This window comes from Amblyomma maculatum, chromosome 7, assembly GCF_055883805.1.
Source record: "Amblyomma maculatum isolate TAMU_Amacu chromosome 7, ASM5588380v1, whole genome shotgun sequence".
In the NCBI taxonomy this organism is placed as follows: Eukaryota; Metazoa; Arthropoda; class Arachnida; order Ixodida; family Ixodidae; genus Amblyomma; species Amblyomma maculatum.
Genome location: NC_139350.1, coordinates 80,285,341 through 80,357,429, shown reverse-complemented (window position 1 = coordinate 80,357,429; position 72,089 = coordinate 80,285,341). Strand labels below are relative to the sequence as shown.

Below are 72,089 nucleotides of genomic sequence, written 5' to 3'. Positions count from 1 at the left end.
AAATAGCGACCTGCGCGAGCAAACCCAGTATCGACTCCATGGAAAATGAAATTAGCAACGTAATAGTACGTGATATAATTGAAGTACGCGGCTAACGGAAAGGTCACTGTAATATGTCTAGAGCTGAGTGCCCGTATCTTTCTTTTCCTGACCTGTAGCGTCACCACCGAGATTGCAAGGCCTTTGCATCACCTTCTCTCCCTTCGGCGAACGTCACGACAAGCGGACGAGCGATAAGGTGTCAGCCACTGAATCTGCGCGCACAGGCTTGGGTAAAGGGGCGAGATGACATCATGCGACTAGACACAGATTCGCGCTCGCACCTTCATTTCCTGGTACTTTAGCGCCATCCGCCTGTCGTGACGTAGGCTGCTGGGGTGCGCAGGCCTTGTCAAGATCTCGGTGGTGTCGCCTGTAGGCATTCTGGCAGCATTTTCGCGGCCTAACACACGCATGACGAAATGCCTTATCAATTTAGCTTATCAGCTACACCATTCATATTAGCTCAGCCCGCAGCTATGTTTGGTTTGCTCTCATTGTTTTGCTCTGCTTTTGTGCTTGTGTTGCTTTGGTGTCTTGACGTTAGCGAAATCAATGTTTTGATTGCGTTGAAATAGCACTGTGGATAATAGTCTGACCGATAGAACTAACATGTCTGATCGAGTGAGGCGATTTATCATCGGACCCTTTCATGCGATATCGTATGTAGCACGTTCTGCAAAATACCTGGCTCCTGGTGTAGCCGTCCTGTGCGGTTGCAAAATAGTAGTGCTACGCACTAATAACCGTGATAGATAGAGAAAGCCGTGACATCAGAACCACATGACCTCACGCGGAAATTTTAAACTGCCCCCATTCGAATTAGGCGAACGAATTGCGGAAGGATCCAAATCACGCAAAACATTTCGAGGACGATCCTTTAATAGTGAAATATAAGAAATGTAATGTATGTTTTATAACATTTGCCGCATTTGTGATTCGAAACCAGGTGCTCTGCTCGCCCGCCGAGCACGCAGAACATCAGCCAGGAAAGACCGGTGATACGAAGCGTGTTGACAGGGAACCTAATGAACGCATTGTTTTCAGTGGACGCGGAATGAAAAGGGGCTGCTAAAGCCCCTGTCCGGTATATTTTCAAGGCGAATCTTATTCGTACCATTTTTTGTTGTTTACACTGCCTCGCGAGCATTTTTATCTGGAATTATGAAATGAGTGGATCGGGTTTTGTCAGTGTTTCCACTCATTTCGGAACTATTCTGCCACGGAAGATCGCAATTGGGGGCTCGCATGTGGTCCCATTCTAAGAGGGCTTGTGGTAATTGCTTTAAATGCCATACAAAGCATCCTACCTACAAAGGTGCTGCCGTGTTATACAGTGAGAAAAACATATATTATGTTGAGGCATGAAAAGGAAAGAAAAATAAAGAGCCTCTGCCCGTGCCACTTAGTATAACGGGCTTATTGAGAAGGACAGGCGTGCAAATGTGTGGCTTCGCCGAACCGTTTCTTAAGCATAGATATAGCTTCCATGCAGCACGCCCCGGTTGTCAGACGGCCCGCGAAGGCTGAAGCCGAGTCACTTCTCAAGAAGAGTCGTAGGTAGCGAAATTTTCCCGTGACAGTGAGACCATCATTGGGGTGAATAAGGTGGTCAAACTGCTCCCAAAACTCAGTCCAGCGGCTCAGGTCTCCAGAGAAAGTTATTATGGTGAGATTCGGCAGCTTGGGTCCGGGTCTTTCGGAAGAGGGAGCTATGACTCGAGCGGCAGTGTCCGAAGGCGAGGTCATTGTGGAAGTCAAACTACAGCGACGACTCAGAAGGTCGATCGTATGTGCGTGCGCTGTCTTCATACACGATGACAGTAGCAAATTCTGCTTCGAAACATGCGTCATCGGCAATGTGATCTTCGACCTCGTCGTTGATCTTCTTCAGCTCGTCATTATTAGCCTTGAGTCGCTCGTAGAGGCACGTCAGTTGGTTAAGCGTCGTAGATTGGGATGACAAAAACGCACTTGCCTTATTGATAAGTCGGGTGTTTCAGCCCGTCGAGCTGTCTACGTAGATCTCAACCCATTCATGGGGAAGCAGAACTCAAACCTTCTCGTAAGGTCCCTGGTTTGATGCCCGGGTTTCGGCACCAAAATGTTTAAAGATAGGCCACGAACACGCATCCAAAGGCTGATGTCTGGGACGGTGACTGCATTTATTCCGTTTGTTTTATCTCAAGATTGCGACCCCACCAGCTTCAGGCTCACGAGCTCACACTTTCTTTTTGTCTTCTTCCTGCCGCTGGCTCGGTAAGAAGAACGGCGCTAAAGATTTATCATGGCTAGCCATTTGCGAGAGTGTCAAAATCAAGCCATAATTGCGCTAAGAGGGTCCTCTGTTGCTTATTTTATAAAATATAAGTAATTCAGTAGAGTTGTTTTGAAGCAGAAAAAACGCAGGCTCTCTGCATACCACACGTGCAGCATACGCCACGAAGAGTTGAATGGTACTGAGAAAGTTAGATGGGCACTTATTGTGAACACGTGTTGGTGCGTATGATTGCTAATGTGTATTTAATATACTTATTGATGTCATAGTAACAATCTTAAAAATGAAATGATTAGAACCGCAAAATTAAGAGCTCACCGAACTCAAAGGTGATTTTAAATGTGTCATTGCGTCTACTCAGCCCATAGAACAACCAGGTCATCTGCAAGTGCTTCCGGCATTTTCGCCCGCACTGCATTTTTCTCGCGAGGCGAGAAAAATGCAGTGCAGCCCCCCCCCCCCCCCCCCCCCCCCCCGTCTTTCGATTAGATTTTCCAAAAGGCAGCGCAATTGACAAAAAGTGCACGTCTCATCATAGTGGCGGATTTTAATGAATATAGCTTTTTGTGGGGTCATATTAAGGCGGATATTAAAGGCAGGAAACTCGCTGCAGCCATTTCGAACCTAGCATTGACGCTTCTTACTGACCCGCAGCATCCCACGTAGATTGGCAACAGTGTCTCGAGGCCCAGCTCACGGACTGGTCGTTGTTCCGGCAGACAGAAGACTATATGCTTAACGCGCTCATTGAAAAGTACGAGGAGTGGGCAGTCATTGCTGGGAGTCAGGGACCGCTTTACACGTATGCTTCAGACCTTAGAAGAAGTTCCGGCTATTGAAAACCACCTACTAGATCTATAGGAGGCCAGAAGACGTCTCACATGACGGTGGAAAAAGCAAACACAAACCGCTTGCTGAAGATCAAAATCACGCAATTAACATTGCAAGCAGAAGAGTATGCACAGACGCTGGCCAAAAACAACCGGAGCGTTTGCTGGGCACGTCCGCAACAAGTGATGCACATCAGAAATCTCAGGTGCAGCGTCACAGTGAGGGCACGTGCCAGTCACTGGCAGATCTTTTTCACGCCCCCGATGACGTAGAGATGGGGTCAGAGCCGCCCCTGCCCTAGTCCGGCGCACGGATACGTCCGCCTGCCGAGTAAGACTACGGGATAGAGGGTGCGAACACGGAGGAATGAAAGCGCGTGTTCACTGGCGCAGAACTTGTGATTCAGAAACGTGGGACAGAAACGGATCTGAGGGAAGAGTGGAAGGTGGTAGGTCGTCTGATGGGTTAATGTTTGTCATAGCAGCAGCTTGAATGTTGCGTGGATCGCGAGCATGGCCGCGATTTTAGCGTATGCGCACAGGACATGGGTACTTTGCACAGAGCATATTAATGAACTGAGTTATCTGGAATGTGCGTTGAATGGCCTTAAGCTAAGTAAGAGCACTGAGAGAGTCGGTGTAAAGATGAGCTGCATTGAATGTAGAAACAGGCGGAAGAGAATAAATGGCATTGTAAATGGCTTGAGGTTCCAATGCTAGAGGGGTGCACGTACCGGCGGTATGTGTCATGTGAAAGTTCAGATGCCAATGCGAGGGATATACACAAAGTAACTACTCAGTCTCCAGTATGATGCATCAGTATACATAATGCACCCTACAGGCACTTGCGGATGATACCGACGAGGAAGCAGTGGGGCGATTGTCCGCGACCTGGCAGTACGACAACGGAGGTAGTGTCTTTAAACGATGAAGTTGTAAAGACTGTTCGCGAGCTCTGTTTGCCATCCGCTGATCAATGAGTTAACTGAACGCATTTAGTTGAGCGTTCTCCTGAAGCACGGCTATGGGTGTTAGACGGTGTCAGCCACGGGAGGCCTGTCCACGAGGAATGAAGAAGACCAAGAATGCGAACAGTTTGTACCTGTGGAATCGGGGAATTATTTTTCATAAAATTTATAGTGGGAGCTTTCCGTAAGCCAGATTAATTTCTGATGCGAATGAAATATAGTTACCTATGCGAGGTAGTTTGCCCCAAAGGAGGGAGGCGAAATACCAAGACATGCACGCACTCTGGAGGGCCGCCTGGTGGACTGACGTATATGGGTGACATCGCCATAAGATTATATTAACAGCGTACTCAACAACGCGGATAGAAGGGATGGTCTAGTTCTCAAACAAGTGTAATAAAGGCCACATTAAATAATTTTGGAGCAAGAACGGAGCCTTGGGGCATTCCTCTGCTTTAGGGGAAGTGACCAAAGGGCTTTCCATGGACACGTAAACTGAACGTTCGATTTGTCAGAAACGCGTGAATAGAGAGGAGAAACCGGTGAGGGAGACAAAGCGTTTTAAGGGAGGCAAGAATGGCAGAGTGAGGGATTTTATTATATGCCTCTGTTGTGCCTTTAGAGATCGCGGTTCTCACAAGGTGACTGTTCGGATAGTGGTGAAGCACGTCAGCAGTGCAAAGTTGCAAGGTCGTCCTTCGTTCTAATTTGCTGGCGGCAGCCGATTTGGGATTCTGGATAACAACAATGGGATGCCAACTACCACGATAAGCGAGCAGCGAGAGTATTTTTTAAAGCTTGCAGGTTGTAGGCGTAAGGAAATTGAATGAAGGGCCGAGAGAGATACGGAGGATGGCCTGACTTTGGTATTGGAACCACAATTGAATACTTCCACTCGCCCGCCATGGCACCAAAATACCACACATCGTTGATTGTATCTAGCAGGGTCGGCAAAGCAGTCCCCTCCAAGTTGCGGAATAAGGATTTAGATATGCCGTCATGCCCGGGAGCAGAGTTATATTTAAGGAATTCAATGGAGGCCAGCAAATCTGCCATGGCTAGGTCAGAAATAATCTCATCGGGGGCTCGGTGACCTGTAAACAATGAGGGGAAGTCGAAGTGGAATCATTGTGTAGAAAAAACTGTCTGGCCGCCTGTTTTCCAAATGTGTCCTCATCTACATTCAACGCAAGGCGAATACTCTATGTATGATCAAAAACTTGCGAAGAGAGCTCCATGGCGTGAAACACTCGCCAAATATGTCGCTTACCCTGCTTGGAGGACAGGCGATCACGCCACGCAGCCTAACTTTGTCTACCAAGACGCTTTGCACAGCGCCGCGCACGTGCGGTTACCCGGTGAAAAGCGGGTAGAGCCAATTTATCGGGGTGGCGAGCAGCCTAATGATCCCCCTGGCGATACAGAAACCAAAGATTTGGGAGGTGGATATCCTGGTTTGGCTCGTTTTCATTTACAGTGGTGGCAGTCGTAGGGGACGCAAGAACAGTAGAGAAAGTAGACAATGCTGATGATGGGTAGAGTGCAGATAAACGAGTGTCTGCGCATAGAGTCCCTTGATGTTATACGTATGCTACGGTGCATTTTACGTATACGCAAAGGAGTGATAGAGATAAAGATAGGACTGTGATCACTACCTCAGGCATCTGGTTCAACAGCCCAACGAGGGCTACCTAGGCCGAACCAGCAAGTCAAATCAGGTGAATACGGCCCACACCGTGGATGGGTAGATGCATGCGGGCGGTTTAAAAGATGAAAGGAATGATCTGAAAAGCTGCACTGGATGTGTGCACCCCGGAGGAAATCCGATGGGTAACCCCACGAAGTGTGTGTGCCATTGAAGTCTCCAGCGACTAGAACAGGGATACCCGAGTAGGTAGAGCGCAAAAAACTAAACCGTCTAAGATTGGAAGATGTGGAGCCAGAACGGCTATAAAAAGAAACTAGAATAAGTGAAGCGTGTAGAGGCTTAACTAGAAATGCTTCAACCAATTGGCATGTATTATACCACCGTGAAAGGTCGATCGGCATGTATGGAACTCAACTGTGAATATAAATTGCAGATTAACATGGGCAGAGGGAAGAGGCGATACAACAGCGAGCAGGGATATAAGGTAAATGGTAAACGCAGAACCCAAAAGGCGATGAAGTGAATTATGCTGTTGAAGTAGGAAGGCCCACGCCTTTAGCTTTTTCCCGCCAAGACGGATGTTCACTTCAGAGGCCTTATTCGCAAAGTCTCGACAGTTCCACTGCACCACCCGAGACAGTGCACTATCCATTGCGAGGCCGAACAGCTTCTACGATGAGAGAGGTCACCTGCTTCAGAGGTGCTAATATTTTATCCACTGTCAGTGTAGTCACGGTTAACGGGTGGTCGGCTCGTGATTGGAGTCTAGTATTTATTTGAGGTGATTCTTCTGAAATTTGCACACGATGTTCTAGTCTTTCTCGAGAGGGGTAAGAGTGACGCTGTTCTAGGTGCTGGGTGTTTTCCAGACATCGGCGAGCCTCTGCAATTGCGTTGTCTTAAGCAGAGTTTTCATCTTTGGGACCCACATGTGATGGGTGGGCTGGCCGTGTGGGTCCACCATTTGATCCACGAGGAAGAGTCGCTTGTGCGTATGAACGCTGGTGAGAAGACGCATGGTGAGCAGGGGGGTCAAGTGCCACGTAAGAGCAGCGAAACGATTACTTGTATGAATATCTTTTTTTTACAGGCGGCTTGCGCAACGGTTTCGTTCGCTTCTTCTTTGGACAAGCGGGAGTGCTCATGTCATGGTCCGGCAATTTTCATAGGGCACAAATAACTGTTGGTTCATTTCTCAAACATCTCCCAGCAGCAATCGAGGTTTAACTAGCTGATAGACAATAAGCGAGGAGGTAGAATAGGCGGAACCGTACCGTTGAGAAAACAGAGTCACGCAGCGCGGATATCCGAGTTTTTCAACGTAGCAAAGATGGCGCGACGGATGGAAGAGATGTATTAAGCTCTCTACTGTAATTTTATTACAGAGTACTAATTTATTAATCGTGGATTTCAGTTTGTGAATAGCGTAAGGCTTTATTGACCTGCTTTATGTGGTGTTTTATTTTTTTTTTGAAGCACCCGGCACTTCAGTTGCTGAAGTTTCTGGAGAACGGTTATACGCGATGGAGACGGCTCGCCAAACCTTTCCTCAGTGCTCAAAGCACTCCTCTTGAACGCAGCCCCCCTTCGTTACTTTCTTTGCAGAAACGACCCGTTCCCTGCTAAGAGACGACAAACTTCCCAGTATTGCAATACACTGTAGTGCAAGATTCTTTATGAGTTCGGAAAATTGGATTTGGCCGCCTGAAAGCTGGGGCTTCCTGGAACCACTCGTGGTAGAAAGTGCCAAATTTTTGGCATTCGCCTCATCCTTTGCGTTTCTTGAAAAGAAAAAAAAGTGAGATATGTATTAGAACACATTTTTCCTACCTGCCGCAGTGGCGCAGTGGTATGGCGCTGAACAGCTGTACCCAAGGATCGAATGCCGACTATGGTGGTCGCTTTCCGTTGGAGGTAAAAAGCAAATCGCCCTTGTGTTGAGCAATGTCAACGCACATTTAAGAGCCCCAGGAGATCGAAATTTATGGAGCCCTCCACTGCGGCCCCTCTCACCTACACGACGCGGCCTTGAGCATACGACAAGATGTTTGGCTTCTCAGTTCTCGTTAAATGCAGTCTGAAATACCCAAACAGAAGACCACAAGTGGTACTGACGTGTGCCTTGTCCGCCGCAGTCGAGACCCGCTCACGCTGTGGGGCTGAGGACGTCAAGATGCTCGCGCTGAACTTGAATGATTTGAGCCGCGAGAGAACAATGTTTCCTTTTAGGTTTTTTGGTGCATCTACAAGTTAGGCCATCATGTGCCAAGAATAATTCTCCGGCATAGCACAGAGCTGCGGATGGCAAATTAAAGTACAGGTTGCGAGGTTGAGGTTTTGCAGCATCAAACACAATGTGGACCGGAAGCACACGTATAAATGCTGGAGTAGAAGAGAACCTTGCGTGCGGTTAGCAAGTTTCGCAATGGCCTGCAGCTGTCAGGGTGAATCTCGCTTGATTGTTTTGACATTTTGCTTTAAACTACTTCGTGGTGTATATACGAATAATTTCTGGCTTTTCAAAGGTCAAACGTGGCAGGGTAAGTTTTAGTCTACGGTCCAAACTTACTCGAAAAGGTTAGTCGAAAAGTAGTCATATTTCAGTGACTACGCCCTTCGATGCTGTCGATGGAGCAACAAGCAGTCAAGGCTATTTCAATGAAAGTGCCAGCGTCGCAGTTGGCTTAAGTTCACCATTCTTCTTTCAGCTCCGAAAAGCAAAAGAAATATCTGTAAGCGTCCTGTACTAGCTTTCAATTTGAAACTTTCACTGACGCATTCGAATGCAAGGTGTTCTGAAATCGGCATTGAAGACGAAAAAGCTATTCTTGGCGATAGCAACAAAAACATTTTCTAACAGAATGCGTCGTGTATTCGATTATTGTGTCTGCACTGAGCGCTGGCAGCCACTTACTTTGTGCATGTACCATGTGTACTGTGGCGAGAAGATGAAGTAGAAGAAGTAGAAGAGCATCCATTGTTCTCGCAGGAGCTAGCTGACGTGGGCATATTCATTGGTGATGGCTTCTCCCCTTGACAACCGTCCCGGCTTGGCTTCCAAGGTCATGGAGCTGGGGAAAACTACGTCTGAGGAGGAAGACGCCATACCGCGGGAGGGGGTGAAACCATTGGCTCCGGCACTCCGACCAGTGCTACATACACGTTTAGTAGATGCTTCGCCAGAGCACCCGACAAAGCAGCAAGACCATCCGGAACCTGGCCAAAGTTCCCCTCTAGGGGAGGACATCAAAGGGACGTTACCTGTCGGAGCAATATATGGCGATTCCGAATTGAGCCAATGCTTTGAGTTCGACCGGTTTTGCACCATCCGACGGTGAGGTACTATGTCCTAGAAATGTGTTGCCGTGTTTCGCAAGTCCATAGTACGAAGGCCCAATTCTGCCAGAAAGTCCGGTGCTTCAAGAGGGATGTTCTAAAAACTTTGATGCAATAAAATCACCTCACATGAGTATTTTAGATTTCGCGACTTTTGCCCCAAAAGGCGGATTTTGTCTCGAAACAAAATTTATCTTCCGGGGGAAGCCATCAATGCGGCAAAACCTCGCAGCACCAAAGAGAAATTGCCTGCTCACCGCCAACGCACTGCAATTTTTCGACAATGACTTCGAATTGCACCACACTGTGCCTGTAACTGACTCCAAGTAATTGCATCCAACGACCCGTGACACCATCGCACCCTAAGTGCGAGCATTCCGATCCCAGTACCCTTCACGAGCAGCGAGAAGTTAGCCGAGAGGAATACGCCGACGAGCCAGTGCGCGGCGGCTGCCGTGAGGCACAGGAGATCGTCTCTTCTCTGATGTGAAACCTATGGAATGCCGTGCAGGCATAACTACGATTTTATAAAATGAAATTGATGCTTTCAAGGCGCAAATATATCAATTTTAGTTATTTTACAAACAAGTCGTATCCCGCTGGGATTCCAGAGGAAGAAAAATGTAGGAGGAAGGAAGAAAAAACAACAAAGAAAATACGTTCCTCGCTCGCGGACCCCTATTCTAGAAGGCGGAGCCTTCAAGCTATAAGTGACGGTTCTCAAATTTAGTTTAGACACGCCAGCCAGCCGCTTACTCGTGCCTGTGGATCTTGATCTCGTCGAACATCCGCCAATTTAGATTTTCACTTGAAAAAATTCCAGTATTTTGGCGTGCAGCTCAGTGCATGTGCATACTCTCACAATTCAGGGTTCAATCGGGGACAATGCCCGAACGTGTTGCGCCATAGGGCTTGTTGCTGACAGCATTTAGGGCGTGGGACGTCCCTCTACACGTCCACACTTTGGAGAATATAAGGTTTAGTCCTTTTTCTTGGCGCCGGTTTCATTGATAAACAGACTGCCTAATGCCTCATTGTTACAATGTGAAGTTGTGTTAAAGTATTTCATGATTGTTCTAACCCTTAACGGTTGGAGGGGTCAAATTATATCCTTGATATGAGTGACACTTCAGCGCTTCAGATAAGAGCGGATGCATTTCTGCCCAATTCATACAGTCCTGACAACTAATAGTTAAAAAAATACCTTGTGACTTGAAGTTCGCATCTTACACCCGTTTTCACACAATATCCAGTAGTTTGCCCAATTACTCAACGTGCCGCCAGGTTCAAGCGTCGTCTACTATAGAGCATTTTAAATCTTGTAACAACAGCTCTAGGTTTCTAGGGATAGTGAAGCTTTCTTACGATCGTTTGTACGCGAGTCTTTTAACACTTATAACTTGTTGTTAACGTGGGTTCCGGTGCTGAACAAACCAACATGCGAGAAATGCGTTAATATATTCTATCTGCCTTTGTAACAAAGTATTTGAGTACATTAAAAAAAGTATAATCATCAAGAGGACAGTCAGTATTCTGGCGTATCAAAAAGTGTTCATTTTTGCTGTTCAGATACTGATGGGATTTGTGTGGTTTAGATGTACGTGAAGATGCAGTCCCTACCAGGATTTGCAAATCTGCTTTCTCTGCCCTTTAACTTCCGTAGACAGCAGTGGTGCAGTGCCGGTACACGTAGTTCAACGCTGAATTCACTTCTTGCTCTGTTGGGTATCACGGATCAAGGAATGAATGGAGTCAGGCTGCGTCTCTTGCGTACCCTTAGCTGTAGCGAGTCGGGATGCGCCGTTCAAGGTGACAGCTTGGTTTGCACGATCTCTACGAAAAAAAGAGGCCCTTGCTAATTTTAAATTTTGTTGAAACGGGAACAACGCAAGCAGCGGCTCTTTTACACTGACACCAAATTTAAGTAAAAATGGAATTTCAAAGTTCTACAATGTTTAAAATTTTAAAAACCGTTTTCCGCGAAGAATGTTGATCATACCAAATGTTAGTTGTCCCAATCCAGTAGACACCCGCGTGGCCACTCGTAAGCAAGACTAGGTATCTGGAGCGCACCAAGGCTATCTATAGAGAACTCCGGGCTGTACGCTGAGCCTTCATCTCTGCCGCACCGCTGGACGTGGTACTTCTGCCTATTGCAGCGCCACCTCCCAGACGCAATAAATGTAGACACGTTGGCTTACAATAAGACTTGGATTCATAATGCTATACATTTCAATATTTCGACACCTTTTATTTCCGAAGAGATATTGTTTGTACGAAATTACAAGTTCATCTTCATAGGCCTTAGTTCACGGCACGAGAAAGGGATTTACTTCTGAGGCTGCATCCATGAGCTGCGGCCAATCGATGATATGATGGCCTGGCGACACCGCGGTTGCAGCTTCCAGTCGCCATATTGGCTCGGTCAAGCGTTCACGCGCGTCATCGACATGTCGTCAACTGTGCGTGCTTTCTTGATACCGGGGAAACTGTCATGAATATCTCGATAAAAATTTTAAGATCCACGTTTAGGCCACAGCGATGTTTTTACTGATCATCCTTCGCCCATTGTAGGCTCTTTCTAATCCTTTAATGAGTTCCAGAATGCTTTCTACAGCGTCTTCTTCGCCTGAAGTTCCTCGTTCACGTTGGCAGGAATCAAAACAGTGTGTGCGTAAAAAAGGTATCTGCCCGTTGTCGTTTTAATGAGCGCATTTAGATATTGCTTCAATCATCGCGAATTATTGTCAATCTCTATTCTGAAGTGGAACAATATTGTGGTAAGGTTCAGTTCAGTTCAGTCGTTCAGTCGTGTCCGACTCTTCGTGACCCTATGGACCATGTCACGCCACGCTTTCCGGTCTCTCACTATCTTCCAAACATCACATAACTTCATCTGCAGTGCCTCGAGAATGCCATCTAACCATCGCGTTCGCTGCCTACCCCTTCTCCGGCGACCCTCAACCTTTCCCAACATCAAATCTTTCTCCAGCGACTCCTCTCTTCTCATCAGAAGTCAGTGGTTAATTTACGCTGCGTGCACAAATATTCTGGCCGAAGCAACGCTTGTGGCATTGCTTACTTTCGTGGGCGGCAGCCTTGTAGTAGTCGCGTGCACTACAGCACCTACAGCACCAGCGCGTGCACTACAGCGAGGTTCGGTCAGGTGTGTAGTGCAATATCTCTTTACGTACAACGTGCGATGCACGTCAGCGTTTCAGCGTCACAGTCAACTGAGGCCAGAAGATTTTGTTGTCTTCTTTTGTGTTGCTTTTAGAGCCAAGTGGTCATTATTTACAATATTGCAAGCAACGTCGCAGTTGTTTAATTTCATTCCTTGTTGTGATATCGTAGTGGCCTTCCCTACCACCATGAAAAGCACGCTTGACAAATACGGCATTCGCTTTTTGGCTTAAACCGTACGTCTGCAGGTGTGAAGTCCGCATGATTTTGTGGTTTGTCCGCATGAAGTCCGCATGATTTTCGCAGCGGTGGCGTAGCGGTAGAACATCCGCCTCGCATGCAAGAGGACCGGGGTTCAAATCCCGGTGCCGCGCAATTCTCCACCGGATGGAAAAAAAAAAGTCCGCGTGTCGATGGAATTGCATATACAGGTTTGGGGTGCGACCTGATGCCGGTGAACACCTCCGGCAACGCACTCCCTGACCAGAACAGGAGTTGGCCACCCTGGTGCAGTAATTCGCCACAACCTCCTATGATAAGCTCCATAAAACCCCGGCCCTCAGTCACCAGCGGCTGCGGAACAACTGACCACGGCGGCGGTCAGACCTGTGACGCAGCAGGGGGTGCTAAGAAAGCCTGGCTCCGCTGGACAGGCCGCCATTGGAAACTGACCCTGGCAACGTTTAATGCTAGAACCCTAGCTAGTGAAGCTAGTTTAGCAGTGCTGTTAGAGGAACTAGAGGGCATGAAATGGGATGTCACAGGGCTTAGTGAGGTTAGGAGGCCGAATGAGGCATATACTGTACTGAAGGATGGGCATGTACTGTGTTATCGAGGTTTACCAGAGAGGCGACAACTAGGTGTAGGTTTCCTTGTCAATAAGTATATAGCGGGTAATATAGATGAATTCTATAGTATTAATGAGAGGGTTGCAGGCATCGCAATTAGGCTTAATAAGCGGTATAAACTGAAGGTTGTACAGGCCTATGCACCTACATGTAGTTATGATGACCAGGCAGTTGAAATCTTCTATGAAGATGTAGAATCGGCAATGCGAAAAGTAAAGACGCAGTATACTGTACTAATGGGCGACTTCAATGCCAAGGTAGGGAAAAAACAGGCAGGGGACAAGGCAGTAGGTGACTATGGCATTGGTTCTAGGAATAGCAGGGGGGAGTTACTAGTTGAGTTTGCAGAGCGCAATAACTTACGAATCATGAATACCTTCTTCAGCAAACGGAAGAACCGGAAATGGACATGGAAAAGTCCTAACGGAGAGACTAAAAATGAAATCGACTTCATAATGTGTTCAACCCCCGCCATTGTGCAGGATGTAGAGGTAATCGGGAAAGTGCGATGTAGTGACCACAGGATGGTGAGGTCCCGAATTAGCCTAAATCTGAAGATGAAACGCAACAGATTAGTAAGAAAGAAACCCATCAACGAATTAGCGGTGAGGGGGAGGGCAGAAGAGTTCAGGATCTCGCTACAGAATAGGTATTCAGCTCTAACTGAGGATGGCGACATTACCCTAGAGGCAAGGAACAATAATTTCAGAGATATCATTACTGAGTGCGCGGTAGAAGTAGGCGGTAGGATAGTTAGAGAGGATACCGGTAAGCTGTCTAAGGAGACGAAAGATTTGATTAAGAAACGCCAGAGTATGAAAGCTTGCAATCCAACAGACCAGATCGAATTGGCCGAGATATCAAAGCTAATCAATAAGCGCAAGGTGGCCGTTATTAGGAAGTATAACATGGAGAAAATTGAGCATGCTGTAAAGAACGGGGGAAGCCTTAAAGCGGTAAAGAAGAAATTGGGCATAGGCAAAAACCAGATGTATGCGATAAGGGACAAGGCGGGCAACATCATCACTAATATGGACAAGATAGTCAAAGTAGCCGAGGAGTTCTATACAGATCTCTACAGCAGCCAAAGTAGTCAGGACCGTAATGAGATTGGCGGTAGGGAAAAACAGTCAGACGTTCCACCAGTGACGAAGGACGAGGTCAAGAAAAATCAGCTGGAGAGGATCAGATAACTACAGACTTGCTGAAGACGGGGGAGATATCGTGCTAGAAAAACTGGCCACACTGTATACGCAGTGCCTGGTGTCATCGACGGTACCGCTACCATGGAAGAATGCAAACATTATCCTCATTCACAAGAAAGGGGACTCTAAGGACCTTAAAAATTACAGACCAATCAGCTTACTGTCTGTTACGTATAAGGTATTTACTAAGGTAATCGCTAATAGAATCAGGACAACCTTAGACTGCAATCAAGCAAAGGATCAAGCAGGGTTTCGGAAACGGTACTCTACTGTCGATCATATCCACACCATCAATCAGGTGATAGAAAAATGCTCGGAATATAACCAGCCCCTATACATAGCATTCATTGATTACGAAAAAGCATTTGACTCAGTTGAAACCTCGGCGGTGATGCAGGCATTGCGAAACCAGGGGGTAGACGAGCCGTACGTGGAAGTGCTGGAAGATATATATAGTGGCTGCACAGCAACCATAGTTCTGCATAAAGAAAGCAACAAAATTCCCATAAAGAAAGGTGTTAGGCAAGGAGACACAATCTCCCCAGTACTATTCACAGCTTGTTTAGAGGAAGTATTCAGAGACTTGGAATGGGAGCAGTTAGGGATAAGGGTAGATGGAGAATACCTCAGTAATCTGCGATTTGCTGATGACATTACCTTGCTAAGCAACTTGGGGGATGAACTGCAAATAATGATTGATGATCTAGACAGAAAAAGTAGAAAGGTAGGCTTGAAAATCAATATGCAGAAGACTAAGGTAATGTTCAACAGCCTCGGGAAGGAACAGCAGTTTACATTAGGTAGCGAATTACTGGAAGTAGTAGGCGAATATGTCTACTTAGGGCAGGTAGTAACCGCAGATCCGGACCATGAAAAGGAAATAACAAGAAGAATAAGATTGGGATGGAGCGCATTTGGCAAGCACTCGCAGATTATGACAAGCAGCTTACCGGTATCGCTCAAGAGGAAAGTATACAACAGTTGCATCTTGCCTGTACTCACCTATGGGGCTGAAACGTGGAGGCTAACCAAGAGAGTTCTAATTAAGTTGAGGACAACCCAGAGGGCTATGGAACGAAAAATGGTAGGGGTAACATTAAGAGATAGAAAGCGTGCAGAGTGGGTCAGAGAAATAACTCAAGTTACCGACATTCTAGTGGAAATTAAGAAGAAGAAATGGACATGGGCAGGACATGTAGTGCGAAGAGAGGATAACCGATGGTCGCTGAGGGTAACAAACTGTATTCCAAGGGAAGGAAAGCGTAGCAGGGGGCGGCAGAAAGTTAGGTGGGCGGATGAGATTAAGAAGTTCGCAGGGGTCAAGTGGATGCAGCTAGTACAGAACCGGGTTAAGTGGAGAAATATGGGAGAGGCCTTCGCCCTGCAGTGGGTATAATCAGGCTGATGATGATGATGACATTTAATTATTTTCCTACCAGAGTTGTACAGAGCGGGAACCGCATTGCTGTGGAGCAACCAGTCGCCGCTTTGCGCATCCATGATAAAATTGGATGGCTTGGAGCATTTTAGGCATACGGTGTATACATGCTTTCAAATGCGTTGCTCGAGTTCCGCAGGATAAAACAACCAATTACCAATTTTTTTAACAGCCTGAAACGAGAGAATAGCGATTGCAGAAACCCTGAAAAAATGAAATGCTGCACATCAGTTCCTTTACACTGAACACGCAGTGAACTAAGCATAAATTGGCATGTGGATAGGAGTTAGTAGCTCATGATACTGTCGCGTAAACAGCGACCCTTACAGTTGCGTCCGAGGTCCAAGGCGTGGCAAAGGTTCTACGAACAGCGTCAGAGTTCAGGCTCGAGGTTAGCACACTTCTTCTTCCTCTCACACTTCTGCGCTTCTTTGTCGTCAACGCATGCTACATTATCCCCCCCCCCCCCGTGCGAAAAGCATCGTCCCGATGCTAGATTGAAAGAGGGACAGAGTAAAAGGGGCTGCTATCTGGCATGAAAAGGCTTCAAGCGGACCACGCGGACCACTTCAGAACGCTTGGGACGCCGGGGCTCTGGTTCCTCGTGCGGAACGACTTCATAGTCCAGTTCACTAGCGCGTCGAAGAACGCGGTAGGGGCCGAAATAACGGCGCAAGAGTTTTTCGCTGAGTCCGCGTCGTCGAATGGGGTACCAAACCCAGACAAGGTCACCTGGCAGATAGTCTGCAGTCCACCGCCGCAGGTTGTAGCGTTGTGCATCTCGGCCTTGCTGCTGCTGTATTCGCACCCGTGCAAGTTGACGGGCCTCTTCGGCACGCTGTAGAAAAGAGGCGACATCATCATTTGGACTTTCGCCTATGTGGGGCAGCATGGCGTCGAGCGTGGTCGTCACTTGTCGGCCGTAAACTAGGCTGAATGGAGTCATGTTGGTAGTTCCCTGAACGGCGGTATTGTATGCAAATGTTCATAAGGCATTACTTCGTCCCATGTCTTGTGATGGACGTCCACATACATTGACAACATATCGGCAATGGTCTTGTTCAAACGTTCTGTCAGGCCGTTTGTTTGCGGGTGGTATGCAGTCGTGCGACGATGATTGGAGCGACTAAGAACAAGGATATGCTGGATGAGCTCTGCAGAAAATGCAGCTCCTCTGTCAGTAATGAGTACTTCTGGTGCGCCATGTCTCAGGGCAATTTGAAGAACGAAAAATTTCGCAGCTTCAAAAGCGGTAGCACAAGGAAGAGCAGCGGTTTCTGCGTAGCGGGTCAGGTAGTCAGTAGCTACTATAATACACCTGTTCCCACAGGTGGAAGTAGGGAACGGTCCGAGCAAGTCCATCCCTATTAGCTGGAATGGTCTGGACAGTGGCGTAATGGGCTTTAAAAGACCGGCTGGCCTCAGAGGCGAAACCTTTCGACGTTGGCAGCCACGGCAAGTTCGAACATAATGCGTTACATCGCTTGACAAACGAGGCCAGTAATACCGTTCTTTAATTCTGGATATCGTCCGAGTGACTCCCAGGTGGCCGGATGTGGGTTCGTCGTGGCAGGCTTGAAAAATCTCATCCCTTAAGCTTGCTGGTACAACGAGGAGGTATTGGCGACTGTTGGCTGTAAAATTCTTCTTGACGAGAACGCCATCACGGAGACACAGAGAAGACAAAGTACGACGGAAAGGGCTAGGGACCATGCTGCCGGCACCTTGAAGAAAGTCGATTACCTGGCGAAGGTCGGGATCATTCCGTTGGTCATCGGCAAAATTGTCTGAACTAATTGCACTCAGAAATGCGTCGTCGTCACCTGAGGCGTCCGAAGCTGGTTGTACAGGAGCACGAGACAGGCAGTCAGCGTCTAAATGCTTACGACCTGACTTGTAGGTTACAGTGATGTCGTATTCTTGAAGTCGTAGGCTCCACTTGGCGAGACGCGCAGAAGGGTCTTTAAGGCTTGTCAGCCAACAAAGCGCGTGATGGTCGGTCACCACTTTGAAGGGTCTGCCGTACAGGTATGGTCGAAACTTCGAAATAGACCACACGATGGCCAGGCATTCCTTTTCAGTGGCAGAGTAGTTTGTCTCAGCCCTAGACAAAGCCCGACTAGCGTAGGCGATCACACGTTGTTCACTGTTCCGTATCTGTACTAGGACAGCGCCCAAACCGACATTGCTTGCATCCGTGTGGAGTTCGGTGTCTGCGGTTTCATTGAAATGTGCTAGAACTGGAGGTGACTGCAGGCGACGTTGAAGCTCCTGAAATGCGTCCATTTGCTGGTCGCCCCATGTGAACGGCATATCAGCCTTAGTAAGAAGTGTAAGGGGGGCAGCTATTTTAGAAAAGTTTTTCACGAAACGTCGATAATATGCACATAGCCCAAGAAAGCGTCGCAATTCTTTCTGGTCCCGCGGCGTCGGAAAATTGGCGATGGCAACTGGTTTTTCAGGATCCGGCAGAACTCCCGCCTGGTTCACGACATGGCCCAAAAACTTCAGCTCTTCATAAGCAAAATGGCATTTTTCGGCTTTCAGAGTGAGGCCGGACGATTGGATGGCGTCTAGTACTGCGTCTAGGCGACGGAGGTGCTCCTCGGAATTCGGGGCAAATACAATTACGTCGTCCAAGTATACAAGACGTCGTCCACTTCAGACCTCCAAGAACGCTGTCCATGAGTCTCTGAAAGGTTGCGGGCGCGGAGCAAAGGCCGAAGGGCATGACCTGGAATTCGTATAGCCCGTCAGGTGTAATGAAAGCAGTCTTTTCGCGGTCCTTCTCATCGACCTCTATCTGCCAGTATCCAGACTTGAGATCTATGGAGGAGAAGTATCTTGTGTTGCACAGATGATCTAAGGCGTCATCTGTTATGGGCAAAGGGTAAACATCTTTTTTCGTAACGTTGTTCAGTCGGCGATAGTCTACGCAGAAACGAAGTGTGCCATCTTTTTTCTTCACAAGTACCACAGGTGCAGCCCAGGGGCTGCGGGAAGGGCGAATGACATCGTTATCGAGCATTTCCTTCACTTGGTCTCGGATGGCAGTACGTTCTTTAGGGGAAACTCGATAAGGCGACTGGCGGAGTGGTCGAACAGCTTCGTCTGTAATGACGCGGTGCTTTGCAAGGTGGGTTCGACCGACGCGTGATGATCTGGCAAATGCATTAGAGTAGCGACGGAGCAGGTGCCGTAGTTTCTCTTGATACTTTCGAGGTAAGGCCGGGTTTATATCGTACAGAGGTTCAGTGTTGTCGGAGGGTTCGGTTGCTGAAGCGCTGGTGAAATTGCATTCATAACTAGTGTCAGTTATGGCATCGAGATATGCGACAGTTGTCCCTCTGTTCAGATGTTGATGTCCATTGCTGAAGTTCGTGAGAAGAACATCAACTTTGCCATTTTCAACAAAAACAACTGCCCTGGCAACGGCGATGCCTCTTTCAATAAGCAGTTTCTGTTTTGTCTCGACGACACCTTCTGTATCTTGCATCGGGAGGGAACCCACGGAGACCATGATGCTTGAACGTGGGGGCACACTAACATGGTCATCAATAATGTGGAGTGCAGTGGGGAGCATGCTGTTGGATTCGATAGCATTCTCAACTGAAAATCTTACGGACTTATTCTGCAGATCGATAATGGCGCCATTTTCGGTTAAAAAGTCCATACCGAGGATGACGTCACGGGAACACTGAGTCAATACGATGAACGTCGCCAGAAAGGTTTGCCCTTGTACAGTGATCCTCGACGTGCACACTCCCGTGGGCATAATTAAATGTCCGCCAGCGGTGCGTATTTGCGGGCCACCCCATGATGTTGTGACCTTTCTGAGAGCTTTGGCGAAGTGTGCACTTAGAATTGAATAATCGGCGCCAGTGTCGACTAGAGCAGTGACGTCTACGCCATCAACGGAGATCTGCAGGTCGGCAGTTTGTTGTGTCGGGCGGCGACTTCGTGGGGTTCGGTCTCGACTTCGATGCTCTGAAGGAGTGGTGGGGCGAATGTCGGCGTCGTGGTTACGTTGAGGATGAGCGGAATTTCGTAGCGGCGTTGATTCTGCTGGTGGCCGTATGTAACGAACTGTAGTTTGCAGTGAAGAACTGTCGTATGTCTGTGGAGGATCTTGAAATTTTCGCACTGTAGCAGCCGCACCTCCAGAGGCTGCTGCATCTAGTTTCCCCTACGGGGACTTTGGAGTTGCTCCTGGCGTCCAGGAGAGCTGTAACGGCGAGGCGACGGCGATCGGAAGCGGCTTGGGCCTGTGTCGGAACGCGAAATGTATTCTGCGATTTCGCGTGGCTGCTGGCCAGGCAACGGACGACGGGCATCAAAAGAAAACCCACGGAGGCCGCGTTCCCTGTAGGGGCAGCGGCGACACAGGTGTCCAGCTTCGCGCAATGGTAGCGCAACGGTTGGTGATCGGGCGTTCGCCAGATATCGGTCCTTCGGCGGCGTACGCTCGGCTGGGAAGACACATGGGCTACCGGTGCGCGAGGCTCGTAGGATGCTGTCGAAGGCGGCAGGTAGCAGCTGGTGACCGCGGCGTAGCTCAGGGTCTGGGGCAGCGGTGTAGCTACGACGGGTTCAGGCGCGGCGACGGGTGCGGGCCCGGTGACGGGTGCGGGAACACCCAGCGCCTGTTGTACTTCCTCACGGATGATATCGGAAACTGTGGCAACCTGTGGCTGTGGAGGAATCCGCAGGTATTTGGCCACCTCTTCCCGGACTATCGCCCGGATCGTATCACGCAACGAGTCTGACGAAAACTGTATGGCTTCACCTGCACTCGCGGCGTTCATAGACACTGTAGTGCGCTGGTATTGCCGGGCGCGCATGTCAAGTGCCTTTTCGATGGTAGACGCCTCACTTATGAATTCGGTGACAGTTGTTGGTGGACTTCGCTCCAAGCCTGCAAATATGCTCTTTAACACCTTGAATCAAAAGGCGCACTTTTTTGGTTGGGTCCGCGCGTCGAAAGAGTCGCTTCATCTCTTCGGCGTAGGCCGTAACAGTTTCATTCGGATGTTGTATACGGCTATTTAAAAGCAGTTGCGCTTTTTCCTTGCGAAGCGTGCTGGTAAACATACGCAAGAATTCTGCCTTGAATGTGTCCCACGTTCGGAGTCCGGCTTCTTGATTTTCGAACCATGTCCTCGCAGAATCCTCCAGTGCGAAGTAGACATGGCGAAGCTTCGAGTCAGCGTTCCAGGCGTTGAAGGCAGCCACCCGGTCGAACTGCTCCAGGCAGTCTTCATCGTCCTCATGGGGCAGGCCGTGGAAATGTGGTGGATCCCGCTGGTGGTGGAGCAGGACAGGAGTTGTCGATACCGGGGGATTCATCGCGCTGACAGAAACGCTCCTTGTTGGTCTGTGGTCAGGGAGAGGACCACACTCGGGAGGCAGACCTTGCAGTCGGCGGCTGCTCTGGTGTACTGGGGTCTCCACCTTAGGGGTGCGTCCTGGGCTTGTAGGGGCGTCCGGCTCACGAAAATCGTACCCAGCACGTCCACGAGATGTCGCGTAAACAGCGACCCTTACAGTTGCGTCCGAGGTCCAAGGCGTGGCAAAGGTTCTACGAACAGCGTCAGAGTTCAGGCTCGAGGTTAGCACACCTCTTCCTCTCACACTTCTGCGCTTCTTTGTCGTCAACGCATGCTACAATATGACCAGTAGAAGTTTGTGGCTGGAGCGCGTACGGGCCCAATTTTCCAGTAAATCCTTTATTGGCCAATAAATCTTTCCGTGATGCCAGACTCTAAGGTTGAGCAGCGCCGGCTGAAAAAAAAAACAAGAACGTTTCATTGTTTGAATTCGATTATCCAAATATGCTTTGCCAGAGAGTTGATAAACATGCAAGGTGTGCCAACTATTGATAGGTGGGATTCTGCCCTATCCAGCTCTGCACTAGAGGCCCAAGAGCGTTCGTGACACGCGCACGGATACCAGAGGCAGCCGCTGGATTTCCGGACTGGGACCCCACCGACACCATCCCTCTCTATCTCTCAATAAACTGTTTCTGTCACTGAATTGGCTCTCTTGCCTGCAGAAAACTAATAGCATAGTTCGTATAGTATTTTTAACGCGAACGACTAGCAAGGGTGTTGGAGAATCAACGCAGGAAATACACGCTGCGCATTGGACGGTGTGCTTACAGGTGATAGCTCGCAATGCGTTTCGTGAATGTTCGTGCTCTGCAAAACATAATAAACGGAAGGTTGATACGTGCCTGGTTCCCACATGCGTCGTAACATTATTCTCTCGAAGTGCATGGCGCAAGATAACATTGCAAATGGACTTCATTTTTGGCGCTAAGCATTTTCATCCAGCGCACGGCAACGGTTTCGTTTTGTTGACTGAGCCAGCACGGCGGGCGTAGTTCTCGGAGTGCACAGAGATGGCGCTCCGCATTTCGCATATCTCCTATTACATCCAAAATTACCAACCTAATCCGCCAATTTAATTCTCTACTGCCGCTGCCACTTTTGCATTCTAACGTAATTTGCGCCGTTAGTCAGTAGAGAACTCCGGTTTAGTTCTGGCAATATTAAATGCACTGTCCATGCCCATCATCTCCAGAAGCTGGTGTATACTCGAGTTGCTGCGCGCAGGGGCCGTTTCACAGCTGCCCCGATCTTGAGTACATGCAACTTTTGCGAAAGCGCGAATATGGCCCTGGTGCGATAGGCTTCTAGAATGCGCAGCCCTTTTCCTGCACACTCTCCACGCGAGAGCTTCCGAGTTCTCTCCTAGAGTCGGCATCCCTGTCCTTCCCACCTCCTCGCCTTGAACGGATCTCTGGTAGCCGCCAATGGCCGAGCAGAGGGGCAACTAGCGCCGCTATTGGTCTATTCAGTTTCGATCTTTCTCGTCTCTTCGGTAACAACGGCGCAGGTGTTAAGAGATCACCGCTTTATCCGCTTAGGTTCCATTTCGATATTCGCGCCACGCTGTCATCTCTCCCGCGTCTTTTTTATGGCTCTCCTTCTGCCTCGGCTGGTCTCGATTGAAGCGACTCTTATATCAAAGAATTCATGGTTTCTGAGTTTCCTCTCCTTTCTCGGCGCAGGCAATGCTGTAGGGGAGCCTTGCTGGCGCCTTGTAAAGCACACGCCAATGGCACACAGTGAGCCAAACTAGATCATCGTGTACTTCGCCGCTAAATGAACCCCTTGTTTAGATTTAGAGCTAGAGCGACTTTGGCGAAGAAAAGGCGTCACTTACCCAAAACTTGCCTTCCTTGCTAAGAACTTGTTAGTCATTCCAGCCTAAAGTTATGGCGCCGAAAGATACTTCAGCCTGCCGGATTCATAGGAGAGACGCAAATGCTCCAAGCCTTCAACAGTGCAGAACGTGTTTTATTTTTTTTTTGCATACTGAACTAGAATAATTCTACTATTATGCAGTGCCTCTGTATATCGTACAAATTTGTCTTAATCTCGATATCTTAGCTAAACTCATTACCCTTAAATTATTTCTTTCTGTTTCACCGCGTCAACTTTAAATATAGCATGTCGGGCTGTGCCCGGGCCTTTTGGGCACCGGGCCAGGCTGGCTTAAACCCTTTCAGTGTCAGACAGCGCCGGTCTCGGGTCTGTAGCATATGGCCCTGGTATGGCTGGGGCTCAAAATGTCGATCCGCGCACATCTTTAGTCGCAACCAGCTGGTATGACGCGGCTGGCTAATATAGGTTAGCGCTATACGGCATATTTGACGTATGTTGCGAACTCTGCCACTGCGGGTCGTTCAGCCTGTATTCTTTCCTGTCCAGCGTTATAAAAGGCGACCTGCGTCAGATAGACTGTCTGCTCTGCACAGAAGAATAATTGAGCAAAGTCGGGACGCATTAGTAAGTAATGTTTTTAAATATTCTCAACTTACTGGCAAGGTCCTCGCGGCATGTTTACAGTTCAGTGACCGCGTTTTAGGCATTCTGGCAGCAATTCAGCGGTCGAACACCCCCCCCCCCCTCATAGGACGAAATATTTTATCAATTTCATTTGTCGGCTACACCAGGAATATTAGTAAAACCTGCAGCGAGGGCTGCTAGACAATTTTGTTTTGCTCTACTTTTGTGCTTCTTTGTATATCGATGTTAGCGGAATCGATGTCCGTGATTGCTACGAAATAGTGCGGTAAATACGAAGGATAGAGCCGACCAGTCTGGTCGAGTGCGGTGGCTCACCATGGGACCGTTTCATGCGATAACGTATAGCTCGTTCTACTGAATGCCTGGCTTCTGTTGTAGCCGTCTTGTGCGGTAGGAAAGCAATCTTGATTGATCGAGAATGCCGTGACGTCACAACAACATTACATTAAACGGAAATTTCAAACTGCCTGAATTCAAATAAAGCTAAAGGATTAGGAAAGGGTTCAAAACACACCGTAATTATTGAGTAGGCTTCTCTAATTGGGTTATTTCTGAGATATAAGTAATTTTTAAATTTGGCGCATTTGTGATTTGAACCGAGTATACGCATTCTTTTCTGTATGCGAAATGAAAAAGGTGGTGTTATAGGCGCTATCGCGTCTAATTATTTCTTGTTATAACCCCTTCGAGTGCATTTGTATCCCGAGTGATCATATGCTATGAGTGGATCTCTCTTCGTCAGTGTTTCCAGATTTATTCCAATCCCCTCATTTGGAAACTTGGCTCTCACGCAAACTCATAACTGGAGACTCACAACTGGTGCCTGTCTCAAATGTTTCGAGATAATAGCTTGATAAAATCATACAATGCCACCCACCTGTACTGGAAATCCCATGCTATACGGCGACATGACAAGGGGTGCTGATGAGGGTTTCTAGATATTGCTGGAAGCATTACTGAAGCATCCTTGCATTGCTTCGCGGACTTCTTCTGTCGCAGCATAACCAATGTCGTTAACTACAAATCTGGCCAAAGATGAAAATGTAGCGCAGCGTTTAAGGTGCATGCCGGCCGTTTCTCCTGTGTGCGCTCTGTGCCGTGTGACCCCTGTCATCTCCCGTGGCAGTTCAAAAGCAGTGCTTCACTCCGCGTTAAATAAAAAAAGGTATTTATCAACTTTCAGTAACATGGCGCCTAATTTTTCTCTGTGTTCGGGTCCTATAGAATGGAGAAAGGAAGGCTTGTAATACATTCCGTGACTAATTTGCAGCACTTCCTGCTGCCGATCTTTCGTGACTTATTGCTCGCAAGCTTTCCTTCCCACATCGCTGGAGATTCCAAATCTCGGCGCGGATGAGAGGATGGCGCCTCCTGGGTTAGGAGGAAGTAAGCCGCCGACCCGAGCAGTAAATGATCCGTAAGTCCCTCTTCTTTCCAGAGGCCCTGCATACAGCAGCTTGCACTTCGGAGGAAGAATCGAAGCGGCTCGGGTATAAAAATGTGCGCAGCGCATGAGCACGCGCCTCGAACACGATTGCTCTTAGTACGCTGTTGTCGTACAATGACATTTGCGGGATCTACTGCTGCTCCCCATTGATTAACTGCAGCGTCGACTTCGCTTGCCGGATCTCCACTAGATCGTCTCTTGCTCCCGCACGCGGTCTTGTGCTAGCGGCTGCTCTTGGGCTCTTTCTCTTTTTCAATGCGTAGCGCGCAGATTTCCATGGTGCCTCGCAGCCGAGGAGCCCGCGCACTCCACTGTATTCTCATGTCCTTGAAAGGTAGATTGCGGGACACTTGGCGCACCCAGCAAGCTCCGGACAAATGGCGGAAGCGCTCGTCGAACGCAGTTTTGATCGCGAACTCCCCAGGCTTCGAATGATGACTATCTGAGTACACCCTGGATGGCCTCCAAGAAAACAAAACCGCTGTACCCAAGGAGTGTATTCGGTCTGCTTCGAGTTGTTTACGTCGAGCCATGTGAGCGTGGCGGCCGACAAACAAAATAAAGCATTGCAGGTCATAGTTCGCTAACCAGCAGGAACTAGTTGCAACTCAATGAGCATCGTTTGCGTAGTATGCAGAACGCAAGCTGGGAGGACATTGTGTGATCTCCTCGGGTGCAGATCACTCTGAGTGCGAAGGGTGACACCCTTTTGGCTGCGTTCAGGGGCCTCCAATATGTTCTCACCATTTGGTAGCTACGACACAGATGAGCTCCTTTTGGGGCTGGAAAAGCACAGCATGGCGAACTTCTTGACGTTGAAGTTTAGTCCCAATTAAGCCAGATGGTCGGCAGAGAACGAGACAAATTTCGCAACTGTGTTTCATTTTCGTTCAGAAGCACCATGTATTCCGCGAATACAAAGCGTAGGACAGTCCAGCCGTCCGGAATGTGATCGCAAATGGAAAAGAGACCGAATCAGGCGATGACCGGGTTCTGCTGTCTATAACGTCTAGAGCAGCGGAGCCATCAGCCAACTTTGCCTAAAGCCTCCCTGTATAGTGATTGAGAATGAGCGTCGGCGGAAAACGTCAAGGCGGAACAGTCCAGTTCACTCTGCTGGCATTCCCATGGTCGCCAGCCGCAGAAGCAGTGTCTCGTGCGGGATACTTTCATATGTTCTGCGTACATCCAGAAAGCGAACCACCAGACTCGCGAATTCTTTGCGTGCGATTTTAACACACACTGCGTCAACGGGAAAGCATTGCACTTGCGTCAACGCCCTTCTTGGAAGGCATTTTGCAGCTGCGACAGTAGTCTTACGGTTTTGGCTCAATCCTAGCTGACTAGTTTCGCGAACGCGCAATATAATGCACTGGTGACATGTGAGGGGACAGCAGTTCGTGATAAAACTTCGGTCCCTTCCCCCTTTTTTTAAATGAAAAGGGGGAGGGCAGGCATGCCCTGCCGCGTATAGCTATGCAAGCAAATGAGACCGCCGGAAATGATGTCGATATAGAGGGCCGCAGCTGCATTCGTAGGGCCTTTACGAGGCACTTACCAGTCCTGCGGGAATGCCACCCAAGCTCTAGGCGTAGTCGGTTCCCGAACGGGCTATGACATGTTTTAGCACTCCCAAAGTCACCGACCATGTCCGATAGGTGGCTGATGGGATGTGCAGCGCTGCATCATTTTCTTTAGTTGGGGCACCGGACTCTGCCGGCCTAGAGTTCACCCTGGAAACGAAATCTGTGTGTTCAGACTCAAACCATTTTCTCCATCCAGCCGACTTCCTTCTTTAGACCTAGTAGAGGCAGAGCTATGACTCTGAATAAAAAATACACCAACTTCTTTATGCTCATGAATTCTGCTGTAGGGCAGATAAGGCCAACCCAAAACAGGATGTAGATACTTTCACATGGTGGTGACAAGGCCGATGATGACAATTGAAGAGTCTGCGAGTGCACTGAAGTAACTCTAAGTAAATAACTAAGCAATCGGTGGCGGCGATAGCAACAACCGTGCTCGGCGGTAGTCGAACTAAGAATGCAGTTTTACGCTCCAGCTCTGAATTTAAAGACGCTGAAGAGAAATCTAGATAACCTGGAACACTATAGAAGCACACATGCGTGGCTGGAATTTTTTGCGATACATCTCGAATCATCTGCCTCAACAGAGGAACTGATAAAGCCGCGTCTTGAGGCAGCGAACATGAACAATCAAAGAATACAGAATTGATCCGTGCGTTCCAATCAGAGTGATAAGGCCGCATATCGACGGCTACCTAAAAAGAACAAAGATACATTTGAATAGTTCGCGGCCATACCATTTATGAGTAACGAACAACAAAAATCGAGAAATACTTATGCCAGATAGGTCACTGCTTATAGTTAGTGATTGCACTGCGTTGTCCACACGCCGTCCTCGGGGTCTTTGAACGGAGTTTCTGAGTGATGTTGACTTTTCTTCATAGGCGCCAGGGGTAATTCTTTCCAGCTCATGTGGCATATTTAATGTACGCCCTGCCGAGCTTGCGAAGGTCATGTCTTTCAGAACCGCGATTCTTTTCCAACGCTACGATAGCCAAGCAGTATGTGGTGGCAACAAGCATGCTGACATCTGCGAAAGCACGCCCAATGGGAGCGCAGAGCGACCATAATCATTCCTTACGGACTGTCATTGCATTAGGCTGCACTTAGTTGCTCCCAAAGAATTTTCCCGCAGACAGGATACGGGAAAGGTAGGCTGCATGAAAGTGTGAGCATTGTGGGGTAGCCAGCGTGCCAAGTTATTTCCTTAAGAGCCCTCTTGTAGGACCATGCAACCCCCCTGCAAGGAGCTCCTAGCTGGAACGCGATTCCACATATCTGAAACATACCCGGAACATTATTCGTTGCACTTTCTCACGTAAAAGTTCTGAACTCATACGTATATAAGTTTGTGCCACAAAATATGCTGATTACTCTGTTTGCAACAAATTTGATTTATTTCTTTTGATTTATTTTACCTTTATTCAAAGGAGCGTGATGCCCAGCAAATGTTTTATGTCGCACCTAATTTTGGCATAAATCCTTACCAGAGGCGCTATGCGGGATGCTTAGTGTTCGGCACTCACCCGAAGTTTATCCCAGTTTGCACGATGGCCGTCAGTGAACGCAGAAAGAGTGGAAAGTGCGAAAACAGCAGCGAATAATATGTTCAGATAAAGCCACACGAGCTCACCCTGCTCAGGTCGCTTCCTCGTTTTAAACATAGCGTACTGAGAAATATAAATCACCGGTATCACTAATTGCTATCAGCAGAGCATCGAAATTCAAAAATTGACGACTTGCCCACTATCTCTCTAAACACCCGTTTGAAGCATCTTGCAACGCTCAATTCTGGCGGGTCGAGGACATGTCGTCTCTTTCAGTCATCACCCCTCTAGCCACTTATTTTTGCTTTCAAGAAAAGGAAAGTATGTGGCGAATGCCATCAATTTGGCACTTTCGACCACGAGTGATTCCAGTGAGCCCCAGCTTTCAGGCGGCCAAATCTAATTTTCCGAACACATGAGGAATCGTCCACTACAGAGTATAGAATACTGGGAAGCTAGTCGTCTCTGAGCGCAGAGCGGGTCGTTTCTGTGAAGAATATATCGGGGGGGGGGGGGGGCTGCGTTCAGGAGGATTGCTATCAGCACGGAGGAAAGGTTTGGCGAGCTGTCTCCATCGTATTGCCGTTCCCCGGAAACTCCAGCGACTGAAGAGCCCAGTACATCACTAAAAAATAAAACACCACGAAAAGCAATTCACTAAAGCCTTGCGCTGTTCACAAATTGAAATCCACTATTATTAAAATACTTTTCCGAAATAAAGTTACAGCAGAGATGTTAATATAGATCGGTTGAGTTTGTCGCGCAATCTTTCCTACGTTGAACAACTTAACTTGAATATCGGCGCTACCTAAGTTCGTTTTCTCAACGGTAGGGTGCGCAGCTTCTTCTCCCTAGCTGGTTGTTTTTCGGCGAGTTAAACACCGATTGCTGCTGACAGATGACTGAGAGATGAACCAACAGTTCTTAGTACCTATGAAAATTGCCGGACCATGACATGCGCTCCCCCGGTTTTCCAAAGAAGCGAACGAAATCGTTGCTTACGCCACCTGGAAAACTAGATATTCATACAAGTAATCGCTTCGCTGCTCTTACATGTAACATATACCCTCATTAAAGGGAGGCTGTGATTACGGTGAAGGTAATTGCATAGTGTAACCGTTGTCATACCGACACTTCCTGGCTGTGTTCACGGCTGATTTTGCGGCTATTAAGAATCGAAAACATCACGGTATGCAGCATAAAGGAAAACAAAGCCCACGAAAGATGTTTTTGTTTGAATATTTTGAATTAAAGAAAATAAAAATTGCGCTCATAGGATTGCAATACATTTGTTATTGCTGAGATAAGTGATGTTATTCTATTGCGCCACTGAGGTCCTTTAGGGCCTTTAAATGCACTCTTGTTAGTTTTGATACTAAAGATGGCGCGACGCACGCAACTGGCAAGATCAGCGGATTACTGCAAGCCATTTTACCCCAGAAAACTATTTTACTGCGTATACATTTTTGTTTATATACTGCATTTAATATTTACAAAGCATATGGCTTCAGTGAATTGCTTTTTGTATTTTTTTTTTAGCTACGCACCAGGCACTTCCGTTTCAGCAGTTTTCGGGCAATGGCAATACGCGTCTCCGTCGCTGCAGCTTGTGTTGGACTTTTTTTTATCACGGCGCAATGTTTCACGTGGCCATGATGGCTCCGATTTGAAAAACTTACTACTTATATACCATCACATTCACCTAATTTATTAGACTGTGGCACTTGGCGCCTAATGATCGTAGCTCTGTAGAAGCGTGGCGCATGACCTCGAAATAAAAAGGTTGCGCATACTGGAAGTCACTTGTGATCAACGTAGTAATATAGAGAGCGGCTAAGCTGCAGTGAACAACGATGTAAGTTTTTATGTATTGTGGGAATTTGATTCTCGCACAAGTAGGTTATCCAGCGGGCCGTGTTACCCGAGCTTTGCAAGCAGGGTCTGCGTGTAACATGTCTGCGTAACACTTGAATACAGGAAGTAAGCCAGCGATCTTGGACACTTCATTTCACAATGGCTGCTTTGAAAATAAAGCGAGGCCTATAACAAATAAAGGAGGATATTTTAGCGGGAAGTCAAAGAACCTTTCAAACAAAGCGTAGAAAGTAGAAAAGACCCCACCACAAGTAAAGGCAACGTAAAAAAATGAAACACGTAGTACATCAAGGTGGTTTGCAGCAGGACCGGGAGTTGCTGGCAGGTGGGGATGGGGTAGGAAAATGGGAGAATGGAAGTGAGATCTATAACTGGCTCGTTTAAAGCCACCTCAGCGGCACTGTGCAGGGGGACGGGCTGGGAAAGACGATATGAGAGGGGAGGCGGGTCCGGGCGGGAAATGGGCAAGGCAAAAGGGAGCACTATGAAGTGAACGCGCACGAGTTCTAAAGTTTCTACCGGAGGTTTACCTTTCCGGGAAACGTCAGTAGGGCACAAAGGATACACACAAGGCTTTGAGGTTCGGTGAGAAAAGGTGTCTCTTCCAGTGTGAAACAAGGAAGCCCGAGTTTCCTGTAAGTGGCGGTCAAGTCAGCCCGCGTACCATCGAGCCCCACACACCCCCACAAGATATGGGTGAGGGTTTCGTCAGCGATACAGTTGGCACAACGTGCACTTGGAGCACCGCGTAGTTGATGCCGTCCTATTGTAGTCCAGAGACTGGCAGCACAGGTCGTCAGCCAGCGTCAAGCTGCCCCTTGACCTTGGTCCCCCCTTCGGAATCTCCCCCGCGACAGTGTACCCGCGATGAACACTTCGTTTCTGGGCGAAGCCCGCAAAGCTAACTCCACTTTCCACTTCTAACTCATCTATATTTTACTCCGCTAAAATTTCATGCTTCTAATGTGCTCCTCCTCAAGTCGTCTTGACAATACGGATATCCAGTGTTGCTAGACAGACGTCCACGACCCACTAAATATAGCACACGCTACATATATGCTATTTATTTATATCCACGTAAGCTTTATTGTTGTCAATGTGAGCAGGGCGCAAGCAGATCCGCCTAGTAAGGAAAATAAAGTAAGCCGGACTACATCCACTGTTGGACAAAAGCGTGCCCCATATTCATCCAATAGACCCGGTCATTGGCAGGGTTCAAGTGATGTAAGAGAGAATTTCGGTGCAAAAAAAAAAACTTAGTGCTGCCATCGTCGTATGCAAGAGGATGATGCCGCTCGGCGGAATAATTTCATGATTGAGGACTGAATGACTCGTGCAGAGAAAGCTACAGGCGGCATTTGAAGCTATGCGGTCTCCGCACAACCGGAGGTCAATATTCGACACTATGGTATCGGACCGTCTGACGGTTCTGGTTCGGGAAAGTGAGAAGATAATTGACAGGACTAAGAGTTTCACACATTAAGCCGCACACAACATGGGTCAGAGCTCGACCAATCGCCTTCTTGTCGCCAAGCTCATGCCAAAAAAGATATGAGGAAGTGATTGCATCGCAGCAGAGCGTAGTCTGCGCTTTCTGCTCACAATGGAATGCAAGACCTGCAGGCAGGGCACCTCCGCCGCAAACACAGCTCCACGAATTGATGAGGTGAAGCGTAGAGTGGGATGTGGGATGTCGAGTGTGAATTTGGGTTTATAAGAATACTAGAATAGAACAAAATAACAAAAATGAGAGCCAAATGTTCAAATATCGACGATTTTGCACATTTCGCAACGATTGAAGAGAAAACTTGAATATGTTTCGGCTTTTTATTTTTTGTTGTAAGCTCTGCAGCACGAAACGTCAAAGGTTTTAACTGTGCGTCCCAGTCATGCTGCAGCGATGTGGAGTGTATAACTCCACATCGCTGCAGCATGACTGAGACGCACAGTTGCCGAGTGTGGCTTAAGAACAGAAAGCACGAGAGAAGCCTGGAGCTCTGCTTCGTTGTGTTAAAATGGGATTATTGGTATGTCAAGCATGCAAGAAGAGGAGCAGAATTGCAGCTAGTATTGCTTTTGTCAGTCAATTGTGCAGTCAAAGTGAACAGTGGGCTTTACACACATATGGAAGAGCACTGCAGAATTGAGAAAAGCAGACTGAGCAATTCATGATAACTGAATGCAGTTTATATTTTGCATGATAAAAGCTGTTTGTGAAAGGGAGAGGTCAGTGCTGATAAGTCATTCTGAATTTGTTTTTCACTATGGCGTTGTATGTTACGAGCACTTGCTTCGTTTCTCAGATATTTTGGTGCCTATTTTAAGCAAATATTAAGGAATGCTACAGTTTATAATGCTATATTCTGTCTTTTGCAAAGGCTGTCTGGAAAAATCCGACATGTATTCGGCACCAGACATGGACCTACGATCTGCAGTTATGGCTTGGCTCAAAAGCTGCCCCGACATGTTTCACCACCACAATGAATAGGTACTTTATTCTGTGTGTCTTAATTTATTCCTCACTTGTTTATTTTATAGTGATTTGTAAGCCCAGCCTTTATGATGAGGGTAAGCTTGTTCACAGTGTTAAAGTGTCTACCAAAGTCTGCAATGCCCAGATAATTTATTTATTACTTATTTAGGAATGCTACAGTTACACGTGGGATTTCTCATCGTAGGTGTGCGCTTATAAGGAGAAGAAATAGAAGTACCGGAGATGAAATGTCTAGATGAAAATCAGAAGTAACCGTAATAAACTCCTCTTTGGCAGCAAACACAGGGAAAAATAATTGAAAGAAAAGCAAAGTATGCCTATCAGAGCCAGTCAGTGACAAATACTTGTTCAACAAAATGAAAAGTAAACCTCAATAATACAATACACCTCTTGCTGAAAACTTCTCTTCTTGTATGAATCCTAATATTGCTGTAAGGTTTCATCATTAATAAGCTTATTCAATTCTGTACTAGTTCTTGGAAAATGATTGGTCAAACAAGAGTAACGAATGTGACATAGCTCTTCTGCTTAATCATAGGCAAAATAGGCTTTTAGATTCTTCATTAGCATTTAACGTTTTAAGCCAAAAAAGTGAGAAGGCAGTGTACTAAAGAGCTAATTAAAGTGGCATTTGGTAGCTGCAGAAGATGATGAACTGCTGTACTCTAGAATTGAAGGGATTGTGAAAATTTTTCGGAATAGTTATTGACTTCAGATGGCTCTGCTTCACTCCAGTTGTATGTGCTGTACTACGGCCAATGAACAGAACAAGTCAGGGTTGCTTCCGCAAATATTGTTTTTGCATGTTGGGAGTTCATTAAAAAGGTGTTCTGGCTTTGTTCACCTGAAGTATAGCAGACTTAAAAAGAATATGTAAAAAAATTGCTGAATATAAAATTAAAATAAAATAAAGAATACTGCATCCAGTGGAGATGTGTCAGCCAGTTAAACAGGGTGTCAGCCAAGAAAGATGCTGGCTTCATATTCCAGTTATGAGCAGAGGGCAGTTTGTGTGTTTATGGATAGTAATAGTCGAAACCTGGCTACCTGTGATGTCGAATGCTTTATTGCTTTCTAGTATCTGCCTGTGAACTTGTCAAGGAAACAACACTTTGTTGAAATGCATGCTAGTTGCTCAGTCTTTCATGGTCTGCAAAATTGCTAGACAGTCTAGTTTGGTGTTTATTAAGTGTTGTGGTCATTTTTACTTTTTCTCAGTTCTTTCTGTTTGATTTGGGACTTCCAGCTTCCGAAAGGATGGATAGATGCCCAACAATGATGTACTGCAAGGCAGCAGGATCACCGTGTGCACAAGTCACACAATTCATGCTCAAACATATATATTGGACAATTGCAGCAGGCGTTTATTTTTGTTTACACTAAGTAAGCAGGCTCATGTATTAATTAACTTTCCGTTATTATCTTATATTCTTTTTCATGTGTGCAGGCATCTTCCTGGTTAGAGATGGAGCAGAGATGAGCAATTCGTGCAGAAACCCTCACATTGGATAGTAGTTCACCTATACCAAGGCTTCATTTTTGTGTACTTGAGGTACGCTAATTTATGTGCATTAATTAGCTCGGTTAGTACCTTAATCTTTTTACATGTATGCAGGTATCTTGGCGACAGCTGCGTCCTGCTTAAGACTGGAGCAGAGAATGGCAGTCGTGTTGATTGTTTCTGGTAAGCTGGTGTTAATGCATTTCATTTTTATTTTTTCACTTTCTTTGGCATCTGGGCAGGCATCGGGCTAAATATTAGGCTCCCTGTTTCCATTTCCTTTTTGTAATGATAAATTCTGCCATTGTTCTGTTGTAATGAAGAGCGCTGCCTACAAATTCTAATTAGAATTTTATTTAAAACATAGTGCAAACTCTAGATTGCAGTGCTGTATTAACAGGGATGAGTGAAGATCTCTGACTGGCGACTGTATTTTACACATTACTTCATGCATCCATGGCATGATTATCGCATTTGTTTCTCATTCCTGTAATCTTGCATCTTACCATTGCCATTCAGAAATGACATTTCTTGTTCGCTATTGAGCACAGAGGGGTTACTGACACATTTATCTGCGCATTTTGAGATCGTCAGAGGGCCAACTATCAACCTTGTGGTGATGCCCCGACACTTGCGAAGAATAGCTCTTTCAAGGGCAAGAGTTCAGCACTTGCACTGGCTTCAGTGTAGGGCAAGTTCCCTTAAATTTGGGTCCCTCAGGTGTCTTTTATGTTCTTGCAATCATGTTCAGACACCTCCCTGTTTGGCCTGTGTAGATTTTGCCACCCAGCAGGGGAACTGAATACACCATATCTTTGCAATCTACGAGAGGCGGACGGTGCCTCATCCCTCAGTCAGGCTCACATTTGGTGTCAGAATTCACACCTTTGCACAACTGATGCAGTTTCTTTTGGCTGAGAAGAAAATATCTATGACCGCTCTATTTTTTATCTTTTTCAATTTGTATGATACCACTTATAAGTAAGGTATCACAGCTACCTTTCTTCAAGATTCATTTGTGGAGGTCCCCTTTCCCATTTGTTTCAGTATACTGTCCACAACAGCAGTTAGGAGCTGAGCTATATATCCAGCTTGATCCAGACGATACACTTGTCGCTGAAAAGCTTCTTATTTATGGTGCCCACATGACTTTTCAAGAGTGCTGATGAAGCAAGACTTCACAATGGCTCTTTACAAGCTTCATGTGAGATCAGGTATATGGGATGACTGGTTTGTTACCCCTCGGTTCACAGGCCCAGCACATGTGTTGCTGAAGTACAGTCCCAAATTTAAGAACCTAATGTGGCCATCAGCCGGGTGCTCGTGAGCCGTTGTCAACGGTAGAAGACACTGCGAACAATGCTAAAACTTCGGACACTCGTGTGTTCACACAACTGTTCTTGTTATTCAGGAGCTGCTTGAAACTTACTTGAAATCCACTTTTCCACCGTTTCTTAACGAAGGATGTGCATTGGTTCTTGTGTCGTGCCCATCTTGAGTACCATATGCTTTACTGTCGTGGACTGCGAGATGCAGGAATGATGCGCTAGGTTTAGAAGAGACTAAGTTTTTAGGTTTGTTGAAGCTCGGTTTCCTCAACGACGTCAATGGTTGAGCGAACACAGAAGTGTGTGAATCTTTAGCAATGCTTGCAGATTGTCTTCGACCACTGTCAGTAACTCGAGCGCCTGGCAGACGGTGACATTAATTTCATAGATTTAGGGCCCTACTTCAGCTTTCAACACGTTTGCTTGGCCTGTGAGCCGAGGGGTAGAAACCAGTCCACCCGTATGCCTCAGCTCACTTGAAGGTAGTAAAGAGCCATTATAAAGTCGGGCTTCGTGAGCGCGTGTTTGTTTGCGTGTTTCTTCCCTGTCTTCGTTTTTCGCGCTCTACATAATGCTCTTTAAAAGTTGTCGGAACCGAAAAGAATAAGCCTTTCAGAGGCGAATGCATCGTCTGGAACAAGCTGAATATCCAACTCATCACCTAATTGCTGTTGCGGAGAGCATACTTAAACACTAGCGAAAGGGACCGATCAAATATGAATGTCGAAGAAAGGTAGCTGTGATACCGTGCTTACATACGGTACCACACAAATTAAAAAAAGGAAATATAGCGGGGGTTAATATTTTCTTCTGCATCCAAAAGAAAGCAGCATCAATTGTGCAAAGGCGTGAATTCTGACACCGAATGTAACCCAGCTGTGTGACAAGGCCCCATCCGTGTCTCAAACATTATGAAAACAATGTGGTGTATTCAGTTTCCCTGTCATGCGGCAACATCTACGTAGGCCAGACAGTGAGGTGCTTGAACACAACATTGTAAGAACATAAAAGAAATCTAAGGAGTCCAAGCTCAGGGGAATCTGCCTTACATTGTAGCCAGTGCAAGGACTACACCCCTGTTTTTGACAGAACAGCTATTCTTCGCGAGTATCAGGACACCCCCACAAAGATGATAATAGAGGCTCTGGCAATCTCAAAATGCACTCACAAATGTGTCAGTAACGCCTCCGTGTGCATTAGCGAAAAATAAATGTCATTTCTGAACGCCAGTGATGAGATGAAAGATTGGAGGAACGGCACACAAAGGCAATAATCGTGCCACGGATGTGTAAAGTGATGTGTTGGTTCTATTTTTTAAACCTGCTGAATCTGGTTCAGGTAAATATAGAATAGAGCTGTTAGTCGATGCTTTTGTTTGCGTTCTTCTCGTCTCGTCCCTGTTACTACTGCGCTGCAATCCCCAGTAAGTTTTAAAATGACCCAGCAGTGAATACTCAAAGCGATAGTTATTAATAGCCCTTTTACCATTTTTATGTTTGCTGTGTATACATATTAGTCTCAGCAGCAGCCTAGTAGCAGTTTCACTGTGCTTTTACAACCGTACAGTATGCATGTAATGGGTGAAACCAATTTTCCTACCATCACCAAGAGATGGCTTTTCATAGGCGAATATCTAAGGCCAGCTTCATTTCGTTTACATATTTAGAATGGTGATTGCTGTTGTAGAACATGCTCGCATAGTGATTTTCCTTCTGAAGTGAAAATAAATTTTAACAATTTTTGCGAGCAATTATGGCACTGTGTATTGCATGTTTCTGAATGGAATTGGCAGTTTAAATTTAAATGTCACTGGAGTTTAGGACCATGCTTCACTACTGTCATTGTACAAAGTTCTACTTGAGGCTATTTTAGAAAGAGTAAAAGAAACAGTAGTTGGCATTTTAATCAGTACTACTTTTGAATATCATGTACTGAAAGAGGTTTACAGAAAAGGGAATAGTGGTAGAGATAAAAGAGAAGCAGACTTCATGTTCTTCAAGTAGCGAAACGCCAGTGCAGTTTGCATAGGTGACTTTTGTCAGTGTATTCATGCTTGAGCATTTTGTCGTCTATCTTTTGGTTGCAGCTCATTTTTTATGTGACTGTTGTCTGACTGTCATATCTATTCTGGCAATGCAGGTAGTTCCACTGTCCTAAGGCAGTGCTTGCTAAGGACCATGCAATGCAATCCTCCAGTGCCAGTCTTTTATCATCATGGACTGCTTGGGTGCCCAAGATGCAAGTGCTGAACATGAAGCAGAGTCTGCATCTATTATTGTTCAGGCTTGCTATTCCTGCATCGGTGCTTTTTAAGTTTTCAGTGCAGAAATCCTTCTTGCCTAAATTTTATGCAATAAAATGCGTGTTCACAAAAGTAAAATGTGAAGTGTTAGTTTTCTTATGGTTAGTTACACACAGCGCAATATTTCCACTGGTAGTACAGGTCAGCTCGTAATATTGCCATGTATTTGTTACAGCCATCATATACTTTGCACTTCTACATCACTTGCGACTGAAGCGTTTCTCTGCTCTTTTGTCACAACCACTTGGGACAGCACTATTTTTGGTATAGCATATTGAATGCTTTTTATGCAAAATGTTAATGAGAATTTTTAACAAGTGCCAATATAGGACCGCCATCCAGCTATTTAGTGAGTGCAAAGGCCGTGTTTCTGTACTTGTGTGCATTATAAAGGAGCTAACCTGCGAAAAGATCCAGATGTTTGATCCACCGTAAGGCCTAAGGGCACAGAAAATGTGGCCGTTGTGTACCCTAAGACCACTGAATGGCCAGTAGAGTCGGGATAAAACCTTTCTTGATGTAATCCAAGGTTGGACGGAGCGCCGTCTGGTCAGGTAGCAGCATGGTTGAAAAAATCTAGGGTCACTGATCACTTGTCAAAAATAGTTGACGTTTCGGACCTCCTACGGGTTGCTTGTTCACAATTGTTAACAAGGAACCCATAGGGGTTCTGAAATGTCAACTATTTTTGACAAGTGGTCAGTGACCCTAGATTTTTTTCAACCTTGCTTGGCTGCAGAGGTGCACCAAATAGTCCATGACTGCTTATTGCAGTGATCAGGGGAGGGTTTAGCGAAAAAGCTATGAACGCTTAGAGTATGTCTTGAAAAGTTCTTGCAAGATGTTTTTAGCCAACTTTCAGCGTAACGTTAGCACAGCTACAGGAAGGCGTCAAGCCCGCTACAGCTAGATAACAACTATTGGCGCTTGTCATTTGCAACAAGCTGTAGGTGGTTCAGCATTCTGTATTATCTTTAGGTGCCACCGTATATTTATTTGCAACAAAAGGAACAGATGGTGAAGATGAACTTACACGTTGTCTTTAAAGCGTGTAAGGCGCGTGCCGTTTATAAAGAGGACGCCAAGGCTTGTGTCGCTCAACTCGTAGCGGAATCCAGACTTCTCGAACTTCGCCCATTTTGTGATCCAATAGGCTGGCCCCAAGTATGGGTCATTAACCTCCTCTGGAAGCTCTAATCGACGCGCCGGACCACTCAATAGGCGGCTCAGAAGACGCCGCAGCTCCTGCAGATTAGCGTGTGTCTGGCCTCTTCCAAGTGCAACTATTAGCGATGCTGCCTCGGTGATCGCTTCCTCGCCTTCTGCTGCAAAATACGAAGCAAGAGTCGTCTACTTTCAGAACAGTAAAGTAGAACCAAATAAAGATGGAATAAATGAACACGAGGGAATTGTTCCAAAATCTAGCAACCAACGATTGCGGTCTTATGTTCACCAAAAGACAGCAAGCGTCTGCAGTTGTTATTGTGTGAAGTTTCGTGGCGAGGCTTCCAGAGGTAAAACACTCATCTATGACGTTTTTTTTTATGCTTTGTATACAGAGAAAACAAACTATTTCGAGAGTAGTCCGAGTTAGTTTATACCCCATCAATAGTACGAAGTATTAGTTGCAGCAAAGTAATACACAGGGTTCCTTGAGCATAAGCGTAAAGAGGTGCAAATGGCACACATCGAGGTCATGACGAATGCTGAAAGACAATGATCTTACTGATGTGTGTGAACAGCATAATTTGCAGTCAACATTGACGGCCTGGACTCGCGTGAAGCCTTTGCTCATGAATGCGTAAGGAAACAATGCCTATCAGCGGCACCCGAACCCTTGGCAGTAGTGGCATACGAAAGCTCCAAAGGCACGTCGCAGCGCTTTAGTTTAATTCTGGATTTCCCACAGGGGTACGCCTCGCTCTGCGTGCCTGGGAACATGGCAATATCGTATTCCTTCAATTCCAGCAATATTCTAGAGCACGATCCGCCAGTCCAAAATCATTTTTTTCTCTTCTAAGGTATCTGAAAGGATAACTGACGTTTCGCGCGCTATTCGCTGCTCAAACGACGAGTATAACTAAAAACACGCGACAACAAATCATCGAGGGAGGGCGCCTCCTCTTTCTCAGAAATTTCAGCGGAAAGCTTTCTCTTAACTCTGGGTAGTTTCACACATCAACAATCAAGAGTCTTGACAATGAATGTAATAGATGGTTATTTTCTTGACAGCAACCATTCAACCATAAGGGATACAAATTGCACACTTACATGAAATTTATTAAGGTTCGAAACAAGATTTTGCGCTGCAAAGGTGCCTTGAAACATGCAATAATATTATTATGATTATGTTAGCGCAAAAATTTTGAAGAAGAGGCAAGGACCGTGCCTGTTTTTGTTTTCTTCGTGTGTGTCTCTTGACTGGGTTAAAGTACTCTTTGTAGGCAAAGCTGGACTAGGTCAGTAAACTCGAGTTCCGCTGTGCCTGTCATAGGCCACAACTGCCCATGCTCAGTAACAGTGGCAACCAGCTGCACCTTTCCCACCGTTGGGCCGAATCGTGAAGCCTCGTGTCTCCTATGAAACCTCACGGCGCATGCGCAAACCGTTCACCGGTCTCCACCGCTGCGCCGAGTTCCCTCTGTCGCGTCTGACTACATATGATCACGCGTCTAACTACCCAGCTGAACATATATCTGAGCGTGTGCGCTTTCTTGTCAAATGCGCCATCCAAGAACAAGTAGACGGTAAGCGCGCGTGCAGTGCGGCTGTTGTTAACGCCCTGCCGTGGTAGTGCTGTAGTTAGGGCGCTTGCTTACTGTGCCCATGGATGCGAGATGGAATCGCGGCCACAATGGCCGCTTTTCGTTGGAGACGAAAAGCTTGGCGCCGGGTGCTGTGCGATGTCAGTGCACGCTAAAGAACCCCAGGTGGTTGAAATTTCCGCAGCCCCTAGACTACGGTGACTCTTACAGACTGAGTCGTTTTGTGACGTTAAGCCCCATGAATAAAGAAGCAAGGAAACAAACGAAAAAAAAAAAACATACCTGTTGCAAACCTGCTCTAGAATTATTCTGGCGATGAGACTTCTTTTCTCCCGATGTAGCTAAGCTGCTGCAAATTAGCGAAAATGGCTGTATCGCCAGATTTCACACACTCGAGAAAAAGCTACATTATCTGATTGGAGTCTGTGCGCAAAACTAATATAAATTAGGCAAGAAGAGACGAAAAACAAATTGGTATTCGATTTCTTTTTTGGTTAGTTTTGACTATGGACCCATCTTCTGCCCATGGATCCTCATGGATCATCAGCATGAATCCTCAGCAACGTAAGGTATCGACAGAAAACGGTAACCTTCATCCTTGTTTACTCGCACACATAGCGTTTATTGGAGAAGATTCAAGTAAACAACGAGAAGTTCACTTTTGGAGAACAGACACTTTAAGGTTATCGCATGTTTCAAAGTGGCATAAAGACTGAAGACAAACCTCATGGCCAGAAAGGAAACAAAAGGTTATACATTTCATCGTACTCTGCAGTACTAACGACTTTGGCGCCACAGCGGAGAACGAACTACTGAAGTCAAGTAAAGTATCATGCACAACTTCCATTCCCACAGACTAGGCGCCAAGCTAGCACAATCGACCAGTCTCCCTAGGCACACAATTTTTGAGAGCTCACGACCCAATCGCGAACGCTAGCAACACACTAGGAAACACGTTTAAGGTTGCTAAATTCTTGCTTCACGTCGAATTCCATAACGAACACACCGACATCACCCACTGCGCTGAAGTCCAGCGTGACTGCGATTAAACCTTGGCCAGAATGGTCTACACTCCAACTTACAGGCATGCAACTAATGGCAATTACAACCAAATATAAATGAAGAGTGCATTTAGGAGGACGCAACCTTCAGACCTACTTTGCCGCTTATCTACCGGCCCGGAAGAAACCACTAAACGCTAAAAGGACACTGAACCAGAGCGCCCATGACCTCTTTTGGACACAACGCGCGGTATGTGTACACATATGCAGGCCATAAATCCAACACCAGTGACACAACACACCACCATTATCGGTATCAGCCTGATTAAACTCACTCAGGCAAAATTAGTCTCCTGTATCACTCCAATTAACCAGGTACCATGCCAGCTTATGTAACCCTGCTACTCAAGACATATCGTGCATTGGAGACAGCCGCACAGTTAGGGGAGACACACCAGCCCTAAGTCCAACACCCCTGGGCACGCAACACCTCTTAGGAAGTCCATAACGAACAAGAAGACATTACAGTAAGGGAGTAATTACTCATTGACATCCACCCAAGCGCAGTCATACGGCTGCGCTTGGGTGGATTCCATATGATCCCACTTCCATATGATATGACACCATTCCCACTTCGAGTTATAGATCAATTCGCTCACGCCCTACCGTCTGATCTGCTGACCGTCCTGGTTAGCTCAGTCGGTAGAGCGACTGCCCCGGAAAGGCGGTGGTGCCGGGTTCGATTCCCGGATCAGGACGAATTTTTCTTTAACTACGAAGTTTCTGAGAAAGCTGTATAGCTTTCCTTTGTAGCCGTATGGCTGCGCTTGGGTGGATGTCAATGAGTAATTACTCCCTTACTACAATTCTACTCCACCTTGGGGGATTCCCCTAAATATTTGACCAAGAAGACATTACAGGAACTAGTACTTGATTGTTTCATCCAAAACGGTGCATTCTTTCTTAGATGCTGAAAAAGCACCCCCAAATCAATAAATACAGAAACGATTTACACTTGTATATGCTATTAAAAGAAAGAAATAATACTAGAAGGAGTTAGAAGGTGCCCCCTGGGCGCACTCCGGCCTGAACTACTCATTCGATGCAAACAAAAATTCAAATGACGTGTCAAGACCAGGTGGAATTCCTCGCCGACCAAATGAATAAAAAACAAAACATGGGCTTATATGAGGCACCATAAGAATGCCTAGAAAGCAAAGAACATAAACATTTCATAAAAGAGAGTAAATTTACCGATTTTTGTTATATATGATAGCTATTAGGTTTCACAGTGATTCCGACTACGATGGACACCGATGTGGAGAGCCCCAGAAATTTGATCCACCCGGGGTTTTTTGATGTACGCTAAAACACTTCAGTTCACTTCAGTTCACTTTAATACCTTAAAGACCCTCATTAGAGGGTATTACATAAGGGGTGGGGCGCACAGAAATGAAAAACAGAATAGGTAACATATATGTGCAAGTAAGTTATACAAATACAAGATTTTCACTGCGCAAGTACACGTGTGATTCGTTCAAGAAATAAAGATGGACACGTGATAGCAGCAAGTTCTCGGGGAAGGCCGTTCCAGTCGTTGGCAGTCCGGGAGAAGAATGATGACGAAAATGTAGCGGTGTGGGTGCGAGGTCGGGACACTTGCTGCTGATGACCGGTGCGGAGGGAGATACGTGGTGGGGGTGCGCAGATGTAAGGTTCCTGTCGTAGCTCAGAGTAAAAAAACTTGTGAAACAAACATAAACTAGCGATGTAGCGACGATGAGCAAGGGTAGGTAGGCTGGACTGTGATTTTAAGAATGATATGCTGATATCAACACACAGTATAAGAACGCCTTTCTCTCACGCGCATCGAAAGTGGCCGGCTCGGCCCGGTGCCTGCCGACCCAGCCAGCTGCCCTAACAACTCGGCATCCACGGCAGGGAGTAAATGTACAAGAGACAGGCTGGCTTTAGACAGAGTTGCACTTTGAGATCCAAACAGGCATCCTGCTGTTTCACATGGGTGAGGTGATTCGCCAACTAGACAGAACATAAAAATCAGCAATGTTATTGACATCTCTAAATCCTGAAGTAGAAGTGATAAACCCATTGCAAGACAAGGTCTGACTTTCTGGTCAACAAACCAATGGCTTAAAAAAATGAACTTCACCAAGATTTCAATATTTTTTAGGAGATATGCCTTAATGAATTATTCATGGAAAACTCCAATTATAATTTAAATGCAGCTTTTATCTCGTTAGAGCAGGCTAGAAGCAGCACAGACCTGCTGAACCTGTTCGTAGCTCAGTTAAGGGGCCTTATACACATTTGGGCACTTCTCGCTATATTTTTTCTCGCGGTTTCTTTGTCACCGTACTTGATTCAGTCAAGTGAAACTGCGAGTTTTCTGTAGCGCAGGTGTTACAAAGCAAAAATGCGCGTAGGCACGTCTACACAGAGCTTGAGACTCTTGTCACCCTTTCTCATACTAATGACCTGCGGACAGCATCGCTGACGTCGATGGAGGCGGCGTGTGTATGTGTGTTTTCCCGTTCAGCTTTCGCTGTCAGTGTTATTTTGCCTCTTTTCCGCTAATGTTTTGCGATAGCTACACTACGCTAGTTAAAGCCATGTTTCGCGTGGTCATTCGAAGTCTAACTGCACGTGTGCCGTTACCATGGCAACCAGCTGTGTCACTGCGAGGGTGATCTATAGGTGAAGAAGGTGACGGCAATGGTGAACGCTTGTACCGCGTTCTGCAAATAGTTGCTCGACGTGAAATGGCGCGTGAGCGTAAAAATGAAGCTCGAAGAGCTAAGCGTGCGTCAGAGACTCCTGAGGTCGGGCGGTACGTGTCGCGCGCCCTCAAGACTTGGAGAGACAGATACGTCAATGCCGATGCCTAATCTCTACGGGAACAAGAAGATCGTTGGGAAGAATCACAAGACGCTGTGAAGACGCGCTGCATGACCGAGCACACTATTCGGTTGGCGGCCAGCACATCGGAAACGAGAACGTTCAAATTTGTCTTTGTAAATGACGAGTTTAGCCCAGTGTGTTGTGGGTGCGAAAGGCTGTGGCATCGGCGGGACGAGACAATAATAAGTGGATTCATGTACCAAACCTCGGAGCAAGCTTTGCCCGAATTGTCTGCCGAAAAGCTCCAAGACGCTAGTGGTTGCGCTAGGTGTAAGGATAATTCTTCTGCTAAACAACAGATTCCCATTATCACTGTTAGCCACGGGCACCTGTACTCACCGATGCCGTCCTGTTTGCCACTACTCAACAATGTCACCAATTGGTAGGTCTCGCTACATATATCCAGCTCTATCTGAGCTCAGCCGTCGCCAATTTGTTTTAGCAAAGGAGAGGCTTATGCAAAAGTATTCGTGCTACAGGGAATTATTTTCTTCGCGATCAAAGAAGGTTTACCCCGAACAATTCTGGTTTTGTAATTCCGACACCTGCTGGGAGGCTACAAGAAGGTTATCTTGGCGAGAAAAATGCAGTGCGGGCGAGAATGGCGGACCTCATTGCAGACGACGTGGTTCCTCTGACTATGGGCTGAGTAGACGCAATCACACCTTTAAAGTCGCCTTTGAATTCCCTGAGTTCTTATTTTGGCGTTCTATTCATTTCATTTTTAAGATTGTTACTGTGACATCAATACGTATTCCAAACACACGTTAGCAACCATACGCAACCAACACGCGTTCACAATAGGTGCCCATCTAACACGCTCAGTACCAACAACTATTCGTGGTGTATGCTGCGCGTGTCCCCTGATATGCTGAGGGCCTGCTTTTATTCTACTTCCACTAAGTTTTACTGAATTATTGATATTTCTGAAAATAAGCCACAGAGGAACCTCCTATCTAATTATGGCTAGATTTGGATATCCTCGCTATTCACTAGCGATATTTGAACAGGGTGCTTGAAGTTTTCTTCCGAAGTATAATGTAGTTGGGACGCGTAACCATGCGGACCAATCGGGACTTTCCACAACCGCCGTTTACCGCTGCGGCGACTTTTCGGCGAAAGAGCTGTATTCGCTATGATTCAAAAGAAAAATAATAAGCACTGTTGTTAGTACAGCTCTGGCATATTTTACGTAACACGCATAATGCGTGTAGAGGTTTTGGTTTGAGTGCCGTGTTGCATTTACACCGTAAATTCAAAGCACTAAGCACATTCGTGCAGTGCAGAACTGGAGCCCCGTGTCATAGCGCCACTGATGTCTAGAGTGTGCTCGCGCTACGCTGCGGTGGCTCGGTGGTGCTTTTCTTTCCACGAGCAAAAAAATATAAAAAAGAAACAGAAAAAAAGGACACTGACGTATTAACAAAGTTAGCTAGCCTAAAATTGAGGCTGATAATAAAGCGTTGTTGGCAAAGGTGCTGGAATCTCAGGCTAATGGCGAATTCGAGTGGGAGAGCAGGCGCACTCGACAGCCCTCCCGTGGGAGACCAGGAGTAGAATCACTGGCTTCCAATGGTAAAGGAGGAAGGCTTTTCCCCCGCTGAGAGCACCCGAGTGCACTCCCGGCTGCTCCCTCGTCTAAAGCGAGTATAGAGGAAGTCACATGGCATAAAGCGTCATAACCGCGCAATCTTTTTTTTTTTTTCTCTTGAGTCGACGACGCTTAAAATGGCGGCTGCAAAGCGTCGGCGCTCGGCGAGCGGAAAGCGTTGCTCAGGTGCTGTATGCATGTTTGAGAGTCGCTGCTGGCGTCGAAAGGGGCAAAGCAGGCATATCGCCGCGCAATGACAACAAAGGCATACAAAACAAGCGGTACTACACGGAGCGTTGGCCTCTCCTTGGGTTGGAACGGCTGCCACTGCGGGCAGGCGGAGAATGCTGAGGAGAGAAGTGCGGTCAGATGGTTGTGGCGCGCTGCTCTCGAAACGCAGAGATCATTGCCGTGGGAGAACAGTTACACCCTCGCTCAGCGTGCTCCTGTACTGCTCTGTACTGCTCGGCGCCTCTGCTCTCGTCCCCCCAACCAAATGGTTCATAAAGGAGGCAGAACTGCACTCACGTCATGCCTCGTAGAGGTCACGCGTCAACCCTACTGCCGCTTTTCCTTCGGCAGCTACCTTCGATGGACGAGGATTGTGGGGGCGGCGGCACAAAACAATCCCCCTCTTTGGGTGACGCGGCGGCACATTAGCCTTTGGTCGCTTGCGTAAGGGCCGCGACGTATGATCCTGCGCATGACGCAGCCTCCTACACTTTTCTTATTCAACTTTTTGCTCTGATCTCCTTTTCTCTCGCCCTTCTGCTCTGCTTTTTCCGCTCTCGTTTCTTTGTTTACTGTTACTTCCGCCGGTGTCATCAGAGCGGCACAGTGGAAGTAAAAGTGTTACTTTTTTTTTCTATGTGTTCCTTACCAATTACCCTCCGCAGCCCTGCTGCCATTTGCCACGTGTTGACAGGTATCTCCCCAGTACCCATGTGAAATGGGAATTCGGGAGCAGGGCCGGAGTTTCCCGACCAAAGCTTGTCATATTCCTTGATCTTATAATGGACTGTGACAAGTTTGCTGCTGAAGTTATGCATGTAAACGGTATTTGGTGCGTCGCTCAGAGAGTTAAAATTAGAGTTTGCTCCTTCTCCCTCAAATTTTCCACCGAGATGGCATTTAGTGCTGGTGTTCGTTTCCACAGCGTTCGTTTAGATTTCGTGCTTCCCAAAGTAGTCCAATTTTTTTCTTATACCCTCATCGTCTGCAACAACGGCGAGCAAAATATGCAATTTTACAGCAATGGCGCCCCTCGCGCACAACGCTTGATTGAAATTCTATCTCCGATGCTGATGCAAGTGAGCATTCGGTCCTTTCATTTGCGCGACAGGATGCTACCCATAACACTACATCCAGTATAGTTTTCTAAATTTTCAGTACACGTGTGTGTGCTTCCGATATAGTAAGTGGCTTTCTGCGACTGCGGCATGCACACGACACGTGCCATAGGATTCCGCACAATACATAGATTGGGCGTACGTAACGCTCACTCCAAAATACATGCACTCCCTCTTGATGAATAATGTGCTCGTCGGTCATGATCCGGGGCTGCATGCGAATTTCACAATTCTTTACACAGACATTAGCCCCCTCAAGGTGCGTGGAGTAGGAAATTCGCAGTAACGCGCACACACTTCAAGGATTGAGGGCGAATGTTTACTTGTGAAGTAAAAATATTGGTCCAAATATTTCAATTACTATGTCTAATCAAAGCAAGTAATTACCTTTAACTGAGAACCCCCTTGCACTGACAGCCACACTGTACAGAAAGGCATGAGGAAAAGTTGCCTGATGCCATCGGTGCTCTACAAGCTATACACAGCAGATATCGAACATCGCCTGCTTCAGTAGCCGTATAAGATTGGGATGCTAATCCGTGTCATGGACTATCCCAGGCACTCCGTTCGTGAATTTCTTCTTGCTTCTAGCCCAAACTGAAACACAGGTGCAAAGTTGCTTTCGGTATCTGCTCACCATCTGGCTCAGTTGGGACTAAATTTCATCGCCAAGAAATTGGCCATATTGCCACGAGCTCATCTGTGACATAGCTACTAAATAGCAAAACCGTTTCGGAGCCTCCTGAATACAGATACACGGGCATCACCCTTCGCGCTCAGAGCGACCTATATACTGCACATCGTGCGAATGTCCTCTCAGCCTGCGCGCTGCATACTATTTAAATGAAGCCTATGATATTGCAACTAGTTCTTGGTGGTTCGTTCATTATGGAAGGCCGTGCAAATCCTGGGGATAACCTTTGCCGACGCTGTGGATTGTTTGTGGCCCACACGTGCGCATGGCTCAACGAGGACAACACGAGGTGGACCAAATACCAAAGGGGTGCCATGGCAGTCTTCTTGGTGACATAGGATGGCCATCATTCGAAGCTCCAGAGGACACTAGCTCAACTGCGTTCTATGATTGCCTAAGATCGTCTCCCATACTAGCTGTGCGCGCCGAGTGTCCAGCTATCCACTTCTTGGACTATCGGGACAGAATGAAGTGCGGGAGCTCACCGGCTGCGAGACAACTTCGAAATTTTGCCCACTGAAAAGGAGAACAAGCCCAACAGCAGCCGCCTTGCGGGAGCAGAGACGATCTAGTGGCGATGATTTGTAACGATCAAGCGAAGTCGACGCTGCAGCTATACAATGCGGACAAGCAGTTGATCGCGCAAGAGTGATCGTGTAACAAAGTATAGGAAGTAAAACAGGGTTTGAGACGCGTGCTGTTGGGCTGGGCGAAATGTGTGAGCTGCTTCGATTCATCCTCGAAAGTGCAAGCCGTTGTGTGCACGGCCTGTGGGAAAAGGGATTTGTACACCATTTAGTGCGACGGGTACCCTCCAAACCCAGCTGGCATCAGCCTCCAACTCGCACTGGGATTGAAAATTGCCAGCGATGGGAACGGAAGCTTGCAATACAACCAAAGCTATAACAAAGGATCGGCCGCAGGAAGTGCTGCAAATTAGTTATGGAATGCAGTATAAGCCTTACAGTCTCCGCGTTTATGGACCAGAGCACAGAGAAAAATAAGGCTCCGACATATTGAAAGCTGCTTTCGCCACCTGCTGAATGTGGATTAAAACACAACTGCCATGGGAGGTGACAGTGCAGAGAGCGCACACAGGAGAAACGGCTGGTAGGCAACCTATTGACGATGCACAATGCCTTAATTATCGGCCTAATTTGTAATGAGCGATGTTACTTATATGCGACAGTAGAACTCCGCGAAGCGATGCAGACAGGCTACAGAAATGCCACCAACATATCTAGAAGCTAACCATTTGCATGCCTGCCCTTCTCACTGTATAACACGGGAGCAGCTTTGCTGGTAGGGTGCCTTGTATGCGATTTAAAGCTATTACCTCGAACCTTCTGAAAATAAGACCACATGCGAGTCCTCAATTGCGATCTTGCGTGGCAGCGTTGTTCCGAAATGAGTGGACTACAATTAGTCGGGAAGCACTGAAGAAACCCGATCCACTCATTTAATCATTCCAGATACAAATGCACGCGAGGCAGTTCAAACGACAAAAAATAGGACGCTTAAGATTCGCCTTGAAAGTATACCGGACAGAGCCTATAACAGCCCCTTTTCATTCCGCGTCCACTGAGAAGTGCGTTCATTCGGTTCCCTGTCAACACGCTTCGTATAAGCGATCCTTCTTGGCTGATGTTCTGTCTGCTAGGCAAGAGAGCAGAGCGTTTGATTTCGAATCACAAATGCGGCAAAGTGTATAAAACGTACATTATATTTCCAAATATCCCTATTAAATAATCGTCCTCTAAACTTTTTGCGTTATTTGGACCCTTCCGCAATTAGTTGGCCTTATTCGAATTGGGCTGTTTCAAATTTCCGCGTAAGGTCATGTGGTTGTGATGTCACGGCCTTCTCGATCTATCAAGATTATTTTCGTACCTCACGTGACGGCTATAACGGTGGCCAGGTATTAAGCAGAACGAGCTACATACGATATCGCGTGAAATGGTCTGCTAGTGAATCGCCGCACTCAATCAGACTCATCAGTTGATCGGTCGTACTACTGTACACAGTGCTATATTCCAACTCAATCATAAACATCAATTCCACTAACACCCAGATACCAAAGCAACGCAAACACAAAAGCAGAGCAAAACAATGAGAGCAAAGCAACCATAGCTGCGGGCTGTACTAATATGGATGGTGTAACCGATAAGCTAAATTGATAAGGCATTTCTTCCTGTGCGTGTTTGGCCCCGGAAATGCTCCCAGAACGCGTACTGGTCAAAAAAATAAACGGGTACTTAACTAAACATATTGCAATGACCTTTCCGCTAAGCCGAGTGTTTCAAGTATGTCACTTACTATTACATTGCTCATTTTGTTTTCTGTGGAGCCGATACTGGGTTTGCTCGCGCAGGTCGCTATTTATAATTGGTGACAGGAAACAAGACTGAAAGGCTTGCAGTGACAGAGCTTGCAACACATGTCGAAAATTTCATACAGCGCTCAGCAATATCAGCAAGCCTCTTCTTATCAACTGGTTGTTACTGCGTCCGTAGCCAACTCAGTGGTGCCCAGATGATTTATTGCACATGCAGGAACATGACACGGCCATGTTCATGCATGCACTCACAAAGATTACCAACTGTTGTGCTTGGTGCTAAGACACTTCGCAACAATATCAGGCAGCCTGGATACACATGGGGCAGGACGTCTGGATTTGAGAGGATGCGTGAAAATGTGTCGGTTCAAGAGTATCGTATTTTGGTCCATAGTGCTATCTTCATTCACCAACGTGGCATAGAATACTGCAAGGAGTTACCTGTTTCGCTCATGAAAGGACCGAAATTAGAGGCGACTGAGTACATTGCTCTGTCTCGGCAGAAGCACTATGTCCACACGACATATACAGGGTGTTACAGGGAAGACTAAGTAATTTTAAAAAATGGACTTTAAAGGTAAAATTATTTTTGTTGCACGAAATTATCAATGGTCTGGGCGGGTTCTATAAAACGGGTTAAATGTGCTCTTCAGTGAAATAATTAACTAAACTACGTTAAATAACTTTTTAAGTATTACAATTGGGTGCATGATTGTAATTTGGAAATTGTAGAGAATCACGAGTCAACCCGATATCCATCGTTAGTTTTATGAAACTGTAAAGAAGACAAAGAACAAACAACGCTGCGGCTGCGAGGTTTGTGCCCACCATCACACTGACCCGCAAAGCGCTCATGCCGGCGTCCTGAAAACCTATGATCGAATTCGTCAGAGGTATTACTGGCGGGGAATGTACAATTTCGTACGTCGTTACATTCGCTCTTGTACCGCCTGTCAACAACGCAAGATTTCTCGCCACCCCGGTGGCCCTCTCCAGCCTTTACCTTGTCCAGCTCGCCCGTTTGATCGCGTGGGAATCGACCTTTATGGTCCGCTACCATGCAGTACTGCCGGTAATCGATGGGTAATCGTCGCCGTCGACCACCTGACTCGCTACGCGGAGACGGCTGCATTTCCCGCGGCGACAGCCCGAGAGGTAGCACATTTTCTTCTGCACCACTTCATTCTTCGACACGGTGCCCCTCACGAGCTACTCAGTGATAGAGGTCGTGTCTTTCTTTCCGAAGTAGTCCAAGAGCTCCTCTCGTCTTGCAAATCAATACATCGGGCTACCCTACTGAAAATATTGTAGGAGGCTCTGCGTGGTTATCTGTGCGTGGTTATCGACCCGCACAGCGCGAGAATGTGCGAACGAGAATGTGCGAACGAGGATGTACGAACGAGGATGTGCGATGAGAAGACGCGCGATGTGTGCACGGTGGGAGAACGTGCAACGTGCTCACGGCGCGAAGGCGTGCACACTGTGAGGACTTTTGTACCCGTGTGTGTGCGGCAAAATTTGTGCATAGCTATCAACATTCAGAGTGCATGGATGTGGGCACTCAAGGCCCCAATATAGTCCGTTGTAACGCGCGCGCCGCATCGGCTCGCGCTCGCTACGTCCATCACGCCGTGCCGTTGGACTATAGACCTCGGTTTTTCGCCGACGTAACGTCGCGGAGGCCGACGTGCGCGCGCGTGCACGTCGGCCTCCGCGATGTTACGTCGGCGAAAAACCGAGGTCTATAGTCCAACGGCACGGCGTGATGAACGTAGCGAGCGCGAGCCGACGCGGCCCAACGTCGCCGACGCGCAAATAGAATCTCGCATAGTTCTCGCCGACCGCGTCAGCCGCGTCGGCCACACATTCCAGCATTCCTCACGCGCAGTGGAGATGGCGGCTTGCATGTAGACAGAGACCGCGCTATAACAACGCGCGCATTTCAGACACTGTTGCGGAAAAGCTGCTAGAAGGAATTCGAGGGCGGCCCTGCATCTATAATACCAAGCGGATTGACTATACAGAGACGTTCAGAGGAAAGAAAAATGCCTGCGATGCAAACTGTCAGTAGTGCGGCTGGGCACAGCTGTGAGTTCTTCGCTGCGGTGCGTGTGCCATGCTCGTTTTAATGCATTGCTCTAGGTGGTGTAACGATGGTGTTGTTTCACTTATCTGCAGTACATTCATAGGAAGAATACCAAAAACTGCGGAAGCGGCTTCGCATAGAGTTGTGACCGGTACACGCCGGAATCGAAGGCCGTACTCGATTTGGCCTCACGGAACGTCAGTGGCTCAACAACCAGGGAATTCGCGAAATTTATGGAATTCTACCGGAACTGCGGCCAACTCCTCTGTAATCGTACATATACTTAAATTTTGATTAGTTTTCAGTAAAACACGCACGTATACAATCATCGTTCCGTCTGTAGCCGTCGGCGGCGCGGGCTCAGGCCGTTGCTGGGCTGGACATCTCCACGGCTGGCTGTAAATGCCTTGTGCCATTTGAACATTCGCAGTAAACACATCGCGTCATCGCCTTGATCACAACAGTAATTAGTGCCTTGATAGGCTGCAGCCAGGTCCCTGTAGGTGCCCTGTCGTCTGCTCGAAAATGAACCCCGAAAACATACCAGCCCTCGAGGGCGTCTTGTGCGCATGCGCACCGCGGCATCGGGCACGCCAGCCGCGCCAGACTGTAGAAGCGGCAGTTTTTTGACGCGCCCGTCGTAGCCGACGTGCCGTGGCTAACGTCGCAGACTTAGCCAGTCGCGTCAAAAACGTCGGACTATATTGGGGCCTTTAGTGCAAGGAATGAGTGCACTCTGAAGGTACAAGACATTAGTCTGATCTCAGACGATGAGACATTCAGCATGGGAATACTACCATGCTATGGTGATACTCTGCATGGTTGCAAGGTTCCTACATCACACCTCATGTTTGTGTTGTGCATAATACTAATATGCCAGCTTTAGGCCTTGTGCAAGGCCTCAATCAGTTTTTGCTACAGTTATGACACAAAATGTTTTGCAGAAATGATGCTCTCCATGAGATGAGTCTCAAGTGCAAAGAATGCAAGCTTCCAAAAGATACATGTGGTCACCTGGATTGGCTTTATTGGCTGATACACTGTGGTCACAAAACATCTGCTTTCGGTCCACCAGGTTCGAGCTTGGATGCAGGTTTCCTTCTTCAGCTGCTCTTGGCCTGTTGGATTCGAGCTTGGATACAGGTTTTCACTGTGCGACGTCTGCAAAATGCAAAAAAAAAGCAGGACTATATTACAAAATCCTAAAATTCAGCTGTCTTTACAAAACATTCTGAGAAAGGGGTAATTAGGTGCTCTATTTTTAATTGATAACAATTCAAAAAGTTTCGATTCTGAACTACAGAAATATGACGAACTGACACAAGAATACAGGCGTTCAGCATCAGTCCATCACAAAATCTAATACCTTAGTCGAACAGATATTTCAAGGGTCTTTGAACCATATCCTATCAATCAAAGACATCTGAGCAGTGCTTCATGGAAAGCTACAATAACTAGAGTGAACAGAGCAGTGCAGAACTGGAGATTTAAATGGACTTTGAGAAATAGAATTGTGCATTCTAGGATATGGCTTAGCACAGAGGGCTAGGAATAAAACCAATCCTGAAATGAAAGATTATACAATTCTACATATATGATCATAGAAGGAAAACAAAATTGCACACAGAACAGTATGGAAAGTATATCATCATTGCAACTTGTACAAAAACAGTTGATAACACATCTTCAAAAGTGCACGAGTATTACTTGAGCCCAGCAGCGAATTATCAATGGCAATAGCGGGGTACAAGAGCTTAGTGAGATGATGGAATCTTCCAATGGTGATCGAGAATGCCATGTAGAAGTGGCACAACTCTCCCCAAGTTTACTTAAAGCTTGGTTAGGATTCATGACGGCCCCTCAGCCTTCCTTCCAATAAGGTCGAGAAATACCCTAACCACCCGAGGCAGTGGAAACAGTGCATAGGGATCAGGTTAACTGATATTCACAAACATGCCTTGACTAACACCTTTACTCCAAGCGGTCCTCAAGGCCCTTTTTTTTTTAATGAAGCTCCACTTGAATTGCTCCTCGAGTGCATGAGAAAACAGAGCATCTATAAGTGGCAATGACACTACCACGGGAACACCTAGACTTCCACTTGCAAACATGGGGCATCGCAGCTTTCACACACTGTGCAGACTTCGTTCTACTGCATACCAAGCCTTTCATGAAAGTGGATACAATAAGGATTCACAGGCCCACTCTCTGAAGCATTGGCTCCGAGAACCTCAATCTGACTCGAAAATACTGAAACATCGTTTCAAGTACGACCAAGAAAAGCCTCCTAAGTTTCTGCGGCTGACGTTGAGCATGGATAACTATCGTCAGTTGCAGATTTCAATGCTGTAGTTGATCATCGCATTACGCTACTGTGGTGTAAACACATTTCAAGTCATCACCAGATACCTTAGCAACATTTCAGAGCACGCCGAGTACCAAGTTGCAGAAAGCATTTGATGGCTAACAGCAAATGAAACATGTGCAGTGGTGCAATCGTGGGGAATGTCATATTGCAAATAGGAAGACAGCGAGGTACTGGAGATGCAGTTGTGCCATGGAACACCTGTGCTGCACACATCAATGGCTTTCTGATTGCCTCAAATATACTTGTATGTCTAGATGCAGTGCTGAAGGGGGGGGGGGGGTCAATTCTGTCTTTTTAGCTGTGGAGATATTTGCAGTTGGTGGAAGGCATGGCTTTTCAAGTGCGCTTAAAATTAAAGCTCCTAGCTTGCTTGGAAACAGAAGCGGCATTTGCTTCTGGAAAGACAAATTTGTTGGCTTGGGTGCATGCTATAACATGCTTCTTTGAACCTCACATGTGCTCAACGCTCGCCGCTGAGCACTCAGAGGGCAAATATGCAACTAGGTCACTAGAGTTCACAGCAGTTCGAACAGTTCTCAATGCCTAAATCCTGTTCTACATGAGCCATATGTCACTGGAAGTGAATGTTGGTAGATGTGAATTGTTTTCAGCCATTTTTCACAGCTGCCTTGTTCATGCAGTCTGCAAAACATATTTTACTAGGCTTTGACTTTTTTTTAACGTCCAAAAGCAACTCAGGCTATGAGAAATGCTGTAGTGGAGGACTTCAGAAATTTCAACCACCTGGAGTTCTTTAACGTGCACTGATGTCGCACCGCACATGGGCGCCTTGCTTTTAGTCTCCATCGAAAAGCGGCCGTCACAGCCTACTAGCCTGTGACTCTTGAGGCAGCTTGTGGATGCTGTTCACAAGGACTTGACATTAGAAAATGAGCATGTTACACGTAGTGGCATGCACTTTCCGGGCCAAATTTTGGCCTTATGGCCTATTCGGTTGGGGGGACGAGAGCAGAGGTTCCGAGCAGTGCAGAGAAGTACAGGAGCACGCCGAGCGAGGGTGTAATTTTCCTCCCACGGGAACACTCTCTGCGTGTCGAGAGCAGTACGCCACGACCATTGTGACCGCACTTCCCTCCCCAGCATTCTCCGCCTACCCGCAGTAGCAGCAGTTGCAACCCGAGGAGAAGCAAACACTCCATGTAGAACTGCTTTGCATGCCTTTGTTCTCACAGCGCGGCGATCTGCCTCCTTTGGCCCTTTCGAAGCCAGCAGTGACTCTCAAACCTGAGCAATGCTTTGCAGCCGCCATTTAGAGCTTCACCGAGTCGAGAAAAGAAAAAAAGATTGTGCGGATACACCGCTTTATGTCATGTGACTTCCTCTACACTCCCTTTAGATGAGGGAGCAGCCGGGAGTGCATTCAGGTGCTCTCAGCAAAGGAAAAGACCTCCTCCTCTACCATTGGAAGCCAGTGATTCTACTCCTGCTCTACCACTGGAGGGCACCCGCTTGTCTGAGAGCACTTTCGAAGTGCTCTCGAGGGCGCCTGCTCTCCCACTCGAATTCGCCATTAGTCTTGCCCCGTATGCCACTTGTGCTGTCTGGAGTGGAAAAATATTTCTGAAGGGTAAGTCGGAGGAAATGCTGAAAAGCATTCAAGAATCTGAACTGAACCTTAAGTAGAGAAAAGACTGTTTTCTGCACTTTATGGAGCTGAGGTAGCATCGAGTGGAGACATGTTTTTGAATTCGGCCACAAGGGTAAAATTTGAATTAACTATTCCACACGCAAAACACTCATGTCCTAATGTCAAGTCCTCTGAACATTCAGAAGCAAAGTCTATATTCACAGGCTAACAGAACAATTCCCAGGCTGCATGAAAAGGCAGTTGTGAAAAACAGCTGAAAACGCTTAATGTTAGGCAAAATGTCGCTGCTGCTGTGATATTGTTCATGTAGAACATGACATATGCATTGAGAAATGCTGTGAAATTTTGTGACCAAATTTGTTTACTAAGATTTGATTTGAAGTTGCCGCTACACTTGATCTTTAAGCTTGCAGGGCTCAGGGGAGAGGGAAGAAAATATGCGTGCTTCTTCGCTACATATACACCCAAACCAACAAATTCAACTCGCTGATTTCAGTTTCCAAACAAAGCTTGGAGCCACAATAATCACTGCACTTGAAAAGCCATGCCTTCTGCCTACCGTGAATATCTCTCCACAGAACAAGTGAACCAACCGCTTTGACAGCACCGTGTGTCCGTAGAGTACATAGTACCCTGATGTGACAAGCAAGCCATTGATACCTGTAGCACAGATGTTGACATTGTTCACAAGGCTCAATCGCGCTACTAGTGGCCCCAGCTTCCTTTATACGTACTTGCTAAGACCAAAAATGGGAAGACTGCAAAAATGGGGGGGGGGGGAGGCAGCATTTGTGTACAAAAGGGGGAGGCGGCTGCTACTTTCAGGCAGTGTCTGATGCGTCCTAATCTAAACATCCTAAGCATAAACACATGCAGCAGCAAGCATGCAATGCATGTCTAAAGGTGTGCGTCCGTCGAGATATCTGCAGGCTGCCACCAAATGTTCTCATTACGTCTCTATAGCCAACGCAAAACTGACCTGCATACCCACCACCAGTTTTCTCTCAGTACCATCGGAGCGCTGTTTAAATTTTTTAATGCAAAACCATAACTAGCCCTTTTACACGTAATTTCATCCGTGACCGTCGTTGGCTGCGTTGGTTCCGAAAAAAGAGCAATCACGCCATTGCTGAGCATAGAGCAGCTTAGTAGCATAAGGCATGCGGCTGAGCTCAATAAGAAGGATCAGATAACATGACATTTGGGCAAAGCCTTTAACCTCAAGTACACTGAGTGGCTGCCCTTAGCTGAGATCGAAAGCGAAGCCAGCACAGCATCTATATCTACTGTGGCTGCATTAGCTGTGCATCGCTGCCTACAAGAAACGCAGTACACCAACTGTTTTCGCAGCCAGCGACACCTACTCTTGCTCGGCTAAAGTCTGCTTTGATTGATTTCCTGCTTAGCCAATGATGCCGATGGTGCTAGTGTGGCCTCTGATGGAGATGCTCGAAATTATAATGCGGCTGCTGATTCCTCGGTGCTGGTTCCGCAAAAGCCATTCTTTGCAGGCAGAAGCCCCTAATCGGAAGATTTAGGGCAGTGATCGTGCAATCGGAAAGTTTGGTCAAACATCTGAAGTCTTCTAAAAAATCGGAAGGGTTGGCTGCAGGTATGTACGCAACATGCCTTCCCCACAAGTGTGTCCTTGTCTGTGGAAGCCACCAAGCAGAGCAAACTATTAGTCTTCAAATTTGTACCGTAGCTCAGCACTAAGTAGGTTATGAAACACTGCTCATATACAGCAACAACTTAAAATGTGCAGCACCACAGAAGTATGTGATGATCAACTACAGCACTGGAGTTATTGATAGACCATGATTATGCATACTTGGTGTCAGAAGCTGGGATGTCAGGAGGGATGCCAAAGCCATACCCAGAAAAAATAATGTGCTAGAAGTTCTAAGTTAACCAGGGTTGACCTGGGCTGTCACTCAGCCAATGCTTCAGAGAACAGATCTGTGCATACTTACTGTATCCACTTTAGTAAAAAGCTTGTAAACCCGCAGAACAAAGCCCACAGAGAGAGCAAATGTTAAGATGTCAAGTGTTTACAAGTTGAGTGCCAGTCTATGAGCCCTCAAGGTCACATAACTGCCAATAAATGAAAAGCAGGCATTCAGGGCTACGTGGAGTTGAAGTAAATATATTCTTATGAAGTGAAGATTTCCTGTCACTATACTCAATCTCACAAGCTGTCTGCTGCACCTGGCCCATTCGGGATCATATAGATTATAGTAGGTAATTGTGCTCTTAAGTGCCTCTCACCCCTTGAATTGGCCAGGGTGAAAGTAGGGGCACAATGACCTACTTGGACCCTTTGCAAAACTCAATGCGTGACCTATATTATATAGCAAAATCCTTGTGGGAGAATATTTTTGCACATCTTGGGTGCACAGTCACGTGACACATGGGTGATGTAGCCTATATGTCACATACACATATCTCCTAGATTTTTTTTTTTTTACAGAGGCATGCTGCTCAGTCAAAAGACGCGATGCGCGGGAGTGTAGTGCGCACTGATTCTGTGCGTTTGCAATTTTTTGTTTTCGTTCTGCTTCTTCCGATAGTTTGGTGGAACGGCTGGTATGCAATGCGATGCGGGATTCTGGAGTCGTGAGTCTGTTTTTTCGCAGCATGTCGCCGGGATGGTGCGTTTGCTTTCTGCAATCTAAAAAAAATGTGCAAGAGTACTTGCCGTGTGCGGGGCTGCATATATATTGAGTACCAGAGTGAGAGTTATTTGCACACACGCATGCCCATACGTGCCCATACGCATGCAGTTTTGTAGTGGCGCAAAAAAAAGTAATTCTGTCAAGACAGAGCATCTTCTAAAGGGCACGTAAACTTTGACGTTTGGATTAAGCAATGGAATTATACAAGATGTTTCACATAAGGTTTGCTTTATGGGGTTTAACGCCCCAAAGCGACTCAGGCTTGTATCACATGGGGGGCTTAACTCAAGGTACAAAACCGGCCCATGTGCGGACACAGAAGCAGTCAAACCTTCGGTGCTACAAAAAAAAAGCAAGCATGCACACTGCTCTGTGCTTTGCCGAGGCAGCTCCAAGCGATCACTCACTTGAAACCGTGCTGCCTGCGTTGGCCAGCCTGCCCTCCCCCCTCCCCCCCCCCCCTCGATTCATTCATTTTTTCCGCACTGCTAAATAAATAAAAAAGAAAGCATGCATACTGCTGCGCGTTTAGCTCGCAGGACAGCTAGACTCCCCTCCCATTACCTCCACTCCCCCTTCCCACCCGCCACTCATTTTAAAGGACGGCCAACATCCCAGCACCCTTGCGTCCTTCCCGCACAGACCAGGCAACCCTTTTCTCACTCCCTCCCAGTAGAATGAAAAAAAAAGCCCATGCATGCAGGAGTGACATAGCCACGTCACTTTTGTTTCAACAAGGTTTGGGTTGCTTTGACCTGAGCAGCAGTATAGGGAGCGCTCAAGATTTGATTGCTTCTGTGCACAGCGCGTTAGAGCACAGGGCTCGATCGGCCACCTTTGTACCTTAAGTTAAACCCGCTGTGTGAAACGATAGTGCCGGAAAATTGTTGGTTCATAAGCTAAGCCACATCTTTTATGAATTTACAGCTTAACTTCAAACACCAACGTTTATGTGCCCTTAGAACATGCTCTCAGTCTTGACAGTTTTCTTTTCTGCCACTGCAAAACAGCATGTGTGTGGCGTTTGTGTGTGCAAGTAACTCATGCACTAGCCTTGCATGTTTTCATTACAATGAGCAAAACAAATGCACAATCCCTGCAGCGCACTGTGAAGAAGCAGACTCTTGACTCCGTGTCCTTGCATTGCTCGATTACCACCAACCCCACTAAACCACCGGAAGAAAAAGAATGAAAGCTAAGCAAAAGATAGCAAACGCACAGAATCGGCGCTCACTCTAAATTCCCTTGCATCATGCTTTTTGACTGAGCAGCGCTTCTCTCTCAGGGAAAAAAGAATACAAACTCCACAAGATATGTGTACGTAACACATAGCCTATGTCACTGATGTATCACGTGATTGTGCACTGAAGACATGCAAAAATATCCTCCCAATTACCTTTGGGGCAGAAGTTGGGTGCAATGCTGAATATTTCTGTATCAAACCTCATGTTATGCATGAATCTGACGAGGAGCATGCCTTCACTATTGAAAACCAGAAGGGCGGAAGTGGGGGGGGGTTATGAATTTTGTTACTGAGTGGAGCAGGTAATGGATGTGGTCATTGTCACAAGAAATGTCTCCTGGCAGCCACCTATTTCTGCCCCCAAAACAGGTTTGGCCGCCACAGTGAAGGGGTTCGCGCTGAGCAGAGAAGCATTGCAGAAATATTCTGCCAGAAAAATCCCATACTTCATTCATGGTCTATGATTACATATGGCATAGTATTATCAATAACACTCCCCTGTTTTCTCTTTTCACTTTACATACAAATTATATTCGCACTCAGTTTAGCTACCAAAAAAGTGCAGGGGGGCCTTTTAGAGAGGAAATTTGTCAGAGCTGATTTATAAGAAAGCAGCCATCAACGGGTCGAGTTGAAGACTGGAAGACCAGAAAAATAACCCTCCAGAAAGGTCTTCAAGGAGTTCCAATTTGAGAAAAATTTATTCACAGCAGTTTTGCATAAATGTGTGAAATTTAGGACAACAAAGACAAACATGCTGAAAAAAAATTAAATAGGGACAAGAGAGGTGGCAACTGCGAAAAAGAGAGCCACCTGTAACCATGGTCTGGACGCATGCCAAGCTGTCACTTTGGGTTTATATTATATAGGCTCATGCTCTCTTCGATTGTTCCCTCTGAAGTGCACTTTTAGTTTTCATGTAGGCTCGCTTTTAGAGAAAAACCATGCAATTTTTTTGAGAATTTTAAGAAGCAAATAATTTCAGGAGTTCCAAAGCTCCTTGAAATAGTTCCTGAAAACCAAGGGTACTCAATGATATCAAAGGCCTGTGTAAACCACACTCCATGATCATCATATTGAAGGGAATGGCTTACCAGCCCAGCCTCTGGGGCCTGTGCCCAATAAAGTATGGATGCATCATGTAGAACTTATGAAATCCGCTGGTAATGACATCTGTTTCAAAACTTCTGGCTTTTCCCATCTTAAAGTAAGCTCGCATTTTCAGTAAGTAGCACTTTAGTGGATAGAATGCAGTAATTTATAATAAAAGACAGCTTCAGCTTGTCCTCAATGTCCTTTTATTACTCTAAAGCTGAACATGAGCTATGAGAGACATCATGAAGGAGGGCTCTGGGTTAATTTCCAGAGCCCTCTTCCACAAAAGTTCTTCAAGCTATGCAGTGGCACCAAATGTGGGCAGGCAAATTTGCATTTTGCCGATATCAACAGGCCACAGGCACCATTCCACTCTGCATTCTCAACTCAACAGCCAAATGTCATAGCCAATAAGCAACGGCAGCAAGCAAAGAAAACACTGAAGAAACCTAAATGTCAAAATAAACATGAGGGGTCACAAATGCAGTAGTGGGTTAGGCAAATAAAAAACTACACATACTGAAAGATGTCTTCAGTACTTACATCAATGTCCTGCTTCTTGCCCACCACAGCACAGCACAATTCCGGCAAAGGGTATAGAGCTTGAAGGAGCCATTGCTTAGGAAGCCACATGGAACTTGCTGCAAGGTAAAAAGTACCATGACCCAACAAATTAGTGAAAACGTAATATGGTGCAACACGTACATGCAGAGGCTTTGTGAGCAAGAAATAAAGGCACAGAGTAGGAACACCGCAATACTGTTTTTTTTTCTTGAAATGATGCACGACATGCTGGTGCATCATTGCACTGCATGAAATTTGCCTCTGCCTGCTAAATATTCTTGAGTTATTATTTTTTTAATTCAAAATTTTACTTTGGTATTCAATTAGTTGAAGGGCGATTGCCTACAATGCCACAGAAGAAACAATGTTGACATCACCCGAGACATACCAACAGTGAAATAAAATAACTCCTTTCACTCCATCTGGTCGCCAGCCTGGCAAAAGAGCAAGTCAGGCATCACAGTGCCCCTAGTTACAAATAAAAAAGCATTTACTTTACTTTACCTGCAAGTGCATTTTAACAGCTTATCCATAATCCACCAGTTCCCACTAGGTTCGAGATCAGACAAGCCCTCCCTTTCTTTATGCTTTACATCGAGCGAGCACCTTAATTGGTACTGCAGGGCCTAATACATGCCTGCAACTACAATACTACTTTTCTAAGAGATGTGGAACTTCATTAAAATTTATTTTATGACCGAAGTAGCAAAGATTGTATTTTAGCTTGAAAGAAGCAGCAAAAAAAAACAAGGGTATGAAAGGAGACAATACGGGCACTAGCTTACAACTAATGTTTATTGAAGCACACATGAAATATATAAAGAAGACGAGCAACAACGCAAACCACTTAATCACTGATAAGCAAAAAGCAAGACATGAATCACTAAAATTTAAGAACAGTTCCCTATCTAGATAACCCAACTCACTGCATGGTAACATGATGGATGGCTCACTAACACATTCATTACCTAGTTGTAAAATATGTCTAACTTCAATGATTTCCCAGCTGATTTGCAATGAATGACAGCCAGAATGTGCACAGCAGAAAGAAACTGAAAGCAACCAGTGCATTGTTACAATGCACAGCCAAGTTGACCTCTACCTATATCTACTCAAATGGAACCGTTCGGAAGTTTTAGTGATTCATGTTTTGCTGTATGCTTATTGGTGATTGAGCGGTTTGCAATGTTGCTTGGCATTATATATTTCTTATTTGCATCAATAAACATTAGTTGCGAGTTAGCATCTGCTTGCTTCTTTTCACGTCCTTGTTTTTTCGTGCTGCTACTTTCAAGATGACACCTTACCAACTCACCCAAATTACATCCTTATGATTGTATTTTAGTCAGTGAAATTTTACTTCATGTGACACTAATCAACACACATGACCATGTTTCATGGAACTTAAAGCCAATCAATGAGAGCCGCATCATAAAGCATGAAAGTTGGCTCAGATATGCAGCTCTCCATGCCAACACAGCTTGCACAGACATGATTTTCTGTGGTAAACAAAACACTGGGCTGCTGCAAGGGTGGTACAGAGCAAGCAGAGGGTGCTCTGACACTGAGAAGAAATGTGGCATTGAGTCTTGCTGTACATGGGGACAATGTTTTGGGGCTATGCAGCCGAGTCTAGGTACGAAAGAAAAGGAGAAAAGTTTCTGTCCCCTTGCCGTGAAGAGTGGTTTGCTCACTATTTGGGCTAGGAGTGTACTGGGCTGAAGTGAAGGGAGGAAGTTGGAGAGTTAATGCAAGGTCACTAGGGCTGAAGTAACCCACTCTACATGGCAAGGGGAAAGAGGTATGTTGCCTCTTCCTTTCTGCCTAACTTCAGCTGCATAGCCACAGTTATCCCCGAGTATAGTGATGTGCTACCGTGATCAAGACTTGTAGAACTGAAAACTGAAAGTAACAAAGGAGTATGGCATGATTAAAATATCTGTGGTGTCCAGGTAAATAGCACGCTGCACTCCAGGGTTGCTGACGGCGCATTTAATTATTTTATATTAAAAAAACAGTAGTTAGTGAACCATAAATATAATACTTCTGCTATTGTGAGGATTCCACAGCTATGTAAACTGCATGAAGAAAGTGAAACTATCAATAGCTCGCACTGACAACTCACCAGGCACCCACTGGTGAAATAAAAGTGGAGCAAAATATCATCTGCATTCACCACGTTCATTATGAAGGTACTGCAGACACTAAGCATAGTTCACCATCATAGCATTTCTGATATATCCAAGCCATCTATAAAGCTACCTAGCTTGTCACATGAACATATCAACAGATGACTTTTCAATGGTCATATGACTGACCAAATTCTCATGAAAAAAAAATGTTTATGACCAAATCAGCACTTTTCTCAGAGTTAACTGCATGGGAGTGAGTTCGTCAACTGCTAGTGTTTCAGAAAAAGGGGTCATCAAACTGTAAGTAACCTGAGTTGAGTTGCAAACAACGAAATTTCGGAGAGTGGTGAGGGGCAGACTTTGCGGCATTACGAAGGTCATCTACTAACGCTAACAGTAGGCAACCTTGATTTTATGACAGGGTTCAACATGCCAAAGAAACTTAGACAATGAGGGTCAGCAATAGTAGGTAGCTCTGGATAATTTTGACTATCTGCACTTCTTCAATGTGCACTGACGCTGTACAGCACATGGGGACTTAGCGTTTTGCTACCACCGAAATGTAACCACTCCGGCTCGGACCGAGCCCGCGTCACCCAGCTCACGAGTCAAATGCCCTAAACACTGAAACCACCACAGTAGGGTGCAGGCAGCCTTGAAGAGGGTTACATTTGCAGGCATGTTTTGTAGAAGCCAAGCTTATATAAGCTGGGTATGGCCAAGCTGCGGCTAATGAGTAGCATGAGGCTCCTTGCAAAGTGCAGATCACGACAGCTTGGCACCTGTCCACCACCCACCATTTGCAGTATTTCTGCCTCTACAGCCAGCTTCTCTGTTCTTTCTCCTTTAAGTTCCAAACCACCTATCGTTTAGAATTCTTTTGAACAATGAAACAATATGCTACCCTTATGAACATACATCTAACAGAGCTGCTCACGACTGTAACCATGCTCATTCGAGAATTTCAATATGCTTGCTTTACAAATGGGGCAGTAGTGGCATATTAACAATCGTGGCATGAGTTCTTCACTGTGACCACCAGCTTTGTTAAATGAAAAAAAAAGTCCTTCTTATCATTTACTTTGCTCTTTGTAAAATGTTGCCTTTTTAGTCAAGAGTTCTCATTAAAGGTATGGCAGCAGTTGCGTAGGCCCATAGCTAAAGAGCTGTCTGAAATACGCCCGCATTGTATTAGCTTGCTCGTACATTGAACTGAGCCTTAGCAAACTTCGCGGTGATGCAAAGAGATGTTTGCCCATGCTAACATCTCAGCATTTCTAATGGCGCAGATCAGTGTCTTCACTCTACTTGTGCTATGAGCATTCCTGTCATTAGCACATATTGAAAGTAAAAAGGATGACAGCAGGCAATGCGACATATGCCAGCAGAGACACGTTCACCTGCTTTTCTTCTGCACATACAGTGAATTACAATCCCAGAAGTGAAGTGGTCTGCCTGCTCCTCAAAAGAGCACCTGCATCCAGTACAGATTGTGTCCCGATTGCGTTTGGAACTCATGCCAGCGCAAGTAGGTGGTGCCCATGAACTGACAGAAGAATTGCCTGTTATTCTGTGTGCTAGCCCGTGCTTCGTCTACCCGTGCCAGCTGTTTTTAAACCTGTAATAGGTCTGCATTTCTCCCGCTGCTTCTTGGGATGGCATTGACATCAACAGTTTATGCCATTCTTTCGTATAGCCGAGTGCGGGCAAGCAAGGTAAAATTTCTTTGGCACTATTCTCAAATAAAAGGAAGTCGCAGTTCACCATTTTCACTGTTTCAGAGTTCAGGAATGGCTTTAAGATCATGAATAGCACATAAAGATGATTTCCGCACAAAATCTTCTAGTCACACTCCGAGCTGAGGTCTTTAAAAAAGATTATTGCATAATACTGCTACTCTTAGACTTGCTGTCCTCAAGAGTAAGCACTAGTTCATGACAGCAATTTGCATTCATAGCAGTGGCAAGTAATGATCATCTATTATGGAGCACAGAGGGCACAGTCAGCACAGCAGAGCATGCTACTGGAAAAGAAGGTGCAGCTGAACAAATACTCAAGCAAACTTCTAGCTGGTTCTGTTGATTTCGGAAGAGCAATCCACTGCTCCAGGGACCGATCTTGGCTCAGCAATCGCTCCCCATCTGCATTGGGAAGATGGGACCTGTGTTCCGGATCTACATTTGGAATACAGTTACTCCAAAAAGAGCAGAAAATATAGTTCTGCAAGTCACTAAACCCTGTGATTGGAATTGACCATTAGTAAATCTTGTCATCTATCACCTCGATCTGCTCATAATTTAAGTAGCATTATGAAAGTCTGCGATTCTGCAGGAACCTCTGATCACACACTAAGAATTCAGTGCCCATAGCAGGCACAACGCGCATCTAGAGATGCCAGGTAATGTAACTCGAAAGAAATGTTATGCTAACTCTTCTTTGCCTACTAAGAGAGCAAACAGTATTTCTGTCATCGAACCTCCTTTTAAACACTATTTCATGGCAATGGCAAAAGGCATTTCGAGTTAACTGGAGGTCTAACCTAGTACAGTGGCAATGAACGAGCCCCTGAGCCTGCCATGTGCCAAGGCGTAAATGCGCTTCACTGCAATGTACGAGTAAACAAGTGGAAGGCTGGAAGCTTGAACAATCTGTTTCCAGTAAACAGTAACGTTTGGGTGGTTAGGTTGGAATACCAAGCAAGCACTCTGCCCATAGCTTTATCTACTAGATTTCCTCTTAAAGGTATAACCAGCAAACAATGTCTGCAACTTAAGCCAGGAGTACAATCCCAGCATGTTCTGAATGTTCTGAAGACTTCGATCACCACATTGACTTTTTAATCATGCCAGTCACCTCAACATCAAATCAAAGCAATATATGTGGCAGCTTATGGAACCCTCGAACATACAAAACACACCGAGAAATGCAAGCCAGTCAGTTTAAAGGTAGCCTATCATCAGCATATTGTTCATGGCCTTCACAGTGCCACCAAGTTTGCTCCCTGACCACCCTATGAACATGCAGTGTTTGCACCCCAACTCGGGTTACAGAAAATGTGGCGGCTCTTTAAACGAAATAGGAGCAGTGTACCAAGAAAGGCAAAAGTTCGTCCCTAGCTCCCATTATGTCAACTGAAGCATGTGAAGAGTCGGACAAGAAATATGGATTTCTGAAAATATGTATTCTGTATAGAAATATGAGTGATATCTAGGAATCTAGGAAGATAGTGGTACCAGTGCAGTAAGCAGTCTGCCCCTTGTGCATCATGAAGGGCCAATGCTCTCGAACTTCCAAACCTTCTATCATGCCAAAACATGCTCACCCGATCAATTATGAATTGTGAAAGGCTACACACGCTAAAGTGGAAACAGTTCCATGCAAAAAAGTAAAAAGAAGCCAAATGCAGAATGTGATGTGACTGTTCAAACAATGTCTGGAAGTGCATGTGGCAACCAAGCAATTCATAAATGTGGTAGCCATTCATAACCTAGATCCAGACACAACACTAATTCCATATCAACATCTACCGTTGCTTCTACAAAACATGCATAAATTTAAAGAAAAACACCACAACTGAATGATACTTTAAGCAAAGGCTTGTTTTGCTTGGAATTCTGCATGCACTCTTCATTTTGAAACTTGCATGAATTTCATATCCTCACATCTGTGATGAATCAGTGGTATACTGAGTACGGAAAAACTGCACATTTTGATTCACATTTCATATTAGAGAAGATGCCAATGGGGCATCTCAGCACTAAGTCAGATTTTTTTTCGCTTCATTTGTAAATAATTAAACAAGAAAATCAATACTATTGGTACTGTTGAATGCATAATTACCTTTACACCTTACTGACATTTCTGGACTGAAGGTCTGAGTTTGGTGTCTGTCATTTATATGCGCTTAGTAGTTTTTGGGGATTACTTCAGTCACGACCAAAGTATGAAAAAGAAAATATCAAGCCCAATGCAGGCGAAAAATTTCAAAATAGCTCAAAACTTTTTTTTCCCCTTCTACTACCCAAGGCTCGACAATGGAGTTTAAGTACGGTTGCTGCTGAATCATACTGCCGTCGCATGTTCGCCGGCTCCATATCTCGTAATCCGCAATATTTATGGAACATAAGAATAATGATCTAGCCGTGTTGTAACGCAGGTAGGTTTTACCGCTTATTCAATCCGTGTAGTTGCAACTGCACAAGCGCCGGATCTTCAACTGCAGCGCAACATAAGGCCCGGGTCGAGGCACTTGGAACTGGCCCATTCTAAATTCTTGCCGAAGGCTGAATTGCAGTAGGCGCCAGCATCGTGCACCCCGCAATGGTCTTACGAGTGATGATTTGTACGGCATATTCTACTGTGAGCGTGCAGCCCCTGGCACTAACTGTCTCTTTTCCTAGACACTGCAAACGCATTCACCCTTCCCTCGTCAAAAGCAAACTACCGTATGTTATAATGACATGCGCGTCTTGATGTTTACGAACTAGCGCTGTGTTGGCATGCATCATCAGTTCTGCGCAAAGTTTTTAGGAGAATGTACAGGGAAGATGGAAATTAACTTACCTCCGAGATGTCAAATGTATGCCGGGTGGTGGCCGCCCTCCAATAGTCCCGTCGTCAGCGTAGTGTTTGCAGTGAGAGCGCACAAAGGAAACGCACTACCTGTCGGGCACGCGAGCACACTTTTTGCACAGGTATGCACACAACCTTACCACGCTTCTGCACATCGCACAAGCTATTTTGCTGCGCTCTGTGCCTCGTATATCTCGAAATAATGAAGCCGCCAGCAGCAAGGCGCCTCAACAGCACACAAGAGAAAAAGGCGCGACGCCGCCAACTCATAATGGCTACGGCTAGCACTTCGATCCGCTTCGGCTGCCTCGTCTGGTTTCGACTTGTTTCGGTTTCGGAAGTCGCTGACCTAACGACTTTGCTGCTCGCCGAACAGTGGCAAGCACGATGTCGGGCGTCTACGCGCTAACGCTGCATGTTTGTCGTGTATACGCGCCTGTAGTTTGTACATTCAAAAATTAGCAGTGCTAGCGAAAGACCACCGTGAGTTTCGCTTCTTTTCTCGCGATGCTGGACAAACTAACTGCGTGCTTTGCTTGTCATGGATGTTAGGTTGACCGCGGTCTGTGGTTCGGCGAATCGGACCTTTGGCCAAAATTCATTGCCAAGTTCCTTGCGAAAACTCCTGTTCATAAAGTTACAGTGGCAATTGTGTGTTTGTTAATATTGAAAGACTATACGGCGTTTTACAGATCAAGTGACTTGTTTGGAAACAGAAGATGCTGAATTGTGCTCGCTCATAAAAAACAGTGGGCGAGCCCAATTCGGCTCGCCCGCTGTTCCTTTATGGGCGCCACATCTATGGCTGTCAGCTCCAACTGGTCACCTGAGAGCTATCATTTATTCTGTGATATGTGCCTCACTACTTCAGTGTTTAACTCTTAAATGGTGACGAAATTTTTTAATGCCTGTAGCTTATAGCAAAAGCAAGGACAGTGGGGTGAAAACCTGAACTCTCAATCAGGAAAGATATGCGATATGCAAAAATAGCTTACCGGTCAAGCTTCAAGTGAAGGCAGTGTGGGGTGTTTGCACGCTCTTTACTTCAATTGAGAAACTGACCATACAAATATTTCAACTTATCTCTGTGGCCTACAGCATACAGTAAAGAAGCTAAAGCAATCAAGCTGCTCTTTCCATGCAGCATAATGATTATGCACTGCTGGGGGAAACTGCACAACATATATTCGTGGAGTTGCACGTGCAGCTTTCCTCAATGCATCTCGCGTGACGCAGCCTACAGTTACACTGAAAAATATGCCATCTAAAATACATTTCCTTGCAATATGATGATTCAGCATATATGTGTATAGTGTGCATAGCTTCAAGATGCAACACATACTGTTGGTATCACCTCTCATAAAGTACTAGGATTTGTGTATCTCTTCATTAGTCTAAGATCACCGATTCAATCCTTTCTTTTTTTTCTTCTTATTTGACATTGAGACGGACAACATTTGCAAGTGTCATTACGCAGCAGAAAGCTTCAATTCAGAGTAGTGCAGTTCAGCAAATTTTTGCTATAGTCTCAGGAAACTTAAAAATGGTGTATATAGGTGTAGATGTGCAAGTCAAAACTCAAAAGGCTGTAGGAGCTGTTTTGCTCAGCCTATCCTTGTGCTGAAAAAGAGAGCCAGGCTGGTTGGTTATAATGAGTCGATTGAGTGAACAGTGCTCTAAGATAGTAAGGGAGATAAAGAAGCAGAATTGTTGTCATCTTCTCTCCCATCCCATCGGTTAGTGCTGTTCAGTCGTTTGAGAATTGTCTTTCTGTGGTCTTTACAAGTGAATATGAGCTCGTGAAGTTTAGTACTGGAGTTGGCTTTCACATTTCTGCTATCACATTTACTTTTCCTTCTACAGATGAAACTCCAAGCCAGTTCTTCATACAAACTTATGATGCCTAATGGTGGTAATAGTGTGCAGTTATAGTGAGTTGCCTCCATTCATATGCAAAATACAATGTAAGGGAGATTTTGATCGCCAGTTTGACTGCTATCTACTTGGCAGGCAACACATCAATGTTGTGCACACAGCCTTTGTCGTGCATCTATGGCTCCGTCCAACTTTCAGAAACGAATGGTTGAAAGAGAAGCAAATGATGCTATTAGATCTAGTTGAAGTATCTCGCTTTTGACATTGTTTTACAGTGAGCTTGATATATCGAGTAGTTGTTGCTCAGCGTGCATGTTGTCATATAAAGATTTCTGCATAATGAAAGGAAGCAAGCACTTTTCTACTAATGTTGAAAATGTGCTGCAAGCCAAGACCAAAATTGTGAAATATGAAAAAGTGTACCTGTCGCAAATAATCATGAAGTAATCATTATATGAAAGCTCTAACTTTGACCTCTTTCATATTGGAAGGACCTACACAGTCTCAATGACTAATTTTGTAGCATGCAAGCATGTACATGGCCACGTAGTTTGCATGCTCTCTTAGAGCATCTGTTCACGCACTGGCTCCATGTGCTTCTACAAGCTCGCACAAATACGTGACCAGCTCATTCTCATTCAACCTTGCACAGTGGCTGTGCGTGCTTCTGTGAGCTCGCTCATGGGCTCATTCAAACACACAAGAACTTGTACAATCTCATGCGTTCCTGCACAGTGGCTCTACGTGCCCTCATAAATCCACGTTTAATCTCCCAAGAACTCACATATTCTTATAAATTCTCATTTACTCTCACACTTTCTTGTACAGCTCACATACAGTTTTTTCAGTAGGGTACAACCGCGTATCACCCGCAAACCAACGGCCTCACGGAGCGTTTCAACCGTACGCTTGGGGACATGCTCGCAATGTATGTTACATCTGAATGTGGGAGCTCCAACTGGGACCAGGTACTGCAATTCGTAACGTTCACGTTCAACACTGCCACCCAAGCAACAACTGGTTTTTCGCCCTTCTTTCTCTTATACGGCCGTGAACCATCTTGTACTCTGGACACAATTTTGCCATACAATCCAGATGCCTCTGAGTACAGTGCTTTGTCCGATATTGTACAGAAGGCCGAGGAATGCCGTCAGCTAGCTCGCACGTTTACCTCCAACACTCAAGGCTATCGCAAAGACCAGCATGATAGCGATACGCCTGCTGCAACGTTCTTGGCCGATAGCTTCGTTTGCCTATGCGTTCCTGCCACCAGCAAACTAGAAACGAAATACCACGGACCTTATCGCGTCTTGGAACGCACATCCCCTGTTAACTACATCATCGAGGCAGTCACCCCTTCTTCCGACCACCGCCGCCGCGGCCGTGAGGTTGTCCACGTTAGCCGCCTCAAGCCGTATTACAACCCTCTGGTCGTCTCTTCTCCGTGAGTCGCCAGGATGGCGACTTCATCACGCGGGAGAAGTGTAAA

The 72,089-nt window shown here is 46.2% G+C and overlaps 1 long non-coding RNA gene and 1 other non-coding gene across 2 annotated transcripts; one reads left to right on the top strand and one right to left on the bottom strand.

Annotated features, from left to right (window-relative positions):
* Nucleotides 1–42,177: 42,177 nt before the first annotated feature.
* On the top strand, nucleotides 42,178–42,251 carry TRNAS-GGA (transfer RNA serine (anticodon GGA)). The gene has a single exon. It is a non-coding gene; the product is annotated as a tRNA-Ser (tRNA).
* An 11,217-nt stretch (nucleotides 42,252–53,468) lies between these two features.
* Nucleotides 53,469–62,216, bottom strand: LOC146183729 (uncharacterized). Its single transcript, XR_014708504.1, has 2 exons — nucleotides 62,001–62,216; nucleotides 53,469–53,628 (listed from the first exon to the last, which is right to left on the bottom strand). It is a non-coding gene; the product is annotated as an uncharacterized LOC146183729 (long non-coding RNA).
* Nucleotides 62,217–72,089: the final 9,873 nt, after the last annotated feature.